At 35.9% G+C, this 72,089-nt stretch overlaps 3 protein-coding genes and 1 long non-coding RNA gene across 4 annotated transcripts in view; 2 read left to right on the plus strand and 2 right to left on the minus strand.

Moving 5' to 3' along the window:
- Nucleotides 1–2,883: 2,883 nt before the first annotated feature.
- LOC126828283 (uncharacterized) lies at nt 2,884–6,283 on the plus strand. Its single transcript, XR_007682970.2, has 3 exons — nt 2,884–2,932; nt 4,824–5,233; nt 6,175–6,283. It is a non-coding gene; the product is annotated as an uncharacterized LOC126828283 (long non-coding RNA).
- An 885-nt stretch (nt 6,284–7,168) lies between these two features.
- On the plus strand, nt 7,169–27,262 carry LOC126828271 (vezatin). Its single transcript, XM_050557953.2, has 13 exons — nt 7,169–7,204; nt 8,109–8,213; nt 9,900–10,004; nt 11,403–11,560; nt 12,200–12,490; nt 14,356–14,505; nt 15,346–15,502; nt 16,145–16,229; nt 17,465–17,687; nt 18,235–18,449; nt 19,096–19,190; nt 19,594–19,674; nt 20,894–27,262. The coding sequence occupies exons 1-13, from the start codon at nt 7,169–7,171 to the stop codon at nt 22,856–22,858; spliced, it is 3,666 nt and encodes a 1,221-aa protein (XP_050413910.1). The 3' UTR covers nt 22,859–27,262.
- A 156-nt stretch (nt 27,263–27,418) lies between these two features.
- On the minus strand, nt 27,419–48,511 carry LOC126828275 (protein pigeon). The gene is made up of 15 exons (XM_050557957.1): nt 48,446–48,511; nt 47,839–47,936; nt 46,856–47,065; nt 44,897–44,955; nt 44,278–44,410; nt 40,063–40,158; nt 38,945–39,033; nt 38,454–38,548; nt 37,085–37,133; nt 33,960–34,030; nt 33,188–33,249; nt 31,928–32,018; nt 31,319–31,369; nt 30,493–30,594; nt 27,419–28,873 (listed from the first exon to the last, which is right to left on the minus strand). Exons 1-15 carry the CDS (start codon nt 48,462–48,464, stop codon nt 28,746–28,748), a joined length of 1,353 nt encoding a protein of 450 aa, XP_050413914.1. The 5' UTR covers nt 48,465–48,511; the 3' UTR covers nt 27,419–28,745.
- A 3,928-nt stretch (nt 48,512–52,439) lies between these two features.
- LOC126828280 (uncharacterized) overlaps nt 52,440–72,089 on the minus strand; it is a 21,443-nt gene continuing 1,793 nt past the window's right edge. The window contains exons 3-9 of the mRNA XM_056102186.1: nt 68,927–68,967; nt 67,802–67,890; nt 62,359–62,422; nt 58,380–58,457; nt 57,577–57,669; nt 54,994–55,311; nt 52,440–52,673 (exon numbers count right to left, since the gene is read on the minus strand). Coding sequence (XP_055958161.1) covers nt 52,495–52,673; nt 54,994–55,311; nt 57,577–57,669; nt 58,380–58,457; nt 62,359–62,422; nt 67,802–67,890; nt 68,927–68,967 — 862 coding nt within the window. The 3' untranslated portion in view covers nt 52,440–52,494. The remainder of the gene's footprint in view (nt 52,674–54,993; nt 55,312–57,576; nt 57,670–58,379; nt 58,458–62,358; nt 62,423–67,801; nt 67,891–68,926; nt 68,968–72,089) is intronic.

Genomic DNA, 72,089 nt, shown 5'->3' on the forward strand with positions numbered 1-72,089 from the left:
TTCCAACTAGGGTCTAGGAAGTGGGATGACAGTGTCCTCCCTTCAGAAAGAGTGTGAGTGAGTTAGTTGTATTTTACGTCCGCTTCCACCGAGGTGATATCGCAGACAAAGATTCTGAAATAGTGACCTCTCTTCTGAAATAGTGACCTCCATTCTAAAAAAAACGTATCCTTTTTCTGATCCTCTTCCCTTGTTCCAGTCAGTTCCCGTTCAATGTACGTATATGCACCATCGACCACTCAGCGCTGCTGGTTTGCTTTCATCCTCAATGGGATAGACTGAATGTGACTGATATTTTTCTGATTACCGTTTCAGTTAGCGTGAGTGAATCAGTGTAAGTATTTCATGCAACGACTGGGGGGGGGGGGGATTTCAGGGTAATTTTGAAAATTCCATCGCCATAGATGAGATTTAGATAGTAACTGGAACCGATGATTTACTTCTCCAAATCTATGGATAAACAAATGAAACTGGGTTTGCAGTCAACATATCTGAATATCATCTAGCCTAAACTATATCTGAGATCAAAGTGCCCACTCATTCATAAAACAATTCCTGTCCTTCATGAAAGGGGGGCGTAAAGACCCTACGCGCAAGCGAATTATTGACATAAAATTGAACCATATGTTAGTCCAGAAATAACCTAGTTTGTGTCGAATGGACGTTAAACCCCATTTCCAAGATTACTAAAGGTTATTTTACAAAGGCCTACACGGTTTGTCGTCCTATCCGAATGACTAGACGTGCTTCTGCACCTTTTTCATGGAAAAAGAAGGCTGGATAATTCAAGGCACCCACACTGAATAGAATGAGACCGGCCTTTATGCAACCCAATTTGCTGGGAACCTATCAAATCTACTGGTTTGTTGCTATAAATGAATAAAGTTCTTAAGGATTTTAAATCCTGGCCAAGCCGACCTTCGCCTGTCATTTGTCGTGGCTGACAGAGAAATTGTGCCAATACAAGTCAAATGCACACAACCTGGATTTTATGGAAAAAAAGTAAAAAGTGGTATTACAATTAAAGGGAGATAACTTGCACTAAACACATGTTTCAGGATAGTTATTCTGATCCATTATACTGAATGACAAATCCATACAATTCCTTGTTCTTTAACATTTCTTTTTTTCTTTTTTTTTGTGGGGGGGGGGTGCATTCCGATGATTTTCCAATATCCTGATAAAAATATCGAATAGGGGTCAAAGGAATCTATGGGCTATGACATATGTCTGTTTACCTCTGGGATCATCCGTCTCAAAACATGAATATTCACTAAATGAAAACTGGCAGAAAATGTAAATTCAAACAGTTTTCCTCGATTCTGGACCATAAATACACTACATTATTACCATACTTAGTCTTAGTCCAGTTAATCAACTCTCATTGTCATCGCTAGCCTGTGATATTTAGCGGATTGGAATACATTTTTGGAAATATAATTAAACGTTAAAATGGATAATCGAGATTTTGCTTTTTATCGTATCGACTTTAGTAATGATGATCGAGGCAAGCCTAAAACTCAAAAGCTAATATTTTCAGCATATTCTATTTAAGTCGTCTATTTGTTAACTATTATAGCGAGAACTATCAACTCTTTATCTAATCTCTCATAATGCCCCTTTAAACGACTGACCAAGCTAACATTTACCGCTAATTACTGACGTCACTTCCGGAGACTGCCGGTGAAAGAACTGATAATCGAGGGTACCGTAGGCATTGAGAATGTTACGTAATAATCGAGAATATGTGGGCGGAGCTATCGTCTGACAATTAAACGATCGGCAATTCTCGGAGACGACGCGGAGACAGTTGATGCCTATTTCTAGTCCACACTTTCAACAGTGATAACTTCGTTCAGAATAAAGTAATTTAACTAAAATTTTCAATATCTGTTTTTAAACTGTTATATCAAAAATGGCCAAGTCTTTATTAAAATCTTAACAGATGTATCTGTAAATGGAGGTTCATCAAAGGATTTTATAGGTAGCATAACTTTATATCATCTGATGAGGATGCCAAATATCTTTATGCTATTAAAGATACATTATGTAAGATTTAGATAAAGAACTAGCCATTCTTGCTATAATAGTTCGAAAGTAGATGATGTAAAATGAATAATTTGAAAATTTCATTCAAATTACTCTATTGCAAGCGAAGATATTAGCCTTTGAAGGTTTGACAGACGTGTGCAATAATTTCAACCACCGTACTGGTTGATTGAAGCTAAGTCTCGGACCTCCATATTTGATTAAATCAAAGTATCGCTGAACCGCTCTAATCTATTTAATATCGGAAAAATCTGATGCCATCGAGAGTTGATTAAGGTCTGGATCAGTTAATTAATGTCTAATTAATACTTTAGAAAACATTTCAGGCCTAAAGAAAGACCTGCAATAGGCAGATTTAGCTCTTGCATAATGCATGTTTAAATACTGAACGAAATTCAGTGGAATTATCATTGGAAAATATTCCTTTCGGTGATTCAACGGTCACAGTATCGTAGTTTCCAAGGAGTTCAAAATCCATCAAATGACGATCAGTGGCGTTAAGTAAAAACTATTTACCGCCAAATGTTCGGAACACGGACACAATTAATTTGAGTTTCCTCTGACCCTAAAATAGTTACAAAAATGGCTATAGAGAAAAAGTCAGACCTTAAGGATTAGTTTTACCCTCGGCCTATATTTTTAAATTCAAATTTCTCACGGCATTGTTCATTGTGTTGACAAAGACATGATCAATTCATGCCTATTGACGAGACCGTTATCTTCAATGGTCTAGAGGCCTACTTTTCTGTAACAATAACCGTGATAAGAGCAATCCCTTTTTTGGTATTCTCTCCTATATAAACTATTGATGAATATATAGATCAATTCAGTTGTAAACATTATGATTGTTGACTGGTTGTGAATGATATCATGAAGACTTCAGGTAGGTTTAAAGTCTTCGACGTTGAAAACACGAATTATTTGTCAATTTAAATCAACATTGATGTTGTGATCTTACCGGGAAAAGTTGGACTTCTGATATCCAATAATTAAGACAAAATAAACATTTTACCATTTGTACACGAGTCGTGTACCATAATGCGTTTCAGCGCCATTTGTAACAAGGGACTCAAGAACGAGGCTAGACATATTCCGCAAGTCATGTCAAACGGTGACGTCATATTCTTATCTTGAGAGCATGCGCAATAAATTCTATCGGTGTAGACTGGAATAACCAGACGCTAGAGATTGCCATTCGAATAAGACTTCTAGCATATTTCGCCGAACATAACTTGAAATAAGAGTAAAATCGGAAACGATTGAATGTAAATCAGTTTATATACATTCATATTGCATTATTATATGCGTTGGGACCTATTTGTGTAAATTTCTAGGTCCCAAATATTAGCGATTAAGTTCCTTAAAGTATAGCGAGATAGAGAATAGGGGTTTAATGTGCACTCGACACAAATTAGGTCATTTTGGGACTACCATGTGGTTCAAGTCTATTTCAATAATTAGCATGGGCAGGCGTCTCTAGCTGTCGGGGGAAACCTAAAGAAAGACCACGAGGTTGGACAGGCGACCCTACTGTTTGTCAGGTACACGCGGAGAATCGAATCCACGCCTCTTGACTCAATGGTAGACCTCATCAAACCGCGCGCGCGTTAAACCATTCGGCCACGTCCGGTTTCAGTAGAGTCTAAGAGTAGGCTATAGTGCCGCTGCCCGGGCAAAATTTCCCTCGTAGCACACTGTATGGTGTATGCACGTCAGCGTAGTAACAGTTAGGTTTGTTCACATGATCGGAGTGACATATTTGGCCCGAACAAGTCAAACCACCACACTGCTGATAATTTTTCAACGAGTCCCATGCACAGGGAACTTGGTTAGATCGGGTACCGCGTCGAACCACCGTAGAGGATAGGTGTTCTAGCTGACTGCTGTGGAAATTGCGCGACTGGTGTTTTTCACAGGGAACCGAGCCAAATTGGGTACCGAGTCGAACCGCCGCAGAGGATACAATAATGTTCTTATACTTTCTAACTGCTACAGAAATGACGTGACTGGTCCTAAGCGCAGGGAACCAAGTCAAATCGGGTACTGACTGCTTTCTGACTGAATAAAATTAAAACAGATTGCTGGTGTGAAATGAGATGGAGTTTACAGGGACAATAACACTCTTGCTGGCTTGACAGCTCCAGAAAATAAAAAAGGGCTTATTCTAAGTACTAGATGTGTTAGTGTCTTACCTGTTGTGTAAATTATCCATTAAATCCTATTTTACTTGTCCAGAGGGTTCAAAAATATTTTTAAATCCAAGTCACATTTGAAAAGCTTTACGTCAGGCTTTTCAAATCATTTAGTTGAATTTTTCCAATTTTTTTAAATTAGGTGTGTTAAGATGAAATTAGTATCATCAATTAATTGGAATATTGTAAAATAGTACAATTTGTTGACCAGAATAAAGATTGGGACATATTATTCAGTTGCAACAAGAGTGGTATTGAGTCTTTAACGCCCTACTTGTCTGCACCAACCGGGATAATGAAAACTGGTATAACCCATATAGTCCGCTATGAAAAAGAAAGAGTTCCAACTGCCAAGGGTTCATTTACACGTGAACACGGAAGCTCGTTTTTTTGCCCCGTCCTAGACCACCGACAAGGGAAAAACGCAGGGAAATCTCGGGAATGATCTCGGCCAACACCGAGATCGAACCCGGGGCTCCCTCGTTAGTGAGCCAGCGCCTTACTCACTGAGCCAATTTGGCCCAAAAGCAGATTTCTTTCCGGTGCGAAAACAAAAATATTAATGCCATTTTACTTTTGCAGGAGTATCTTTGTGGGTTTTGTTGTTCATCTGGATAGGTGTCTCCCTAACCACGTGTCTGGCATTACCATTAGAATTCAACGAACCACTTAACCAATTTCCATTTCAACTGAATAAGTACCCTATAAAAGACAGATTTATTACCAATGGGAAACTTAGCATTACACAATTTCCTATTAAAATGCGAAAAGACACATCAGAAAAGTACCCAATCAAAATGGACATTGATTTTACTTTGGAACAGTACCCAATCAAAATGGATTATTTCATCGGACAGTACCCAATTAAAATGCGACATTACATGGAGCAGTACCCAATCAAATTGGGCCAGTACTTGGAACAGTATTCAGCTCTACAGAATGTCTTTCAAAAACAAAGACGTACAACGTGGTTAGACGTCATTCTACAGAAGGTATAGATCTACAAATTATATTTTTTCCTACACATTTGTGCTAAAATGAAATGGGGTTTAACGTCCTACTGTTCTGCCCCGAACTGGGCTATTGAAGACGGGCATACGCCATACAGTGTGCTATGAGGGAAATTTTGCCCGGACAGTGGCACTACGGCCTACTCTTATGTCGAATTCCAACTGTCAAGGGATCTTTCACGTGCACGCCAATGTGTACATGGCACCTCGTTTTTTCGTCCCATTCGAACGACTAGACACTGTCCTTGTCAGGCCCTCCGTCTTGCATCACTGACAAGGGGGAACCACGCCGGAAAATCTCGATGAACTTTCTCAGCCAATGCAGGGGTCGAACACCCGACCTCCAGGCTAACGAGCTAGCGTCTTACCCACTTAGCCACCGTGATCCCCCGACCCTTGGACTTGAATGGCCAGGTATATACGAATTCCGTTACGGGCAAAGAAGAATCTTGAGTTTTAAAGTTCGCATAGTTGTAAGGTTCTTTTGTATATGCAACACAGGGCCGTACAGTCGAGCAACCCGGTTCCCACTTGTCAGGGGTAAGACCTGCAGGGTTGACTTAAAAAATGTTGTTTGTACCGAAAAACTGGTACTAACCCGTGTACACACTGGAATGTATTTAAAGGTGCACTTGACAATCAATTGAAAATTGATGAAGAGTAATCGGAGGAGACACTATTCGTGCAACATTCTTCTCCCTAGCAATGTACACGTGGCTATGAAAATAACCACACGCTAGTCTCGAAATCACCGAAGTATTCTGTTGACGAGACATAAAAGGTTATTCCTATCTTATTTGTATATCTGACTTACAAAATATTAGGTAAACCTCTTAGATATCATCTTAAATCGGTTTAATAGGCTAGCATGTTATAGATAGGAATGAAAGTGCTTTAAAATAATGATGTTTTTATTGTTTCAGCTAATGATGAAAAATCAACTGTCTCGATATCCCATAAAAATGGACATCTAATTACAGCAAATAATCCCGTAAGGAATCTCTGAGCCAATAAAGAAAAAATAATAAATTCTTGTTTCCATGTTTCAATAAATTTCCTGTTGTTTCTGTTATTCTGTCTCAGTGAAATGTAGATCTTTACCCTAATGTCGGAGGCGATCCGGTCCGAAGTAGGATGTTATTAAAGTTCGTTCCATTTCATTTCTTTTTTCAAATGCATCTTGTACCCATGGTATGTAACACCGGAGCAAATGGCGCTTTGAGCGCTGCTGGGCTATGTGAGTGATGCATGGCGGAATTGTTGTTGGGTTTTTTGGGGGTGGGGGGGGGCAAAATATTTTTATCCTTCAACGTTATTAAATGGACTAAGACTAGTAGGCCTAATTGTTTGTATGTGAGTGATGCATGGCGGAATTGTTGTTGGGTTTTTTTTGGGGGGGTGGGGGGGGCAAAATATTCTTATCCTTCAACGTTATTTTAATAATGGACTAAGACTAGTAGGCCTAATTGTTCGTATTTTTATAGTAATTCTCTCTCTTCCTACACACACCCCACCCCTGCATTGCTCTTTCTGTTGGCTTTTTCCGTCGAAAACGCTTAAATCCATAAAGTGTGCTTGAATTTACATTGAGTAAATAATGTTATTTTTTTGGCGGGCGGATCGGGAGATGAACAGACGTGAATTAGGGAAATCACATAAAAAAAACGACATCCCTGCCTAAAGAAAATCGAGACTGTTCCCCAATCAATATTTTTATCAGATAATTGTGACATGTTGGGCCCTTTTGTGGTTATGACATAAAGATTAAGATGATCTGAATGTTCAAAAAATGCTATAAGCCATGAAATGGTATGGTTTTAACAATGGGGAGAGGATTGCCTGTCTGACCCCAAATGTTTCTGTTGATGAGTTACCGCCCCTCACCTACATCTTCATTTTCACAAATAAAAAGGTAAAATGAATGATGAACAAGACGAAGATGTGATTTTTGAGGTAAATAAATGAAGTTTTTTAGTTTTTCTTGTGCAGTATTTGCCATTTTTCACTATTCAATACAAAAAGGATATTCATAGTAATATTATGAAAAGGCCGAACCGTAAGGAAAGCTTTCCAAAATCTATAGACTTATTTTTTTTCCCATTGTTATTTTTGTATTATCTCCCTTCCTTTGCAAATCCGTCATCTGCTATGCGTGTCATCTGTTTGACCCTTAGCCCTCGTACAAACCTATTATTGATGGGTTTGTATTAATAAGGTTAATATTTATAGTTAAATGGGTCGAGTTGAACCAGATTGTTACATTTCAACTAGCTTATTTGTATGTAGCTAGTTATGTAATGGGTAATTGAGTGAATCACTGGTGAATGTCGTACTCTATTTGGTCACTCACTCACTGACTGGATTCAGATATTGAGATACATGTAATGAACCATTGTTGTTACGTTGAAGCCAGACAATAGCCTATAATTGCCATCATTGAATTGAAGATCCAGAACTTTAGTAAGTTAATATTTTGGACATTTGCTACGGTAGGCCTACTGTGCAAAGATGTTTTAGTAAGTGTATTCTAGGCTAGTAGTAGTAGGTTTTCATTAGGCAGTGATTAATAGATCTTGCATGAAAATCTTCCCAAATGAAGTAGCATTGTGAGAACTACATAAATCATTACCGGTATGTAATATTGTCAGAAAAGTTATTTTCAAATGCAGGTAGCGATCTTGATCTATAACTAAATATTTTTTTAAGAGCTCAAACTTTGATATGCAGGTAACTAAACTGGTTCTTGTTGTAGCAGAATTATAAGTTTTTATGACCAACTATTTATTGTTCTCTAAGCAAACTTGGGGGTTTTCTTTCAGTCTTTATACCTGAGATTTAATGCTTATATTTATTTTAGAATTCACCACTGTATAAGCACATGCGACTAGCTGGTATGGAAGATGTGCAAACAGAAACTGTACAGCATGTTACAAAAATGCCAGCAAGAAAACTTTTGAAACAGGTCTGTTGAGAATTGTATCAGTTAATTATGTCCTGCATATATCCAGGCCCCCGTTTCACAAAACATTTTCAGTTAGGAATTTACTCAAAATTATTTGCCTTATTTTAAGTAAAATATAGCCCTTTATAAAACTTTTGTTGTTTAAATGTATCGATAAGAACTATGTACAAATATTTGTGTTTTTGGATCAAAGATATTTCTCATAAACAGGGATTGAAAGTTGAGTCAATTTTTAACTTAAACATGCATTATGCAAGAGCTAAATCTGCCTATTGCGAGTCTTTCTTTTGGCCTGAAATGTTGTCTAAATTATTAATTAGACATTAATTAACTTATCCAGAAAATAATCAACTCTCAATGCCATCATTAGCCTGCAAAATTTACTGGATTTGAATACATTTTGTGATGGATAATTTAATGTAAAAAGGGATAATCAAGACTTTGTTTATTGTCATACCAATGTCAGTAATGACGATTGAGACTAGCCTACAATTGAATCTCTACTACCGGATCTCATTTCAGAGGGAAGCAATTTGTCTGGAACTTTCAGCATATTTTGTTTTCATTATATATTTTTAACTATTATAGCGAGAATTTTCATGTGTTTATCTAATCTTACCTAATGTCCCTAAGTCTGAGAATGTTTTGTGAAACTGGGGCCAGATCAGTTACTTAATCTAAATGTCACTGAATTAGTATATTTTTAATGCATTTCTGTCATTGATGCAGTCTTCTTTATCGATGTTAAGTTTTGAGTAATATTCCCAAAGCTTGCTTTAGATTTAGAAATTATAATCACTGATTCAATGCAAGGACATATAAAAAAAATAGTTTGGTTCTCAACTTTGATAATCATCGATAACCGTAAATTGACTATTACAAAATGGCAACATTCAATTTTGCTGCTTAATTTTTAATGATCTTTTTAGTCTATTCTTTCATGAATGATAATTACTATTTCTAATAGTTGTCAGAAAGAAATGATTTAAATTATTCTCCATAGAGATAGGAGATGGAAGGAGAAACTTTCACATTAGAACTACAAAATCTGTGCTTTCTTTTGAAATGAAATGAAACGGGGATTAACTGGACTAATGAAGATGGCCATACGCCATACAGTGTGAAATTTTGCCTGGACAGCAGCACTACGGCCTTCTCTTACAACTGTCCAGGGATCTTTTACGTGCACGCCAGTATGTACATTACATGGGATCGAACACCCGACCTCTAGGCTAGCAAGCCAGCGTTTTACCCACTTAGCCACCGTGATCCCCCCCCCTTTCATTTGAAGACAGGATGACAGTTAGTTACATATACTGCTTGTAAATAACCATATATTCAGCTTAGTGTACATTTAGATACATGTGACATGAAAATGAGTAATTATATAGATCAATTCCTGTAAACATTATGTTCAAACAGATGTAGCACCAGGAAATATGATATTCGTGATAAATCATATAGCCACAGGATCCTTTGACACAATGATTTATAAACCTGCCTCCTCCATCAGATATCCTGATGATGGGATTCATGTCTGAGAACCAGAATAATGGTGTTTTTTGTATGACCAGAGGGCATAGACTAACATGTATATTTGATTATGATATGAGGGACAGATTATTGTTATGGTTATTTGATATGATAATGAAATAAATATATTGATGTTTTTTGTTTGATTGAAAGTATTTTCAGGTGGATTATGCCAGTTTGTTTATTGATATTCTTGGTAAATGTTACCAAAGTGTTGTTTTTTATCTCTCAAAAACAAAATGGGGAACAGAGAATCTGGTTAGTACTGAAACTATCTGCTAAATTATTCATTTCCTTTTATTGATTAAACATACATTATTCAAGAGGTAAATCTGCCTATTGTAGGTCTTTCTTTAGGCTTGAAATGTTATCTAAATTATTAATTAGACATAAATTAAATTATCAGGGACCATATAATCAACTCTTGATGCCATCGCTAGCCTGCGATATTAAGCAGATTGGAATACACTTTTTGAAAAATAATTAAATGGATAATCGAAATTTTGATTTTTATCGTAACAACTTTAGTAATGATGATTGAGACTAGCCTAAATTCAAAAGTCAATATCTCGGTTCAGATATTTTTAGCATATTCGATCATGTTTGTCTATATTTCTGAATGATCATAATTGGCCTTTATCTTTACTTTGGTGTGAATTGACATAATTGTGTATGTTAGCAATACGCCCTCTTCACATTCACACAATAGGGCTGATGGTTGATACAAAAATAAATAAATAAAATGTAATGTAATGAGATGGGGTGTAACGTTTTAATGTTTTCTAAAAAGTAAACTAATGAAAACCTATATACGCCATGCAGTGGACTATGAAGGAAATGATTTACTCAGCAGCAACATTTTCATGGGTTCTTTTACATGTGGGGGGTTGGGTGGCCGAATGGTTACCGCGTGCATGTTGTATCATAAGGTCTGTCATTGAGTCAACTGGTGTGGTTTCGATTCCCTGGTTGTACGTGACAAGGAGTAACGTCGCCTGTTCAACCTCGTCGGTTTTCTCCGGGTCCTCCGTTTTCCTCCCACTGCTAAAGGCCCTTATGCGCAAGCAAATTATTGAAATAAAATTGAACCATATGTTAGTCCTGAAATGACTTATTTTGTGTCAAGTGGACGTTAAACCCCATCTCTCTGTCCCATATGTAGTAGTCTCATGTATAAGTGGTCACATGTATAATTCAAACCATCATCAGTTGTTGTTAGACAAACACCTGTATTTTCAAATGGGAATCCTTCATACAAACTAAACTTAGGCTGTCTGTCTACAGTTAGCCCCTCTTGAGAACAGACATTAAGCAAGTTGACCGACATTTTAAGTCCTAAATCGACGATTTTAGTCGAAAACTAAAAGTAAACTTCGAGAATTTTGTAAAGGATTTATTCGGCTTCCATTTAATACAATTGAAAAAGTTTATTTAGTCTTTGCGTGTATGACAGATGTGAAACGGACTAGAACCTAATTACAAAAAAGTATACTAATTTTTAGATATGGCGGTCATTTAGGGCAGAGATCTATTCTTGACGTATGAAGTAGATGGATCTCTGTGTGCAGAATGTCCTTCATAGTATGAAATTATGAAATTTGCGAAATACCAATACCTGCAATGCAGAATAACTTATTTTATTAATTGATGTTTCAGGAGGCATGGTATCACATGACAACATTAAAACATGTACAGAATTCAAAGGCATTAGAAGAAGAGGATTCAGCATTTTTAGAGAATTATATCAACTGTAATGTAGGGGAAACTACTCTTACTGAACCGTCTGTTTATGACTGCTTTAAAAAATGGAATGGGTATGATATTATAACATTTCAATTGAAGATTCAAACCAGAAAGATTTTTTTGTCCCCCACCTTTCAAAGAAAGCAGTGAACTATTAAAATTGAATCATTAGTACACAAGATACTTCATTTGTATGATTATCATTTGTGTAGAATTTCTTGAAGATTTTGGTCAATAAACATTTTAGGTGAGGAAGATCACTGAACATAAAAATGAAAACACAGTAAGCTGCAATATGTACATGGTTATTCTTTTAGTAAAACAGAGGGTGTTATTGTTTATACAACCAAACTTTAGACCAATCAGAATCAAGATCATTTCAAATTTATGCTGTAATGAGAGAGAGAGAGGGGGGGGTCCACTCGACACAAACTAGGTCATTTTGGGACTAACATATTGCTCAATTTTATTTCCACAATTCGCTTGCGCTTAGGGGTCTTTAGTAGTGGGAGGAAACCAGAGGACCCGGAGAAAACCCACAAGGTTGGACAGACGACCCTACTTCTTGTCACTTACAACCGGGGAATCGAAACCACGCCAGTTGACTCAATGACAGACTTTATGATACAGCGCACACGTGCTAACCATTCGGCCATCCAACACCCCCTGCTGCAGTAAGAAAATATCAAACCATCTTATTTTTATTTCAGACCAATAAACTATTTATCTACTGGGTTTCTAGTCTATACATTAATATGGTGTACAGGTATATTTCCTATCAACCTACGACCAATGGCTGATTTTCTAGCTGTAGGTTTCGGTATTTGTATGATGAGTACATGTTCCGATGTTTGTTTCTATTGGTGGAAAAGAAGAATTTTCATGGACACGACCTCGGCTATTGAGAAAAGTATGGACATAAGTGAAAAGGTGTTGACATTAACTCGACAATCTTTACGATTAGTTCAAGAAAAGGAATTAGTAGCGAGAGGATTTACTCTGTAAGTTATTCTTCATTCATGTATTCCCTTAGCCTGTTTAAAACAACATTTAAAAGTTTGCAAAACTTCTTAAGGGGGGGAGGCTACCCGAAAATTTTTGTTCTGAAATTGTAAAGCTATTGAATTGAAAATTGTACAAGTAGTTACATGTAGGAAATGTATTAAAGAGGGGAAAAGTAATTTTGAAAAAATAATGTTGCCAGGGTAACTCATTTTTGGGGAAAAAATTATGAAAAGTGTAGGTACACTATATCTCTGTAACTAATTAAGATATCTTCATCAAATTGGCAGGATATATAAACAAATATCTACCACAGAATCAGACGGAAAGCAATTTGAATTATCATTAATGTTTCAAAAGTTATCAAAATATATTTCAAAAGACAAAATATTGTGGTGAGGCAAATGGTTTAAACACCATTTTCCAAGAAACTATAAAAATTATATTGAAAAACTCTCTGTCTGATTTTAGGGTTATCATTAAAGAATAAGCAGTCCAAAAATGAGACATTTATCTTTATTAGTGCCAGAGATATGCTGTACCTACATTTTTCATACTTTTCCAAAACAAATGTGTTACCCTAGCAACTTTTTTTTTTTATCTTAGTTTTTCTTTGTTTATTACATTTCCTTACTACTTGTGCCATTTTCAATTCAATAGCTTTAGACACTAGTAATGACAATCGTGTCTACAATGTTCTGCAATTGACAATAACTCCACTCAGAATGAAGTAGTTGTACTGAAGTTTTCAATATATTCCCTTTTCATTATCTATTTTTTAACTATTAAAGCGAGAACTGTCAGATCTTACATAAATCATCTTTAAGATTTATAACAATATCGTTAGGGATTGGTCAATCATTATGGAGTGAAATTAATCTATGGTTTTTAATGAGTTGAACAAACTCTTGTGAAGTATAAATAGGGAAGTCTATTCAGTCTAACAATATTATGAATTTGGTATTCAAAATTAAATAAATGTATTCTCTTGTTGAGGATGATGATGTACCTTTAAATAAAGGTATAATCATAGAAGTGAGGGTCCTTTTTGGTGGCTAGCCTGGACTTCGGGTGTTCGATCCCTGCATTGGCCGAGAAAGTTCATCCAGATTTTCCGGGGGGTTCCCCCTTCTGAATGATGCAGGACGGAGGGCCTGACAAGGACAGCTGTCTAGTCGTTCGGATGGGATGAAAAACCAAGGTCCTGTGTACACACTGGCGTGCACGTAAAAGATCCCTTGACAGTTGGAATTCGATATAAAAGTAAGCCGTAGTGCCGCTATCCGGGCAACATTTCCCTCATAGCACACTGTATGGCGTATACCCGTTTTCATTAGCCTAGTTCGGAGCAGAACAGTAGGATGTTAAACCTCATTTCATTTCATTTCAGGATCCTTTTTGTCAACTTCTCAAAAATGTTTCACATTGGAGTTATCTCCCCTGACACATCAAAGGGGAGATAATTCAACAAGGTGGTCTCAGGCTAGCAATTATTTTCCCATTGACTTCAATGTTAAATGGCTGTGACATCACAGGCTGTAGCTCCTTGCTCAACATACCGTTGGTTCCAATATTTATAGGCACAATGGGGACGACATTTGGCAATCTCCTCATCATAATTTTGTAGGGGGTTGACACTTCCGACACCATGATTGCTCTGCAAAAAGACACTTTACATCCCCTATCCCTCTGCTGTAAAAAATTAAGAGAAAAATTGTCTATATAACTCGCACTACATTTGTCAAACATGAAATAAGGGGAAATAATTACTAGTCTTAGCCCAAGGTTCATTTCTCCCCTAAAAAGGTCGAATGTGAATTTGATCTTTTTAACATACGTAACTTTGCTTTTAACTTTTTTTCAGAGTAAGTCAAAGAGTAGCTGTGTCAGGAATAGAACAGACAGCTTCAACTAATTCATACAAATTATGTTCTGAATTGAGAAAAAACAATTTTCATGTGGCTAGATCTGGAATGTTGATATTTAGAGAAGCAACATTAAAGTTATTAGAACTGTATCCTTATAGCATTTATATTTTAATAACTACAACTTAAACATACATTATACAAGAGCTAAATCTGCCTATTGCAGGTCTTTCTTTAGGCCTCAAATGGTATCTAAATTATTAATTAGACATTAATTAACTTATCCAAACCATAATCAACTCTCGATGGCATCGCCAGCCTGCGATGTTTATTGGATTATAGGTTTCGATTTGCTGTTCGACTTCCATTCATAATTTAATCCATTTCATGATCCATTTTGATTTCGAGACTATGTTATTCATCCTACCGACTTTAGAAATGATGATCGAGGCTAGGCCAAAAATTCATTCGCTAAAGTCTCGGTTCATAGGGGATCAATTTGACTGAAATTCTCAGCAAATTCCTTTTACATTATCTAGTTTTTAACTATTATAGTGAAAACTGCCAACTCTTTATCTAATCTCCCATAATGTATCTTTGAAGTAAAGACATAATTTTTTTTATGTGATTTCCAATAATTTTGTCTTTGATCACTTTGAAAAATTTTTGGGACTCTCTTTTTAAGAGGGTAAAATTGTCATACGATTGACTTTAAATTTATTGTTTATGCGATGAAAAAATCACTGAATATGTTGTCGTTTTTATTTGCTGATCTGATGCCAGTTGGGTTAAATTTGCCTTGTATTTTGTTTTATTTTGGGGAAGGGGAGCCGGGATTGAGGGATTAGAATTATTTCAGTCTGAAAATGGCATAAAATAAACCAGTGATTTTGGGGAAGGGGAGCTAGGATTGAGGGAGTAGAATTATTTCAGTCTGAAAATGGCATAAAAGAAATCCAGTGATTTTGTTTTCCTGAATTATTATAAAGTCATCCATTAATACCTGAGGTTGATTCTGTGAGTAATTATTTAGCTAGTGTTCCTCTATCAGATTATGGTCCATGTTTACAACTTATAGGACAACAAGCAGATGATAGTCAACATCTTGCTCAATTAACTGATGGATTTTCAGTTGCTGCTCTCAGGGTATGTATACTTTTCACGAACAAGTTCACATGACTGTCAGTATATCCAAAATTGTCCAAGTTGTTGTTTTTGCACTTTATAGAACACTTGTTACCACTTCTCCTTTAGTTTTGTAGTTCACACGATTGTCAGATACTTTTGGGACTAGGGACTAGGTCATTTTGGGACTAACATGGTTTCATTTTTTATTTATTTCAATAATTTGCTTGCGCGTAGGGATCTTAAGCAGTGGGAGGAAACCGGAGGACCCGGAGAAAACCCACGAGGTTGGACAGGCGACCCTACTCCTTGTCACGTACAACCAGGGATTCGAAACCATGCCAGTTGACTCAATTACAGGCTATTTGGCCATCCAACCCCCCCAAACACTTAATATGAAGAGTAGGCCACTGTCAATGCAATATTCTCCTTCCTAGCATTGTTCACATAGCCACAGAAAAAGAAAATAGCTGTTGATAGTATCGTGGTGACAAGACGTTACACTCTGATGTATATTACCACCAACATTGAAAATTGATAGTCGCAAATTCTAAGTTTTATTTGTCTCAAATTAAGCTCATCTGATAATAATTTGTTGATGTTACAGTAAACAATATTTATGGTATTAATGATGGTTGAATATTAAAGATATTTATATTACAGGGAATGAACCAGTTGTTTTCACTATATCTGTCTGAGTTTATTAGACGACTTACACTTTGTTTTATTGCTGATGCTCAAATACAAGGTATTATATATATAAAACTTATTTATTTTATAGTATATTTCATCTTCATTATCCCGATTGGTGTCGAAAATTATTGCTGTTGGGTTTTCATTAACCCGATTGGTGTCGAAAATTATTGCTGTTGGGTCTTCATTAGCCCGATTGGTGTAGAAAAGTATTGCTGTTGGGTTTTCATTAATCGATTGATGTAGAAAAGTATTGCTGTTGGGTCTTCATTAGCCCGAATGGTGTAGAAAAGTATTGCTGTTGGGTTTTCATTAATCGATTGATGTAGAAAAGTATTGCTGTTGGGTCTTCATTAGCCCGATTGGTGTAGAAAAGTATTGCTGTTGGGTCTTCATTTAACCCGATTGATGTAGAAAAGTATTAATGTTGGATCTTCATTAGCCCGATTGGTGTAGAAAAGTATTGCTGTTGGGTCTTCATTTAACCCGATTGATGTAGAAAAGTCTTGCTGTTGGGTCTTCATTAGCCCAATTGATGTAGAAAAGCATTGCTTTTGGGTCTTGTCGTAGGTTGTGAGTACCAGTGATTTTGTGATTATGAAACTGGATCTACAACTAGGATGACCAAATATGAAATTGCCAATAACAACCCTATTATTTAAGCCCATTTCAAACCTGTCAGACACAAGTTTAGGTTTTGTTCTGTACAAATCTTCTGGCCCCGACTTCACAAAGCATTCTCAGACTTAAGTTGAGAATTTACTCAACTTTCAATCACTGTTTATGAGAAATATCTTTCATCCAGAAACACAAAACTTTGCACATAGTTTCTTATTGATGTATTTTAGTTAAAATAAGGCAAACAAATTTGAGTAATTTCTGAGAATGCATTGTGCCTGTCATTTCATCCAGGACAAATTTGTCTTGTTTACAATGTTTTTATTTAATACACATTTGGCACAATATTGAATATGTCCGGTACTAGTTCAACAGTTCCTGTTAGTTCATTGTTTCCTAGTCTGCCCTTGTTAGTTCATTGTTTCCTAGTCTGTCCTTGTTCCTACTTGTTATATTATCACTATTCAGTCAAGTCCTTAGTAATCAATATTTTATCTGCTTATGACACTACCACTTCACTTTAGTTGTGATGTTTGCTTCCACAGACAACAGGAAAAATCAAGTCAACCTTAGTAAAACAGACATTCAGAACATTAAACCCAATTTCTTTTCCAATAATTACTATATTAAAATCAAATTGTGTAATGATTTCTGATAAATATCTTTTTCTAGGATCCCCTGAACCATTTGATAAGCTCAAGGTATTAATGGAAGAGTTGTATATAAAACTAGAAAAGGATCATCTCCAATTACAGAGATCATATGATTTTCATAAGAGTAGCCCTTTAAACCGAGAACCATCAAAACCAAAGTTTGATCGTCCTAAATCCAAGAAAGGAGAATTTTATACAGCTGTACATAGTCTAGATTTACATCTACAGGCTGCACTTATCAGGTTTGTTAATTAACTGTATATATACAATAGTCAGGTTAATTAACTGTTGTTAATTAACTCTATACAAAATAGTCAGGTTTGTTAAAGGGACAATAACACTCTTGCTGGCTTGACAGCTCCAGAAAATAAAAAAAATAGCCTTATTCTAAGTACTAGATGTTTAAGTTTCCTACCTGTTGTGTAAATTATCCATTACATCCTATTTTACTTGTCCAGAGGGTTCGAAAATATTTTAAAATCCAAGTCACATTTGAAAAGGTTTACGTTAGGCTTTTCGAATCATTTAGTTGAATTTTTACAATTTTTTAAATTAGGTGTGTTAAGATGAAATTTATATCATCAATTGATTGGAATATTGTAAAATAGTACAATTTGTTGATCAGAATAAAAATTGGGACATATTAGTCAGTTACAACAAGATTGCTATTGAGCCTTTAATTAACTGTATATACAATACAGCATCAACAAGTTTGCAATGGACTCCAAATCCCTCTTATTTATGATCAATGATTTAATTGTGTTAAAGCTGTTTATAAACTGCTTTCAGAACACAAGAATTATCAAAACGATTAGAAAAGGAAATGAATGAAGAATCTGCTGATTGTGTTGATTTATCACATGATAAATCTGACCAATCAAAACCCACTGATGAATCATGGTTACAGGTGATGAATGAAGTTAAAGCTGAACTCGAGGCTTGCAAAGGATGCTGGGAAGAGGGAATTGGTCGCATCAAGAAATCTACCAAAAATAATGTGCCAAGTAAGATGTGATTTTTATGCCAACCTGCCTAACCACTGGTTAAAAAATAAAACTTAAAGATACATTATGGGAGATTTGATAACAAGTTGGCAGTTCTCACTATAATAGTTAAAAACTAGATAATGTAAAGGCAATTTGCTGAAAATTTCATTCAAATTGATCCACTATGAACCGAGAACAAAGCGATTGAATTTTCGCCTAGCCTTGATCATCATTACTAAAGTCAGTACGATAAACAGCATAGTCTTGATTATCCATTTAATCGTTAAATCGTGACGGAGAGTTATGCAGTAAATCGGCTCACAATCCATTAAAGATCGCAGGCTAGCAATGCCATCGAGAGTTGATTATGGCCTGGATAAGTTAATTAATGTCTAATTAATGATTTAGATAAAGAAAGACCTGCAATAGGCAGATTTAGCTCTTGCGTAATGTATGTCTAATATCTGATTATAATAAAACTTTGCTTTATATTCTTGAACTTTCCAGTCTCAGATTAGTCAGGTTGAGAGTGCAATTTGTCAATTATCTGCAGAGTTAATGCCTATCTCATACATGGTAAAGACTTTTAAGAAACTTGTGGTTGTATATATGAGATAATCGTGGAGTTATTGATGATGTGATATAATTGTTTTATATTTTACAGTAAGTCCAGTAGATAATATAAAAGAAGTTTTAGGTGATAATAAAGTAAAAGAGGTGATAATAATGGATGCTGGTGATTATATTATAGAAGATCAGGTTAGATTTTAATATATTTACCACAACCTCACTATAGCACTCTTCATATAAGAAGGATGGTGTAATATGAGTAAGAAGCTGGCTCGCTAATCAGAAGGTCTTGATTTCAACTTATGGTGTTGGCTGAGAAAGTTACTCACGATTTTCGGTTGTGTTTTCGCCTTGTCAGCGGTGCAGGACGGAGTGCCTGACGACAAGGACAGTGTCTTTTAATAAGATGGCATGGAGAACCGAGGTCCGATGTATACATTGGCATGCCCATATTTTTAATGTGCCACATTTTAAAGAATCACATCCAAATTTCTTGCCAAGTCCTGAATCACTAACAATCACAGCTTATGTTTTTATAGTTTTATTAGATGCTTGTAGTCAGATAATTAAATATTTAATTGTTTATTGTTAGGTATTTGAAGGATATACAGATGCTGATAACAATGATGATTTCACCTGGAACTGGGAACCAATTCTATCACCTGAAGAAAAGGTACACAATTTCTAAAACTATTAACTGCTCTTTACCACATTAAACTTTTCCATTATTAAAACTTGTTTGTAAATGAAATGAAATGGAGTTTAACGTCCTACTGTTCTGCTCCTAACCTGGGCTAATGAAGACGGGCATACGCCATACAGTGTGCTATGAGGGAAATTTTGCCCGGACAGCGACTACTCTTATATCAAATTCCAACTGCCAACTGTACACGGGACCTCGGTTTTTCGTCCCATCCGAACGACTAGACAGCTTTCCTTGTCAGCCCCTCCGTCCTGCATCACTAACAAGGGAGAACCACGCTGTGATGAGGTAGAGGCTCTAGATGATTAAACTTTGGGTTTGAAAGATTATGAGAAAGTTCATTTGTTTACTAATTTGAATTTAACTTTTGGCTCACGGTTACAACAGTGGAGAACTGAATTGCTTTAAATATGGGTTCCCAGAAAAGTATTTATCGGGTGGTTATGGTAATTTTGGTATATATGGAAAGTAGAGATATCCAATCTTACTAGAAAAATACTGGATTCCTTAAAAAACACTCTTGGAGCGTATACAGGACAAAAATGTAAGGGTTTCCCTAATCAACAGCCCGACGATTAGGAATTTCTGCACAAGTGATGTCAAAGGTCACACGCGAACATTGAGCGCTTGATGTACAAGTTGATAAACTTTATGAAGAGTTAGACATACAACACTTTCTGAGATAAAAATGACGGAAAAAGACGCGGGTAGTGGATAATCTGAGAATTTAATTAGGATTCGATATTTGTAATAAATAGTAAGCGATTAAAGACAACATCGTCTTATGTATGCAATGAATTCTCCTCTGACTTCCAAGAGAGGTAAGTCACGTGACGTAAACATGACCTGGTTTGATTGAATTTTTATAGCAGGATATTTCTTCGCAATTTTAATGTTTGAGAAGGATTTGAAGCAAAGTTATGACAAATTAAATGTTTTTAGTCCATATATACCATTAAATCACCCAGTTTATACTCGGGAACCCATCTTTAATCTTAACACTGGCTTTGTCTAAATCAAATCAACGAATAAAATCCAATGAAATCGACAATTTTTATTTTTTACCGAAGGTAATATGCTCTAATCAGTTTTAAGTTTTAAGATTGATTTTGCAAGTCGTATATAAATTGACTCTTATTTTCTGTGTTACATTGTCAACTGATCAAACTTTTTTTCATCAAATTTTTAGGAGAAGAAAAAAAGAGAAAAAGAAGAAGCCAAACGTCTACTGTCAGAATTACGATCAGTTATATCTGTTCGAGCTGAAGACCGGGAAAGACGTGAAGAAATAGCTTTAGCAAAATCCAGAACATTGACTTCACCTGATGAATCTCGCCACTTGGAGAACTTCCAGGTTCATTTGACACCGCAATCTCAAAATACTTGTACAGAAAATTCAAAATCGAAATGTAAACCTGAAGCAAAGTCAGTTTTATCCAATTCTGATATATTCAGCAGTACAAAAGCAGAGTTATCTCCCTTATTATGTGAGCAAACGTCAAGTTTAAATATTAGTCCCATTCTTTCAGAAGATGAAATGAATTCAAATAAAATGGTGGGTAATTCTATTAGTGAAGAAATAGATGATGAAAACCCATTACCTGCTCATCTTGCTAGGAAGTCTGACATGGTTAATTTAAATAACAGCGCCACATCTCCTTTTCCACAAAGAGGCAGAAGTGCTGCAGAAGACTCATTTGTTTCTGTGAGTTCCCTTGATAATGAAAAGGGTAATTCCAATTCCATCACTGACTTACAGAATTCTGATTCCATACTGTCTACACCTGTCACAACGAAAGTACAAGGAAAATCGTTCAGCATGTCCGACTCAGAATATTCAACTACCTCCAGTAAGGATGACAGTTGTCGTCAAAACTCTGTTGATCTAGATTCTAGTCCAGGTTACGAAGAAATGAAAGCAAGCTCCTTCGACTCTGTGCAAGGTTCCAAATCATCAAGTGGATTCTTTGAAGGCAAAGAACTATCCCAGAAACAAAACAACAACGAAATCCGCCAAAATCTTGATAAGACTTACGGCATTATTCGAGAAAAAGTTCCAAATGAACCTGGAAACTCCAACACTGTATCAAGCAAATCTTCTAGTCAACCTAAAGACTCTGCGATAAACCAAGACATTTTAACCCAACAACAAAACTTATCTTCTAGTTCTTCTCAATTTTCAAAAACGTCCAATTATGAGGACATTTCTGGCGTTCAAAAACTTGAAAACGATTCTCAAGATGGTTTGTTGCCTACTGGGGCTAAACAATCAGACTGTGACAATATAAGCAGTAGTTTTTATAGTCCTCTCACAAGTTTTACCGATCAACTTTCAGGAATCACTCCACTCGTAGATTCAGAAGTACAAAGCCCACAACTATTTAATGATGGCAAAATGACCCAAAAAACCCAAAGTGACCCTATATCCCATGTAAACTCAAACTCTTCCAAACTCGACAACCCTTCAAACAACGATACTTTTCAAGTTAAAAGTGATTCTTGCGATATTTCTGAAGCCGGAATTTCAAACTTTGATCTGTTTCAAAGTACAAAACCAGACAATATGTCAATATCTCGCGATAATGCTCCAAATATTGTAAAACCAACTTCTGCAGTTTCTGACGATTCGGTGGATTCATTTATCAGTCTTCAACAAAATTCATGCAGACCTTGTCTGGAGGACCCTACTCCAAACTCAAACCCTGATAATACTTCAAATAAATCCACAGGAATGACAGTAACTAGAGCTACAGGCAGTCTCCATAACAATGAAAATGAATTGTACGAAACTAAATCTCAACCAAGTAATGAAGAAACCAAATATGAAAACCCAACAAAAGCTGAAATTTTCGAGCATGAACCAGAAGAAGAAGACCTGGAAAACACAGACTCCTCAGAACAGTGTCTAGATGTAACATCACCAGATACAAGTTCATCTTCTAATGGAGAACCTGGACAAACCGATCTTGATATTAGAATATCCAGACTGCCAGGTGCCAATTTATCTTTCAGTGCCAATATAGCAGCAATGGCTGCAGCACGATCTATAAATTTGAATCTAAATATAGATACATTTGGTGATTCATCAAGCGAGGATGAGGTGTGTGAATGTAAGTGTGATGATGATTGTGATGATGAATCAATAGATGTTTAATCTATTGTGTATCTGACATCAATCGTTGAATATTTAACTAGTCGATACATAACCAATTTTAAATATTATTGTTATTGTGATAAACATCAATCAGTGTTTAATATTTCTGTGACTGACATTCAGTAGTTGTTATCCCATACATGTGATTAACATTAACACATGTTGATATTTAAGTTGTTGATATTAATTCCACATTGACAGGTTGACATCAATCCATGTTTAATATTTAAGAGGTTGAAAATTGACATCAATAGATGTTCGATATTTAAGAGGTTGACATCGATTGATGATTTTTATTTGAGAGGTTGACATCAATTGATGTTTAATATTTAAGAGGTTGACTGACATCAATCAGTGATTCTTATTTAAGAGTTTGGCATCAATTGATGTTTGATATTTAAGAGGTTGACTGACATCAATTGGTGATTCTTATTTAAGAGTTTGGCATCAATCGATCTTTAACATCTGCGTTGTCCACATCATATATTAATATATAATATTTAAGTCTTTAACATTTAGTATTTGAGTAGTTGACATCAGTTAAGGCAGTGGTTCTCAACCTTTTTTTGGCAACGGCACACCTTGGAACACATGAAAAAATAGCGGCACACCTGGCTAAATATATATGAAAAATATTTGATTTTTGCTAAATAAAAACATGGCAAGTCATAGATCCGTAGACAGAGACTAGTCATAGGATGACTCTAACTAAATAAAGAAAAACACAGCTATGAACTTACCAGTAAACACTAGAGAATGCTCAATTGGGATCACATTGTTTTTCGCATTTTAATAGTGTGCCCTTCAAAATTTCGCGGCACACTTAGGAATATCTCGGTGTGCTGCGGCACACTGGTTGAGAATCACTGAGTTAAGGTTTAATTTTAGAGTGATGGATATCAATAGATTAATATATATATACTTGTCACCAATTCATCATTCATCTTTAAATGGTTGACATCAATCAAGTGTTTAATATTTGAGGGTTCCCGCGGCTTCGTCAAACATTTTTTAAGGATATTCAAGGATAAATATACGTCAAATTCAAGGATTTTCAAGGACATTTTTTAGCCTAAAGTTACAATTTTTCATCTTAAAAATAACCAAAACATTACCAACTATCGTTATAATCTCATATTTAAAAAGAATTGAAGACATTTGAAACAAAATTAAGGATCTCAACTGAAATTCAAGGATATTTTCCTATTTCCGCGAAATTCAAGAATATTCAAGACCTTGAAAATGAAATTTTAAATTTAAGGATTTTCAAGGACCGCGGGAAAACTGTATTTGAGTGGCAGACATAAGTCGATGTTCAGTAATGAGTGATCAACATAAAAGAATATTTAATTTTAGAATGATGGGCATTAATCAGTGATAATGCCTAGGTTCCACTGGGCATTTTTTTGCCTCGGGGATGTACTACCGATGGAAATTTATGAGCCACGGAAGGTGTCTGGAACGGGTTCCTCGTCGTCCAAGGGAAACTCCAGGGGCATCGTGAGCCACATGAAACCATTGGCAGGCCTGGGGAGAACTGTGAAAAATTTCAAAGCTTGCATTGTCGGGGAAACATTTAAGAGATCAGTAATATTAGATTTTGATGACAGCAATTAATGTTAAGGATGTTGTTAATATCAATCTATGTTAAGTATTTAATTGTTTGACATCAATCAAGTTTTTGATATCATTCTATGTTAAGGATTTAAGTGTTGTCATTAAATAATTATATTTTACAATAAATCAATAATTTAATTAACACCTGTTAATTGAACAGTCACTAACCGCAGTAAGAAGAACGTTTAGCTAATGTAGTATATTAGCAATTTCGTATTTCATATTTAATGCTTTATGATTGGTGATAATTGAGTAATACTTAAGAAATGCGTCATCAAGTTCCCTATAACGTCAGGATTGTAAATAAAAGTCATACAGTGCGATTAAAGGTCTGAGTTTTGTTTAAATTTTTGTAATGAGGGCAACCAAATTTTAAAAAATATAATATGCTGTTTATAAACATCTAAATGAAATAGTAAGGTCTGTTTGATGGAATATAGGCAAATTCTCTGTACTATTTGACCAAATTGGTATAATTTTTGCTGGGAAATAATGAGGTGTCTCAAGGGTATTTGACAACATATATTTAGTAACTCGCTTATGGCCATTTGTCTGTAAATATTATAGTTAGGTATTTTAGAATTAAATTATTTGATAATAAGTTATTATCTATTTTTTAAATTTTTTAGTAATACTTATGCATTTAATATTTTAATAAAATACTTTAGCTAAACTTTAAATAATGCATGCATGCAGCCATATTAATATATTTGTTTTGTACAATGTAGATAGTTTTCAAATGTATTGAAAGGGTGATCAGGATTTGCCAAAACAAACACTTCTAAACTGATCTTCCATTGTCAGCCAAATGTCCTTGAATCTAGTAGAGGAGTGTAAATATATTCTTTATTAAAAGATTTCATTTAAAGAGCAAATTCCATTTACAAATACATGGTTATTATGTATTACATATTTATTATTCCTTCATTTACTTTTCTTCAATCCTAATTGCACTGATCACAAAAATATTTTTTTACTGTACCGGTAATTCAGGTAATTTTTCTTGTGAACTCACTTGACAAACCCAAACCCACAAAATAAAACACATTCACTCAATATCTCAGTGCGAGTACCATAGACACATTAGCAGACACACAATATGTGGAAAGGCAGCTGTCCAAGCAAAATTTCCCTCATAGTACACTCCACCCACATGTTCATTAGCACAGATAGCCAAGAACATTGACTTAGTTAAAATTTCGTGAAACAGGCCCTGGGTTGTTGTAGCTAGTTCAAGGGTTAGTGATCTGATTATAGTTCCGATGCTTCTGGAAAAGGTTTAACAAACATTGAAATTACAAAATAAAAATACTAATGTCCAAAAGAAGTACACACTGAGCTTCTCGTCCTGCTTCAAACAAAGTCGTTTTTCCATTGTATGCAGTATTTGGGTACAATGTCCATTTGTTATGCCTTTTATTTGCTTAGAAATATTGAGTTTGGATGCACAAGACATATTCAGTGTAGTTTTATCACATTTTTTTGTCCCCCGCCTTTCGAAGAAAGCAGGGGACTATTAAAATGGGTTCGTCCGTCTGTCTGTCCGTCTGTCCGTCCGTCTGTCTGTCCGTCACACTTTTTGGGACACAATAACTCTCTTCCTAATTGAGCTAGAATGTTCAAACTTGGTGTATGTGTTTATTAGGTCAATGCCTTGATGGAGTTCGAAGATGAGCATTTTCCGCTTAGGGTAAGCAGAGATAAGCAATTTGATTGGTTGATGCTTTGGGACACGATAACTCTCTTCCTAATTGGGCTAGAATGTTCAAACTTGGTGTATGTGTTGATTAGGTCAATGCCTTGATGGAGTTCGAAGATGAGCATTTTCCGCTTAGGGTAAGCAGAGATAAGCAATTTGATTGGTTGATGCTTTGGGACACGATAACTTTTAATTGAGCTAGAATGTTCAAACTTGGTGTATGTGTTTATTAGGTCAATGCCTTGATGGAGTTCGAAGATGAGCATTTTCCGCTTAGGGTAAGCAGAGATAAGCAATTTGATTGGTTGATACTTTGGGGCACGATAACTCTCTTCCTAATTGAGCTAGAATGTTCAAACTTGGTGTATGTGTTGATTAGGTCAATGCCTTGATGGAGTTCGAAGATGAGCATTTTCCGCTTAGGGTAAGCAGAGATAAGCAATTTGATTGGTTGATGCTTTGGGACACGATAACTTTAGTTCTAATTAAGTGAGATTGATGAAACTTGGTGTATAGTTTCATTACAGTAATACCTTGACTAAGTTTGATAATGAGCATTTTCTGCTCAGGGTAAGCAGCAATTTGATTGGTTGATACTTTGGGGCACGATAACTCTCTTCCTAATTGAGCTAGAATGTTCAAACTTGGTGTATGTGTTGATTAGGTCAATGCCTTGATGGAGTTCGAAGATGAGCATTTTCCGCTTAGGGTAAGCAGAGATAAGCAATTTGATTGGTTGATGCTTTGGGACACGATAACTTTAGTTCTAATTAAGTGAGATTGATGAAACTTGGTGTATAGTTTCATTACAGTAATACCTTGACTAAGTTTGATAATGAGCATTTTCTGCTCAGGGTAAGCAGAGCGATACGCAATTTGATTGGTCGAGACTTTGGAAAACAATAACTCTCCTACTTTGATTGTTAGACTATAAGTAAAGATATACTGTTTGATTGTTCAATACTTTGTAAAAGATAATTTGTGATAAATTTATATGTGTCCTCTAATTATTTTCCTTTTCGGCGGGGGACATCAGCCTCACTGTTGGCTTGTTTTTATTTAAACAAAACTTGGTCATATTTTCAGTGTGTATACTTTCTTTTGGACATTAGTATATATTATACAGTTGGTTATATTTGTAGCCTTGTTTATCAGGTGTCTGTGCAGTAGCTTACATTTGATATATGGGTTATATTTCTAGACTTGTTTATCAGGTGTCAGTACATTTAGATAATAAATCTTGATTGTTGTCAACAGTATTTAATTCTTTTACTTTATTAACCAGACATAACTTTAATGTACATGTATTTATATTTCACCCATTTTATTATCAATTGTTGTTTTTGTCTTGATTATACCAATCCTACATGTAGGTGAAAGTAAAATATTAAAAAAACAACTTGAAATGTTTTTTGTATTATTTCCTTGTCTAATATTGATGCAGTGCCCCTGTGCAGAGTTGATGAGGCCCCTTCCCACTTTCAGGCCGTTTGGGGAGATCATTTCCATGTGGGAAATTATTCTATTGAGAATTCTTGTGGTGTTTAACTCCGAGTGTGGGAATTTCTGATTCCTAAACCCACCAGAAAATAGACTATCAAATTAGTACTATTCAGTATACAGGTACATAACTTTCTAACTTTGAAAACCATGTCCAGCTTCAAAGAGCTAGAATCAATTACCAGTTCTATATCTAAATGCCATTGAAACAATAGAATCACACGAATAATCAATATATAAAATCATTATTTCATTTCATTTAGCTTATATTTTTCACAGGAGAAAACCATAATGGGCTACTGCAGTTGGCAAAAAACATGACAGCATGAATACTGCAGTTTTGGAAACGGAACCATTTATTGGTACTAAATAAGTCATATTAAATCTCTGCAGGTATTGTCCACCCTGACCATTAGAGGATGAAGCTGCCCTCCACCCCAATTTTAAAACTATGGTTTCTATTTCTACTAGTTTGAAGTTGTTGTCCTGATGCATTTTGGCCATTAATTATCAACCACGAACTGATGAAAGGTTTTTGATCAAATTCCAGTTGAAATCTTATATTTTTTGTCAGAATCAGAAGTCATTTAATTCAGTGATCCATTGACCAAAAAAAAAAAACTCCCGGCCCACATCACATTTTTTATACCTTACATTTTAATAACTGTATATGCTAGGGACGACCACCAACATCTCCGAATTTAACATCAATGAAACAAGAAACATTACTTTATAAAGATTTTTATAATATATAAACAACAAAGATTGGGGTTTAAATCTAACCAACAGTAATTGGGTACCAGTAGGATAATGCAAGGTAAACTTAATGTAGCACCAAAATATGTAGCAAAAAAAACAATAAATGTCTCCGAGATATAACCCATTAAAGTGGTAAGACTAAGAACATCACAGTATATTCTGTGTCCGAGGTAATGAAATATGTCACAGAGCACCTGTCAGGAACTCAGCAATTATTATAATTAATCCTACTAAAATTAAACATAGGGAAAGAAAAATTAAAGCCCTTTGTAAATATTTGTGACTAGTTATATAATTATATCAGGATGGAACTCAGAAATTAACTAATGATAAATCATAATTGCTTTCAGCTGAGACATGACATAATGCTACTTCCTGTAGGAACACAGGATCTATTTTAGGAATGTCAAGATTACTTGTCTTCTTCATTATACGTAGCGCTGAAATAAAGAAGTAAAATTTCAGTTAATTAAACAAAATAAAGAAGTAAAATTCCAGTTAAACATGCATTATGCAAGATCTAAATATGCCGTTTGCATGTCTTCTTTAGGCCTTAAATGTTATCTAAATTATTAATTAGACATTTATTAATGTGAAAAACCATGAACAACTCACAATGCCATCAGAAGGGTCTGATTTTTAACAGATTTCAATATGATATGCAGATCAATGATATTAACCATAAAAATGGATAATTAAGACTTTGCTTATTATCGTAACAAAGGGAGTAATGAAGATCGAGGCTTGGCCATTATTGTATCGCTAATATCTAGACTCAATGTGAAGTAATTTTACTGAAATTTTCAATATATTCCCTTTACATTATCTATTTCTTAAATATTATAGCGAGAACTGTATGTTCTTCATCTAATCTTCCATAATGCATCTTTAATTAAGAAATCTATGGTGCTGCATTCACGTTTACTAGAAGGAGATATGTGTACATCTATATACTGGTTAGAGTTTGAATAAACAGACATAATTAATCTGTCTATTTGGAGTGACAACCTATCCATTCAGCTAGCCATAAAGGGCAATAAAACTTTTCAATTAACAATTAAAAGTTACATCAAGCTAATAATTAGGCAAATGATATTTATGACAAATAGTTAGTTTCATCGTATCTTTGTCTCAAACTTTGTCGATTTTGTATTCTTGTCATCTCCATGCCTTGCCAAAGTCAGTCATGGGACTGAACGTCCACTTCCACCAAGGGTGTAAAAGAAAGCCAAAGCTTTGTCTATTTAATGCTTTACTTCCCACAAACTGTGTTGATTGCATTTATGCTTTGTTTTATATAACCAGGTCCCTTTGTAGTACTACAGACTTCTTTATTTGTTGTGTTCCTTGTGATCGTAAATAATACTACAGCAACAATGATTTCACAGCTTTATTGGTAAACTGGAAATAACTTTACAGGTTCCTCGTTCTCAATTATATAATGGCATCTTGGAATAATCTGGTGAGAGTTTAGTTAAAACCCACTTCAACCCTTCAATTTATACCCATCTCATTTCGGCAGGTCCTTGGTACTTTTCCATTGAAAATACGTAATAAACTTGTTTATTTCCCACCACTAACAGAGATAGATGTTACCTTATTTGGTCCAACAACCATAGGTCAATAAACAGCCAGAATTTGATGACTATTTTGACAATGATTATAATATGACCAAAATATCACTGTTTTTTACGAATAACTATATCCACGTTCATTTAGTACGTGTGATTTGACTTTATAGACAAAATTGAAGAGCCAATTTTATAAAGACCCAAAATTGTCTCAAGGGCCAAAGTGCTACACCTTGGCTGATGGTACTAGCTCAGTATGTTAAGAATAGTTGTAACCTGTAGTAATTACTGATATCTTGTGAAAATAACAACTGTATTCAAACTATAGACAGATCTATCCATGCAATTTAAAGTCTCTTATCAGATGTTATGAATGACCCTTTGTAATTGGCTTTAAAATATTAATGGTTCTTAGTGGTATGAATTGTGTTTTGGGATTTCTAACTACTGAACAACTACATCACCTTCAGAACCACAATCAATATTACCTGATGATGTCTCCAACAAATAATTTATAAAAGAGTTTAAAGGTGAAAAGGTGACAATATCCTCCCCAATATTACTGCTACTACTACTATCTGTTGTACCAGCTATTAAATATAATAATGTCATATCATTATCAGGGCTGTATAATACTGCTACCTAAAATCATTTTTCAATATATTGCGATACTCCAAAGTGCATTGCAATATGTATTTCCATATACCAAGAAAATTTCATTTTCAAGAGTTTTTTGTCAAGCACCTTACTAATTAAAATTGCTACCCAGAATTTCCATACTTTATTTTATATTATTGACTTAAAAGTCACTGACTGTGCATGCTACCTAAATTGAAGTCCTGGCTATGACACTCTAAAGTACCTGTGCTTTATAACGAATGAAAGGAATCGCTCTCCTTATCATGATATAACACTTCTTATGATATAACATTCCTTATTTACCTAATCCTAATTGGGAGAGTTTTTTTAGATGAGTGATTTTTGACTTTTACAAATTAAGGAGATATTTTTTTCAGCTTACCAGCTAAATATAGAAAACAAAGACTATGATACATAAACAACATTAATATGAGTGTATTTGAAATGGGGGTCACTGCACAAAGATCAAAACGAAAATGGAACCAGCTTTATGGGAACAATAATAACAAGCCTCAGGCAATCTTGCAGCATTTTTTTTTTTTTTTTTTTTAGATTCAAATGTCAAATGCATATAATATTATCTCTTCCGAAAAACAGAAATATTGCAATATATCACAGTACACAGTCATGCAATACGACTTGGCTTTAGTGACAAAAATAAACAAAATTATATACCTCTTTCTCTTTCTACCTTCTTTTCTAATTTCATCTTTTCAATCTCTTTACCTAGAAAAAAAAAGACTTTACATGTATATTTTTTATATCATAGTCAAGAACTATTTCTTAAATTTCTTGGGAAATTTTTAGGACTGGTATACCTTTTTTGGATTTAATTTGCAGATTACCGTAGTTAACAAGGTATTCTAAATCCCTTAAATGATGTTCAAAGATTTTAAATAAGAAAGTGAAAGTGTAAGACATTTAGGACTACTTTAGAGAAGTTTGCCAACTGTTCATACTTCATACGTAATCTGGTTCCCCCTTGTCAGTGATGCAGGAGTGAGGGCCTGACAAGGACAGCTGTCTAGTCGTTCGGATGGTACAAAAAACCGAGGTCCCGTGTACACATTGGCGTGCACGTAAAAGATCCTTTGACAGTTGGAATTCGATATAAAGTAGGCCGTAGTGCCGCTGTCTGGGCAAAATTTCCTCATAGCACACTGTATGGCATATGCCCGACTTCATTAGCCCAGTATTGTCATCATACTTGAAAATAACCCATCAAACAGGCCAGTAAAAGAATCAGAGATTTCAGACTAGAGAATTTTGATGAAATGAACGTACCTAATGTAAGTATTTGTGTAGTTTGTTGTTTGGCAATATAACTTACAGCTATTGGATGATTCCACTGTTTAAAACATTCTTCTAAAGATTCCTAAATATATAAACAACAAATATATGTTCAAGAAAAGGCCATTGTATATCAGTATATTATGTACATTACAAGAATATCATATACTGTTCACTTCCGACATGATTTCCCCTTGTCAGTGGTGCAGGACCGAGAACCTGACAAGAACAGCTGTCTAGTCGTTCGGATGGCACGAAAAACCTCAGGTTCCGTGTATACATTGGTGTGCACTTAAAAGATCCCTTGGCAGTTTGAATTTAAGAGTAGGCCATAGTGTCCCTGCCTGGGCAAAATTTCCCTCTTAGCACACTGTATGGCCTATGCCCGTCTCCATTAGCCCAGTTTAGGAGTAGAACAGTATACCGTTAAACTCCATTTCATTTCATTTATAATGTCCACAATATTCAAATCTATTAAACCTCAAATTTATGACTCTAGGACCTTAATTACGAAGATTTAAATTTAATATTTGAAGCTTGCAGCCCTTTCAGAGACAGAATATTAATGACTCGCAAAAGAAAATGTCTTGCAACAGCACATACATTTACTTGGACGCAATAACCCACTCTTCATATCTGGCTGTGGTTAACAGGGTCATTAACAAATGCTGCATCTCCGCTTATGAAGATAGGGGCTACTAATAGCATTATATACATACAAGTCCAGTGCCTCACCAATATTATTACTTAAACATGCATTATGCAAGAGCTAAATCTGTCTATTGCAGGTCTTTCTTTAGACCTGAAATGTTATCTAAATTATTAATTAGACATTAATTAACTTATCCAGACCATAATCAACTCTTGATGTCATCGCTAGCCTGCGATATTTACTGGATTACGATCTGATTTGCTGCTCAACTTTCATTCATGATTAAATCAAGAAATGGATAATCGAGACTATGTTTTTTATCATACCTACTTTAGAAATGATGATCGAGGCTAGACTGAAAATTCAATCGTTAAATTCTGAGTTCAGAGTGGATCAATTTGACTGAAATTTTCAGCAAATTCCCTTTACATTATCTAGTTTTTAACTATTATAGTGAGAACTGCCAGCTCTCCCATAATGTATCTTTAAGGAATCAGGCGTTAACAAAGATATTTCACACACACACACACAAAAATGGATGTGGTGAGTGGACCTCAACATCAGTGTTACAGTGAAGCCCGGACATATAAATATAGACATACCTTAGGTAATTTTGACATTAATTGGTATTTATATTCTAATTCTTCTCCTTCATCACTTAAATCTACAAATATAAATACAAGTTGATGTACAATATAATATTAAACCACATGATACTTCTAATGGTATTTAATAAATACAATACTATACTACTTGTTTGTACATTACTTTAGTCTTTATGCAACACCATGAAATAAAGATTTTATTTGGTATTAACTCCTTTCTGAACAACAGTGTTCGGAAATAACTTATAGACGGAGACCGAGAGTGTTTAACATTTCAGGACTAACATTGGGTCCAATTTTTATTTCAATAATTCGCTAGCTAGCACATAGGGGTCTTTAGCGGTGGAAGGAAACCGGAGGACACAGAGAAAACCCGCAAGATTGGACAGGTGACCATACTCCTTGTCCCACATACAAGTGGGGACTCAAAACCACTCATTGACTCAATGACAGACCTTGTGTCACATTGTGGTATATTCTATATCACTGTGGTCTGATCCCTATGTTTATGTAGACACAAGTTGTCTCCCTTATGTTGTAGTTCTGCCTTTTTGTGTAATAAAGATAGAGATTTGGAATTCTAACATGGAGAATGGTTGTTTTTCTTTTTCACCCCAGGATCCAAGGATCCGAATATATCACTTGTGATCATTCCCACACATTGGGCCACCCAACCCCACCAAATATAAAATGTGGGCGTATAAAATGTCTGGCTGACATAATCTTACAACAGGAGCCCTGGCCTAAACTGATAACAATATGTACATACCCACTAAAATTTGTTGGATAAAATCACCAGTTAGTTGTAAGACACCTCGATCAACATATTGTACAAATAAACTGGAATAATAAAAAAATAACAAAAAAACATAATTCAAAAACAAATAAACCAGCAGGCGCGGATCCAGGTGGGGGGGGGGCACCCGGCACAAGCCTCCCCCCACCCTTATTTTTTGCAGTGGCTAACGATTTTTTGCCCCATATATTCTCGCGGGAAAGGAAAACCAAAATACTTAAAAATGGTAGTGATCTCTATCATAAGTTGGCGGTCCCTGTGTCCTTGTGTGGTGACTTGGTTGATTGCCGTCAGTCCACTCACCAAGGGCCGGGCTTCGCACGCCCAAGTGGGGTTCAGCACGCACCCCCCTTTCTGAAAATCCTGGATCTGCCCCTGACCAGTTAGCCATAAATAAAACAAACTGATATTAAAAAAATAAATTTAAATTTAGGAATCCCCGCACAAAAGCAGAACAACAGACTTGGTTTAGAGTAGAAATTTTTTAACAATATAACATTTCAGGTTGTAATTCCCTTTTTCAAAAACAAATAACCCAGTTAGCCATAAACAAAACAGATTGATATTAAAAAAAAAAATTTTAATTTAGAAATCCTCGCACAACAACAGAACAGACGTTCCGGGTTGTAATAACCTTTTTCAAAAACAAATAAACCAGTTAGCTATAAATAAATCAAATTGATATTAAAAAAATATTAGGAAATATCCAATTATCACTTTTAAGAAAATTAATAGAATGATATCGATATAAACAGGATGTAATTATCACCTATTAATCCTTAATATATACCAGATGCCTGACACAGTTAACTTATATTTACCTCGATTCCAGAAAGTTCGAACAAATTCCATTTGTATATATACTGAGCGCCATAGAAAACGCATCACTTTTTTTCCCCAAATATTTTATTACTAGGTTGTTTTGTATGAATAATATTATGCAATACTATGAACTATTGTTTCAAACAATGCTCCCAAACGCAAAAAATAACTGCCTGTGTGCAAAAATAAAAAATTGCACGAGATGCACATGAAAAACCCAATATTCACGTGCAGCATTGTGTGTGAGCCCTTTAAAAGCATGTTTTTAACTTAATGTGCAGTACATGAACTGTGAAACGTCAATCTGTCGTAATTTGTTGTTGGACGTGTGAAGGAATCGAGCTAGAGATGCCAAGACTTACTGAAAATCAACGGAATGAAGCCATGGGAATGTCCAGGGCTGGCATGTCTACACGTGCTATTGCCAGACACTTCAATTGTCATCAGTCCACTATTGTAAGGTTGGTGGAACGTGTTCGAGTTACTGGATCAACACGTGACCGTCAACGTCCTGGTCCACAACGCGTTACAACCCAGGCTCAAGACCGCTACATCCGGGTCACTCATCTTCGTGACAGATTCCGCCCAGCGACTCGAACAGGTGCAGCAGTCGGCGGAGGACAAGGACCAGTAGGTGCCAACACGGTAAGACGTTGTCTAAGAGAAGTAGGACTCCGTGCACAACGACCTTATGTTGGAGCTATCCTCAGGGATCATCACCGTCAGCAGCGTTTGATATGGGCTCAAGGACACCAGACATGGAGAAGAGTAGACTGGCAAAGTGTGCTCTTCAGTGATGAGAGTCGCTTTCATCTTTATCACGCTGATGGCCGTCAACATGTGTGGAGACGTCTTGGGGAACGTCTTGCAGACTGCTGCATCTTCGAAACGAATCGATGGGGTGGGGGAAGTGTAATGGTGTGGGGAGGCTTCACATTTCATCACCGGACCGCCCTACACATTTGCAGGGGTCGCGTTAATGCTGTAGCCTACCGTGATGATGTCTTGCAACCAATTGTTGTTCCGATGTTTCGAGCGCACCCACAACTGCAGCACTTCCAACGGGATAATGCACGTCCGCATGCCGCCCGTTTTAGTATGGACTACCTGGCTGCTAACATCATCAATGTATTGGACTGGCCAGCCATGTCTCCGGACATGGCACCGATAGAACATGTCTGGGATGAGATTGGACGCCGTCTGTATCGGAGACCACAGATGCACACCATTGCTGCTTTAGAAGCTGCTCTTGTCCAAGAAAGGAACAATTTGCCCCAGGCCTTCTTTCAAACATTGGTAAATTCCATGCGACATCGCTGCACAGCGTGCGTAAGAGCCCGTGGAGGACACACACGCTACTGACATCTGTGTCATACTTTTGGTTTTGCCCCCTCTGACTTTGTACCGTTGATTACAGATTAAACATCCATAAGTGTACAAATGTGTTGTTATTGATGTGTTCCCATTTGAATATTGTTCACAATAAGAAGCAAAATAAATAAGATATGTTTACAGGATCATTTTTGTTATGCGAAAAACTAAGTGATGCGAAAAACTAAGTGATGCGTTTTCCATGGCGCTCAGTATATATATATATATATATATGTATATTGCATTAATTCACATACTTTAATAGTTATAATGTATATGAAAATATAACTCTGCTATTAACATTTAAAATTTCTAATCCAAAAATTGCATGTTTCAATGCATCCATTCAAGAATTTTGTCCCTAATCAGATTCCCAAGATTTAAGATTTTGAATTTAAATGTAATGTGGAAGTAAGGCTCTTGTGATTTGCAATACCTCCCCCCCCCCCCAAAAAAAAGAAGACAGGCATATACCATACAGTGTGCTATGAGGGAATTTTGCCCCGGCAGCGGCGCTACTGCCTACTCTTATATCAAATTCCAACTGTCAAGGGATCTTTTACGTGCATGCTAATGTGTACACGGGACCTCGTTTTTTGTCCCATCCGAACGACTGGACAGCTGTCCTTGTCAGGCCCTCCGTCCTGCATCACTGACAAGGGGAAACCATGTTGGAAAAATCTGGATGAACTTTCTCGACCAATGCAGGGATTGAACATCCGACCTCCAGGCTAGTGAGCCATCGTCTTACCTACTTAGCCATCCATCAAGACCTAGAGATTGTTCACAAGTAATTGGGTACGGCTGACAGACACCAATGACTACAATATCCATATTTAATGTGGGCATATAACAAACACAAGATTAATGTGAAAACATTTTTGAAATTTTTTTCTAAAACTTACTGAAAATTTAAACATCTAAATGCTAAAGCTGTGAAAAATGTTTGAAAACCTGAAAATATAGAAATTAGCAGTTAATATTAAACTAACTATCGACCTAATTCGCTTGAGGGTCGACAAGTGAGGTTACATCCTAGTTTGTATTCATGCAATCTACACCATCTGCCAAACATACATTATGGGAGATTAGATAAAGAGCTGGCAGTTCTCACTATAATAGTTAAACACTAGATAATGTAAAGGGAATTTGCTAAAAATTTCAGACGAATTAATCCTCTCTGAACTCAGAATTTAGCGATTGAATTTGGGGCCTAGCCTCGATGATCATTACTAAAGTCAGTATGATAAAAAAAACATAGCCTTGATTATCCATTTCATGATTTAATCATGAATGAATGTTGATCAGCAAATTGGATCTTAATCCAGTAAATATCGCACGCTAGCATTGACATCGAGAGTTGATTATGGTCTGGATAAGTTAATTAATGTCTAATTAATTTAGATAACATTTCAGGTCTAAAGAAAGACCTGCAAAAGTCAGATTTAGCTCTTGCATAATGCATGTTTAAGTAATAATATTGGTGAGACATTGGACTTGTATGTATATAATGCTGTTAGTAGCCCCTATCTTCATAAGCGGAGATGCAGCATTTAGAATACATTTCAGGCCTAAAGAAAGACCTGCAATTGGCAGATTTAGCTCTTGCATAATGTATGTTTAATCAAAATCTTTAAATATTAAACATGGAAGACAAAATAATAAACTTCTGTGAGCATCATGCAATTCTTGAAAAATACAATCAATCTAATTTGAAACAAGAGAGAGAGAGAGATGGGGTTTAACATCTACTCGACACAAACTTGGACATTTCGGGACTAACACATGGTTCAATTTTATTTCCATAATTCGCTTGCACGTAGGGGTCTTTAGCAGTGGGAGGAAACCGGAGGACCTGGAGAAAACCCACGAGATTGGACAGGTGACCCTACTCCTTGTCACTTTAAGAATTACATGAACCCCTATCAACTTGTATGTCTATCATTTCTCAAACGGCTTCACATTTTGAGCTGAAACATATCGAAAACAAAAAAAGCATCTTCATTTTAATGAGATAGAGAATCCATATTTTTTCCAACCAGCCAACCGTGAGGTGGATGACCTCCACCTCAATACCCCCAACGAAAATAGATGACACTTTATTAATTACTTGCCTAAGCATACAATGTTTATCACAGACCTTCACTTAATGAACATCTAACATTTCAAAAGGTGTGACAGACAAGGCCATTTAAAGAACCCTGTGCTTTCTCAAAATAACCAGGAACCAAAAATCACATTATGTTTCTTTCAAATAGTAATTAATATGTTTACCTGGTGGAAGAGGAAATACACATTCTTTAACTGTCATATAAAATCTTTCATATAATATAAATAATTCATATTCTTCAGCCCCACCACACTCACATCTACAAAATATACAAATCACATCTATAATATATACATATTACATCTACAATATATACAAATCACATCTATAATATATACAAATCACATCTATAATATATACAATTCACATCTATAACATATACAAATCACATCTATAACATATACAGATCACATCTACAATATATACAAATCACATCTACAATATATACAAATCACATCTATAACAATATACAGATCACATCTACAATATATACAAATCACATCTACAATATATACAAATCACATCTACAATATATACAGATCACATCTATAACAATATACACTTAAACAATACTATAACCGAAAACCCATGAGATCCACTCTAATGTGCTTGTTAAGATATAAGAAATAATGAAGTAATAAAAAACCTATCTTACAATTTAGGAATAAACTGATCTCCAGTAAGTTCTAGATTTGGTTCTATTAAACTCCACAATAAATGACATAACTGTTTAGATTGCTGAACCTGTCGATAAAATATAATATATCAGACACATTCAATCAAACGAAATGAAATGAAGTGAAATGATGTTTAATTTCCTACTCTTCTGCAACAGCTGGGATAATGAAGACAAATCAAATGAAATGGAATGGGGTTTAACGTCCTACTGTTCTGCTATGAGGGAAATTTTGCCAGGACAGAGGCACTACGGTCTACTCTTATATCGAAATCCAACTGTCAAGGAATCTTTTACGTGCATGCCAATGTGTACACGGGACCTGGTTTTTTTGTCCCATCTGAACGACTAGACAGCTGTCCTTGTCAGGCCCTTCATCCTGCATCACTGACAGGGAGGGGGGGGAACCACGCCGGAAAATCTGGATGAACTTTCTCGGCAAATGCAGGGATCGAACACCTGACCTCCAGGCTAGTGAGCCAGCGTCTTACCCACTTAGCCATAATGAAGACGGGCATGTTCGATGCAGTGTGCTATGGGGGAAATTTTGCCCTGACAGCAGCATTACGGCCAACTCTTATATTGAATTCCAACTGTCAACGGTTCTTTTACATGCCAATGTGTACAGGAGATCGCAGTTTTTCATCCCATCCCATCCGAACGACTATACACTGTCCCTTACCAGGCCCTATGTCCTGCATCACAGACAAGGGATCAAACACAGGACCTCCAGGTTAGCAATCCAACATCTTACTCACTTAGCCAATGTGGCTCTCTTCAATCAAAGGATATTACATTATATTTTCAGTTTTAAAGCAAATCCCCCGCCCCCTCCCCCCCCCCCCTCCAAAAAAAAATATATTTCTATATTGAAGAGGAACTATCACTTTAAATAGAAATTAAATGATGTAATTTATTTCATATAAGTTGATCAAAATAATCCTCTGCCCACAGAACTCTAGGCTCACTTAATTATTGCTATTCTAACCACTGGTCTATTAAAAGAAAATAAATTAGATTTATTTGGCTTTATCAGTGGATTTGACAAAACAAATGGACTAAAAAATCCAATGGAAATGACCCTAATCCAAGCTCACCTGACAAGCCATATATTCTTGAGCAACATTCTTAGCCTTGGCTCGGGTATCTTTCTTTAAATTCTGTCCTATATGTTCAGTAAGGCCGACTTCCATCTTACAAAGATAAAATAACAAAGAAATGTTTAAAATAAAACCAATAACGTTACTTGATCTTTTCAAATAAATAACGAACAGCTACTCCAATTAAATCAAAACACAACTTATTTACAGCTATCCCCTCCCCCCAACCCCACCCCCGGGTGCCGAACCGTGCCCTTTCCATTGGACACAATACAAAGCCAACGACCAACAGGCCAAGCCGAACCACACCCTTTCCATTGGATGCAATATGAAGCCAATGACCAACGTGCCTATATCAGTATGGGCGCCCCATAACACGAGTTGTCCTTCTATATAACCAACTCAAGTGACGAGTGATAACAGATACACAGCTGAATTTCTGCTCACTAATTATTCCTTCGAAAACCCAAAGTTGTTATATGGGACTGTGGGAGGATATTTGACAATTCAAAAAAATAATTGACTGTCCGTGCATTACCACGTTTTTATTAAGTATAGAATGAATAAAACAAGGGAATGTAGGGCCTATTTCAATTTTTCTCGTTTTCCTTTATCTAGTGACATTTAAATACTGTTTTTAATAATCAGATATCCTCTCACAGCCTCACATAACAACTTTTAGTCTTCAAAGGAATTATTAGTGAGCAGAAATTTGCCCATGTAATGTATCTGTTATCACTCGTCACTTCAGTCAGTTATATAGAAGGATAACTTGTGTTTTCCTTTTGCTTTCGTCACTTCCCTTTCTTGAAAGCTTCACAACGCATCTATTGTATCAATGATCTCTGTTAAAATTATATTTGGAACGTGTTTAACCAGTTTCATCACATGTGGAATAATGACTGACACCAATATATTGTCCTTTAATAACCCCTATTGTATTACACAGTTTACTTATTATTAACACATTGTGTATAATAGCACTCACTAAGTGATTGACTGGCTATCTATAATAGCACTCACTGACATAGAGAGAGAGAGAAATGGGGTTTAACGTCCACTCGACACAAACTAGGTCATTTCGGGACTAAAATATGGTTTAATTTTATTTCAATAATTTGCTTGCGCATAGGGATCTTTAACAGTGGGAGGAAACCGGAGGACCCGGAGAAAACCCACGAGGTTGGACAGGCAACCCTACTCCTTGTTACGTACAACCTGGGAATCGAAACCACACCAGTTGACTCAATGACAGACTTTATGATACAGCACACACACGCTAACCATTCAGCCATCCAACCCCCCAATATGACAATGTTTAGTACACAGTATGCAGTCTTTGTACTGTTAAGTTATGTTTTGATAATGATTACATGTATTGTTCTCCTCCATCAATTAATAAACCATACTAAAAATCAATGAAATCATTGGCAATAAGATGAACAGTATATATGATTACATATAAACATCTTTTTAAGTATAGTTTATAACTGTTGCCTCATTTATCATTTAATAAACTATACCAAAAAGCGCAAATAAAATCACTGGCAAAATAGTTATAAACTATAATAACAAAAATAAATAATAAAATGGTCGACAGTTGTCTTGTCGGCAGTTGTCCTTGCCGGCCATTGTCCAACCAGCAATTGTCCGCCTCGAGTTGTCCTGCCAGGAGTTGTCCCGCCGGCAATTGTCCTACACCCCAAAAAACAGGTTCAACAAGTTCTTAGCTGTTATAAAATATGCACCATATGAAATCTTGGAAACAAACAAATATTTAACCATGCAAGAAACCAAGCCAAATTGGTTACCACTTCGGATTTGAGTAGATTTGGGTAACATTGAGCACAAAAACATTATTTCATAGAAGATATTGACTTTACTTTTCAGATACAATTTCCATTTTAAGAGCGTGTCCGCGAGAGCACCATGCAGGGGGTGATAACCCTTGGGTCAGGGATTTGAACCAAATTTTTTCTGTGAGATGGGTTAGTACCCAGATACATCCCCACAAAATATTAGATTGATTCAGTTGATACCGACCTGGAAAATTGGAAAAGTATTTTTTAATTGAAAAATAAGCCAAAAATAGGCAATTTTGGATCCAAATTTGAATGACCTGCTATTCGGACAATAATTGATTTGGATAGACAAAATTTTGGGCCTTAGTAGGACCACTCAGGTTCCTCCTTCACACTGGAGTTTGAAGTTTCTGCTGCTAATGATACCTTGGTACTGGCCGGATACCCAAGTCTCTCTGAAAATTGAATTTAATGAAAACCAATGTTTAAGAGGCTATAGCTCGTTCTTTGCAGGGACTAGGACCAAAGTTGAATGTTACCCACAACTAGCAACCTTCCTACTAACAAAATAAAAAATAAAAATGACCGGAACAGTCATAATAAAAACAGGAGAAATATATTAAAAACACCAAAAATTAGGATAAAATGTCCCGTCTATCAATACCCCAGATGAAGTATGGACATCTTTACAAATTTAATATATTCCATTTAGTCGTTAGCAAGGATGATTTAGACATGAGAGGAACAAAGTAAAATGAGATTTAAAGTTCACTGGACACAAACTAGGTCATTTGGGGACTAGCATAATATGGTGATGCATACTGTATCTATGGACATCATCACAAAGTTAATACATATATTCGTTAGCAAGTGTGATTTTGACTTAAGAGAGAGGAATGGGGTTTAAGGTCCACTCAACACAAACTAGGTCATTTTGGGATTAACATATGGTACAATTTTACTTCAATAATACACTTGTGGGAAAAGAGAATATCCATGAGGTTGGACAAACAACACCACACCATATCACCGGCATGCTGTCACACCACTTAACTCAATGACAGACCTTAGGATCTAAAGTCTATGTGTTAGACCAGGGACAAGTTTCACGAATGTCCAATGCAATTTAAACAGAACAAATCGTCTTCTATAAATATGATATAATGAAAGGTGAAATATGATACACGATTCAGTGTAAGCATATTTTAGCTCTTGGGTAAAAGAAGTGTTACTGAGGGATGTACATGTTCGCTCTTGTAACAGGTTTTAAGGATGAGGGGATTGTAGATGATCCAGTGACAGTAAGTCGTAGTCACACAATCAGCAAGACGACTATACAACACCTTTTCTGCCAATGTTCCTTGTGCCAAATAGGTTATTTTGGTCAAACAAATTTTAGGAATCAGACCAGCTTATTCCCATCTGTATTTAGGAGCCGATCATTGTATAGAAACATTTGGAAGTTTTCATGGAGAGTCATTACAGATCGGGAGGCTATGATAATTCCATATTGAAATCCCTGAAGGAGAAGAGGTCAAAAACAGTACTACAAAATAAAACAGTACTCTGGGGTCCAAAAACCTTGAAGTAAGGTCAGAGAGCATTTACACTCAAACGTAGGAATCTAAGTAAGTGAGCACTTCTGCTCCAACGTAGGTATATGTAGGAGTTTGGCACGTGCGGTCAACATATTCCTGGAGTGCGATAAATCCTGTTTTGAACTATGCCATGATTCAGAGATTTCAATACCAGACATTAAATGTCCCTACATGAACACTTCTGAATGTTTCTTCTTATGGTTCTTCTTTACATGAGTAGGTGTACAAATTAATAGATATCAAGTTTATGATAGTCATGTCAGTCAAATTTATACGATGATCTGCTCATGAATACAGATCTTAATAACAGTGGTCTGATCCCTGAAAATTACACACCACTTATGACTCTTCCCTATGGCTATCCAGCAAGCGTGAAAGTCAGATTTTGTCACAAAAATATTATGATTTTAAACAAAATGATCTATTTGACACGATTCACGTTGAAATTACGAAATATTACAAGTAATGGTGATGATCAGTAGTCATTTGAAGATAATCGTTGGCCATTGCTGAAAAGGTGCTGCTTTGGTTAAATTGTGCTAATATAAAAGCTTGCTATGCCAGTCCTTACATTTATGCACTTCCGTGCTACTAACTACTGAATACAGATGAGAATAATCATTGCCTGATTCTGCAAAATTATACACCAGTTAAGCCCCTTTCCTATGATGACTTCTGTCGCTTAGGGGTCCCCATAGACCAAGTATGGTTGAAATTTGCTGACCCCCCGGGTTATCTTTTTTTTCAATTTCTGCATGGTGCTCTCGTGGACACGCTCTTAAGTATATTTTTGGTGATCAAGATGTGCTTACTTGTAATGTGATATTATTATTATAAGAGTTATCTTCCCCATGTGCACCCTGTAAAAAAGCAGGCGTACTACCAAGTATGGCCTCTGTCACACTCTGATGACCTGTAGTTGATGTTGATAATGTAAAACTCTGTCTGCAAAGTGAAAGTAGATCAATTTTTATAACTCAGACGACAGAAAAGATTAAAGCATTTAAGAATTTATCTGTCAGTGAATTACCTTCCATAGGGCATTTTCAAGAATTAAACGGTCCCAAAAATAATACAGTTTTAAGAATTTAACTGTCCATGATATAGGGTATTTTTTTTAAGAATTTAACTGCCCATAAAATAAGATAGTGTTAAGAATTTAAGCATCTACGAAATAGGATATTTTTAAGAGTTAAATCGTAAAAAAGAATACAAGCAGTCAAATTTATGAGCTGAGATAAACAATCTGAGATAAACAAATTGACCAATGGGACAAATTTTGAGAGTGCTGACTGTGGGTTAAATAGCACTTTTGTCAAGGTATGAACAATTGGTGGCAATATCTACAGTTAGCCAGAGATCTAATAAAGTTTGACATTAATGTTTTTATCTCATAATTTTTCCTGGACTGTAATGTAGTTTCTAACTTACCCACTACGCTGTTCTTTCACATTTCCAAGAAAATACGACTGTTCTCTTTTATCTGATTTCTACAATTCAATAAACTGATGTTGTTAAATTAGCTTTTTCAAATTAAAATGTTTATATATAATTACCTTTTTTCAATCTGATTAAAAGACAGATCCTATTTCGTTTTGTTTTTATAGTTCAAAATTTCGTTTGACTTGTCTTTACTACACTAGGATCTGGAAGAGTTGTTATCATTGACGTGTGCTGAATGATGTGAGCTATTAGCCAATGAAACGGTCTGTTATGGCGAGCTTTAGGCGTGTTTTGCACAGAACTGTGGGTAATCCACTAGTAACACCAATGCTGACGTCATAGGGTCAAAAGCCACTCGTATGACCTCTGACACGACCTATCGCTACAACTGGTCAGATCTTCATGTAGTGTAGGCCATCGAAAGTATAAAAAAACGAAACGAAATATAGATCTGTATTTTACTCAGATTGACTTTTTTTCTACAAATGTACAAACAGGAGCTGAAGGATTTTATAACCCAATATGGCCATATAAAAAAATATTTTGGTCACTATTTGTCACATTGACCGCCCCAAACTGCCTGCAACTAGTAGCTTCTTCTTAGATGGCACCAAACCACAGATTCACAAGAATGGCTGTGGTACCCCAAAAATTAGTATACTGTCTTACAACACGGAGAACTATTCACCGTAGAGACTCAGGTGGTTTGAGGCGCCCGAAGGAACAGTGTTTTAATACTGTCCAAGGATATACAAGTACATAGTCTTACAATGCAAAAGGGGGCCTGAATGGCTGAATGGTTAGCATGTGCGCGCTGTATCATAAGGCCTGTCATTGCGTCAACTGGCGAGGTTTCGAATCCCCGGTTGTACGTGACAAGGAGTAAGGTCGCCTTTCCAATCTCGTGGGGTTTTCCTGGGTCCTCCGGTTTCCTCCCACTGCTAAAGACCCCTACACGCAAGCGAATTATTGAAATAAAATTAAACCATATGTTAGTCTCGAAATGACCTAGTTTGTGTTGAGTGGAGTCTCTCGCTCTCTCTCTCTCTCACTCTCTCTCTCTCTCTCTCTCTCAAAATGCAAACAACTATTCACCACAGAGACACGGGTGGTTTGAGGCCCTGAAGGAACAGTATTTTAAATACTGTCCAGAGATATATACAGTCTTACAATGCAAACAACTATATTCACCACAGAAATTCAGGTGGTTTGAGGCCCTGAAGGAACATTGTTTTAAATACTGTCCAGGGATATACTGATATGAACTATATGACTTTTCTCTGATTTTTGTTCAGGAACCAGAATAGTCAATATTTACATGTAACAGGGACTAAAGGGTTAAAAAGAAATGAATGACCGGTTTATATATATAAACTTATATTCAGCTTAAGGTAAAGTAACAGTACAGATAAGATATATAACATGAGAATAAGATAACTCCTATTATCTCCCAGCTTGAATTCTATCCAATTAAAAACAGTGACATCAAAAGGTTTTGCTCAACACGGTTCATATAATCTGCCGAGGATGTCAATATTGCAAAACGTTTAATCCATCATATCTTTGTAAATAATTCTAATACAGCAATGAATAAACATCCTACTCAAGTAGTAGTAGTGGGTGGAAGAATGAATCCCTGGAACAGTGCAGGTGGGCGTAGATCTCAGTGATACATTGGGGGCGAAAATGTCTGTGATGTCACAACTATTATATAATTCCAAGACTGCAGCGAATAAACATCAGACTAAAGTAGTAGTAGTGGGTAGAAGAATCAATCCCTGGAACAGTGCAGATCAGCGTAGATCTTAGTGATAGCGTGGGGGTGAAAAGGAAGCGATCCATTATAAAAATTATCCCAAACTATTTTGGGATCTTTGTAAATACTGAACAAACATGACCATTTTTGGACTGAGATTTGTTACAGGGATTTACAATATTTTAATATACCTGATATTTTCTGGGTTGTTTTTCTGAATCAATCATGGTATGATTAAATCTTCCTTTTGGTTCAACTTGTTTTAATCGTAAACAACGCCGTAAGGCATCCCATAAATCTTCTGAATGTCGATATTGTCTTTCTCTGGCTGTTTTTGTTGTAATATTAATACTATCAACCCCTGTATATTTAATGGATGCTATTCTTTCTCTTTTATCATTCTATAAAAATATTTGTTCATTAAAATGTTTCGAAAGGTTCAGGATATTGTTATTATAAAGTCTGACATTGAAAAAATCAAAAAAATTATATATCTCAGTTAAATATCTCTGTCAAAGATATTTTCCCTCTCAGAGAATTAGGCCATCTTTTTATCTGAAAGAAAGGAATTTAATAAGGACAGTCAACTTGCGTATTGCCACTGAACTTGCTGTAGTCCCTCTCATTTCTGATCATCGTCTTTATAACCAGTGGTCTCATTCCACTCTACCTCACTAACCTCTGGGTTAATCCATGGGCCATGGGGGGGGGGGGGGACATGTATTCAAGTTATCTGCCCTTGATGATTGTGCTACTTTTATCGACCAATCCCATAAATTGTTAATTGCAAAGGGAGTTGGTAAAGGGAAGTAACTTTATCTCATTGTGGTGCAACAAGCCGCCATATTGTTGTGAACATTTACATAAAGAGGCAAAAGAGTCTCAGAAAGACTGGTTTGTAAACTGTTTTTTGATTGGTTTGCAGACTCAAGCTACGATCAAGGCCAGAGCAGATAATTTGAAAATGTGAAAACCCTATGGATTAACCAAGGGTATAGTGGAATAGAACGGAATGAGACCACTGGGGAAAACGAGGATGATTGTTTATTAGCTAAATATTATCATCTGAAACATTCAAACAATATAAACCCATCTGGTGTCAAAATATACAATGTTCATTATGGCATGGTTCTGTTGGCTGGCTATTTTTACATCATATATATGCATGATTTACCTTCTCAAACTGTCCTTTATATGGTTCAACTGAGGTAAAGGGTAAAAGTCGTAACAGATCTCTTTCTAGCTGTCTCTTCATATTCATATACGTAGATGCTAAATAAATACAGAATTACAATATAATAATTAACATCTTTGTAATATGTTTTCATGGATCAAACTTATTCAGTTATTATTTAGAGAAATAATTAAAACCAGACAGAAATGAAATGACATGGGATTTGTGATATGAAGTAAATTTTGCCCATAAAATTCCACCTGTAATAGGTTCTCTAACCTGCATGCTGATGTACGCAGGTCCTTGGTTTTTCGTACCATCATAACAAATAGACGCTATTGCTTACCACTGAGAATTTATAAATCCAGAGGAACTCTCTCGACTAACACTTAGCCAAGAAAAACGTTGAGTCATTGCATCCATTCAATTTCTCTCAACAACTTTCATTATATCATTGCAGAATATAAAATTTGAAACCGAGATTTAAAAACGCTGACTAATCGTAAGTCGCCTTCAATATCAACAGCTCTTCATTTAAAAGGGCTGATCTCATGTCGAAACAGTCTTGAATGGATTTTTTTTATGTAACTATTCAAAAAAATATTACCAACTAAATATTCTGCCATAATTTTCTTTGCTTCTGTATTTGTTACACTTTCACAAATATCTTTAAATATCTGAAAGTAAACAATACAACAATAAGGGAGGGATGTTTTTTATATGCCAGGTTCCCAGTATCACGATTATTGCTACAATCGAAATAGTGATTTTAATCGTGGATCGTGGTGATCCTATCAGGTCTTATTGAGATCAGCCGTAGCCATCTTGTTGATCATATCGAAACATATCAGAATGCATCTGCACGCCCGCATGTAGCAGATCGTGGATTCAATAGGAACAATCCTATCGAAACGCATCGTATTAAGAGGTAATTAAAGGAAGAGTTATACATCCTAATCAACCAATATTAAGTGTTAATTTTTAAGGACAATCCTATGGTAACCCATGGTATTAAGCTAGTATTAAGTGCTAATTAAAGGAAGAGCTATACATCCTAATCAACCAAGTGTTAATGTTTTTTGCTGAATAATAACAAGAGAATCCTTGTCAAAACATCTCTCAGTAATAAACAGTAATTGTATTCCACCGAATTCAGCGTTTAAGAGTTAAAGTTGCAATTTCATATTTTTAAGTTATATTTTTAAAATTTATTAAAATAAAGCTTAATATAGATGGTATCCATAAACAGTCCTACCTTGTTAAAGAATAATCCTATTAATCCTATAATTCACTATTGCCAGCTGAGAAATTGGCAAAAATATCATTTTCAACTTCAAATTCCAACGTTTGAAGATGGCTAATGCATGGAGGCAATAGGAAAATAAGGGAGGTAATTGCGTTATTATTTCCTGTGTCAATGATTTTTAAGGGTGAGAAATAATGCCTATGGTCGTATAATAGTAAGTTAATAACCTATTGACCAAAAGACATGAAATAATTATGTTTTGACTTTCTTAGAAAATATGAAATTCTCGCTTTAAAGAAAAACCCAAATGGTATGTCTACAACTCTTAAACTCTGTAATAAACAGTAATTGTATTCTACAGAATTCAGCGTTTAATGGAATGGAATGTCTATAACTCTTAAACACTGAATTTGTGAACCGCATTAAAGATACATTATGGGAGATTAGATAAAGAGCTGGCAGTTCTCACTATACTATTTAAAATCTAGATAATGTAAAGGGAATTTGCTGAAAATTTCAGTCAAATTGATTCACTCTGAACCGAGAATTTAACGATTGAATTTTCGGCCTAGCCTCGATCATCATTACTAAAGTCGGTACCTTAAAAAACAATCTCAATTATTCATTTCATTATTAAATCATGAATGAAAGTTGAGCAGCAATTCAAGATCCTAATCCAGTAAATATTACAGGCTAGCGATGACATCGAGAGTTGATTGGTCTGGATAAGTTAATTAATGTCTAATTAATAATTTAGATAACATTTCAGGCCTAAAGAAAGACCTGAAATAGGCAGATTTAGCTCTTGCATAATGTATGTTTAAGGAACTTTTAACTAATTTTAATTATGTGGAACTTTTTGGACGGACAGTTTTTAATATGTAAATAACCCACGGGTCCAGCTATGTGGTTTTTACTGCGAGCACTTCGCTTTTCCACACAAAGCAAGCAGATTATTTTTCCCCACTGGGTTTTTTCTATCCACCCTGATGACACCAAACATCAGTCAGCTGGACCTCCTGTTTTAACTTGTTTTTATTATGCCAAAGAGAGACCCGCCCTCTCTTCTCACGACAGCGATTTTATTATAAGTGTATTTTAAGGTGACTTTTTGATTTTCAAGGACTTTTTTATTTTGGTGTTTTTAACAATTTTTCAACCCTTTAAGTGTAAATAATGAAATTAAATCAGCCTTACAATAATAGCATATTTCCAGGGCTGTATGTCATTTTTCGGTGCTAATCAAAAAGTCCAGTTTTGCCAAATTTAATTAGCAAATTTAAAAATTGATTAGCAGTTTTTCAGTTTCAACATAAAACACCTAAATAACAAGATATTACTTTAATTTTAATTCATAACAAATGATTAGATTTCATTCTTAAATCTTAAGATATTTTTAACACTGCTACAGGTAGCTGTGACAGTTTGTGAATGGGATGTAAGACTTTTGGTTAGGTCTTATGTCTGAAGCCAATTCTTGGCAGTGGCTTCCAAAGCCCAATTCATTTAATTCTTATTTCTTCATTAGAAAACAATTTCGTCTGCTTTTTATCATGTGTTACTATTTTTGTTCAATCGGGCGCACAAGGTATTTTACGAATAATCTGGATTAACTAGACAAATGCGATATATAAACAATAATATGTGAATTCTTACTTAGATTTATCATTTTATCATTTATCATTTATTTTGTTTATATTTTATTTACAATACATGGAGGATAAACTGGACTTATTTTTTTTTCAAATTGAATACTGATATAATTACTCGAAATTGACACGTCTCCTAGCGTGAGTGTTACTACTCGATTCCCTATGTCCGGTTTAATAGTCCCTATTCATAGAGTTATGTCCCTGTATTATATAGTATAATGAATTGTGTCTGGGTAGTCAAGAAAAAAATGTCACACAGAGAATTCAGTTTTGCTTATAAAATTTTATTTGATACTTTATACACGTTGTGAAAACATTCTAGTCTTCAAAATGTGGATAAATCTTCGTATTAATATCCAAAATGACAGACATACTACTGCGAATCAAAACCGTTAGATTTTAATTTTTGATTAGCAAAGGACAAAATATGTATCTCGCAAATTGCCCTACGATACTGGTTGTCGGCAGCCCCGCATATTTACTGTATTGTATGTTACTTCTGTAATAAACAACCACAACAGAATGGTGTTATTTCCTGTGTTTATCCAGTTCAATTACTACATACGAAATGCAACTCAAACAATTTACTAACAGTTGTATCACTATTACCGATGACTTATATATATTGAGCCAATGAAAATGCTTATATGATTGCATGCCCCGCTCTATTCGTCAACTTGAATGATAACACCACTGACCTTGAACAGGTGCATGTTAAGACTGCCATTAATGGCCAAGAGTATACGGAACAGTAAAAATATTAGTAATACACCGGAAAATATGGTAATGGGTTTGTTTTTCATGAAGTGTACGTAAAACTACATACTCACAAACACAAAAGATTTGTATTGTAAAATTTTTGATTTACATGTGAAACAGGACCCAGAAGTACTTTAAATGAAGTTCTACTTTTCTGCATTGACTGGGCTAATGAAGATGGGCTTACACCATGCAGTGTGCTATGGTTGTTTTATTTGTATACAGGACCTTGAATTTTTATCCCATCTGTACGGCTAGACACAGTTCTTGTCAGACGCCCCGTTTTGTATCACCAACAAGGGAAAACTTCGCTAAAAAATCCAGAGGAACTTTCTTGGAGAGCACTAGGAGTGAACTTGAGACATCTTGGACGGTGAACCAGTGTCTTATTCACTGAGCCACTGCGGCTAACAGTGAGGCTGATGTCCCCCGCCGAAATCCCCAAATAAATAGATGACACAAGGAAATTGCTTATCTCTGCTTAGTTTTAGCTCGATATGTTAATGATTGAACTCAATCAAGACGAACATTTAAACATTCTACCTCAATTAGAAGCAGAGTTGTTATGTTTCAAAGTCTTGACCAATCAAAATGCTTATTGCTCCTTAGCCTAAGCAGATAATTCTCATCATCGAACTTAGTCAAGGTATTGATGTGATGAAACTATACACCAAAGTTCATCACTCTCACTTAATTAGAACTAAAGTTATCGTGTCCCAAAGCATCAACCTATCAAATTGCTTATCTTTGCTTACCCTAAGCGGAAAATGCTCATCTTCGAACTCCATCAAAATATTGACTGAATAAACACCTACACCAAGTTAGAACATTCTAGGTCAATTAGAAGGAGAGTTATTGTGTCCCAAAAAGTGTGACGAACAGACAAAACAGACAGACGGACGAACCCATTTCAATAGTCCCCTGCTTTCTTCGAAAGGCGGGGGACAACAAAGACTACCAACTTTATCTGGATCTAATGCTTGAGAGATATTACATTGATCAGGTGAGGATACTTGCCTTTTTGACATAAAAAAAATCTTTGGTTCTAGTAAGTACATAGTGTAGTATTGCCAAACGGGTCGGCCATGATGCTCTTTGAAAATATTTTAATAAAGTTTCAGGATTGAGAGATATTTTCCATACAATTCCACTTCTCTGATCATATACAAGATTACTACCTATAATAATAATAATAATATGTCCATTTATAAACAAAACACTGCCATAATGAAAGCAAATTTCTATTCAAAATTATGACTGGTCAATAGTCCGATTAACAACCAATACCTAACTGCGTAACAATATCATTCGGGTTAAAACAGAGCTCTAAATATGTTTACATAACGTTACGTTATGACTCAGGAAATTTACTACACCCAATTAACCAGTGCATAGCAGACTATTGCAGAAAAACTAATTGTGTGACAAACAAGGCTATCAAAATGACTACGATGTAAACAATACTGTTTGGAGATGAAAATTTACTTTCACCGTTTTTAATACCTTCAAGCACTGTCAAAAGTTTTAGGGAATACCCAAGATTTAATGAAGGGCTGTCATGTTGCTGTTGAGATTTAATTGAACTGGAAGGACAGACACACTCTCTCAAAACCTTAAGTATCAGAAATCAATCCAGCAATGGCCAGAGAGGGATTTTCGGGCCATTGCTTCAGGAATATGAATACAAGAGTGTCGTAAGTTTTCAAGTAAGGAAGAATTGACCGAGTATTGGAATTCTGTGGAGAGAAAAATGAGGTGTAACATCCACTCGACCCAAACTAGGTCATTTTGGGACTAACACATGGTTCAATTTTATTTCAATAATTCGCTTGCGTGTAGGGATCTTAAGCAGTGGGAGGAAACCAGAGGTCCCGGAGAAAACCCACGAGGTTGGAAAGGCGAAGCTACTCCTTGTTATATACAACCTGGGAATCAAAACCATGGCAGTTGACTCAATGACAGACCTTATGATACAGCACGCACAACGTGCTAACCATTCGACCCCACCCCCCATTGATTGTAGGAGTTTTCATACATCAGATACAAAACTTTTATACATTTTACACATATTTTGTTTACCCCAGTTTAGTAAGATATTTTTTTTTCAAAGAATATGACAACCATTTCTTTCAATATATGTTTTAAGTGGTGATATGCATAATGAAAACTATAAATTTAAATGAAATGAAATGAAATGGGGTTTAACGTCCTACTGTTCTGCTCCTATACTGGGCTAATGAAGACGGGCATATGCCATACAGTGTGCTATGAGGGAAATTTTGCCCGGGCAGCGGCACTATCGCCTACTCTTATATCGAATTCCAACTGCCAGGGGATCTTTTACGTGCATTCCAATATATACACGGGACCTCGGTTTTTCATCTCATCCGAAGGACTAGACAGCTGTCCTTGTCAGGCCCTTCGTCCTGCATCACTGACAAGGGGGAACCACGCCGGAAAATCTGGATGAACTTTCTCGGCCAATGCAGGGATCGAACACCCGACCTCCAGGCTAGCGAGCCAGCGTCTTACCCACTTAGCCACGTGATCCCCACTATAAATTTAACTGAATTTGTGGTGATGTGTTATTGTATGTTCTCTAGTCAGTCAATGTCACTGCCAAACAAGACTGGCAAATAGAACTGACGAGAGCTGTGGTATAGCCATTAAATGAGAGCTTTGATATAGCCATTTCTGCAATAGCAAGTCTCAGAAGCTGAGAGCATAGCCAATAATTAGTCTCTTATATATTAAGTTCAAAATTGTTTTTTTAATGGTCGAGAACGAGACATTAAGTACTACATTGATACTGCACATGTGTTGCTTCAATATATTATGCAATGCCTTTAGCTCGTGACCATTAAACAACTTAAAATACAGACACTATCTGGCACACGCTTTGCACTGAAATACGTCACACGAGTCCAATATTTCATCAAGTATAAATAATGTTCGACTGGCAAGTTGCCCATACATTATTTGAAATAACGGTACGCCAACATGAAAGGATGACTTCATATCTGTATTTTAATATATATTAATGTATGATTTATAGTATATCTGATAATGTATTTTAAATATTTGATTTCAAGTGAAGAGCCCCGGGGAAGAACGATTTTAGTCACTTTATGAACATACCCCAGTTAATGGCGCCATCTGGTAGCAAATTGTATAAGCTTTCTGTGGTACAATGAATTTCAGGTAAAAATGATCGAAGTCACATCAAACCAAGGCCCTTCTGAAATGGCCTCCCGAACAAATACGTCCATTGTACCCTTTATTTGACCTTAATTTGGCTGAAAAGTTGAAGTCAGTTGTTGAACTGGTAATTATGATTCGTATTAAACATAATTTTGAAGTTGTAATTAAACCCACTCGTTGTTCTGTTGGCATCAAGCATTCTCTTCCAAAAGTCTGTTTTGCCTTTTATGCAAAAAGACCAACATGTGACTTAGATCGTTCTTCCCCTGGACTCTTCATGTATATCTGATAATATACCTGATGATTCTCGTGTAAAGCCAAAACAAGATGTCAGTGAGCGTATCGTTAAAGAATTCTCGCTCATCACAGACATAATAATAGGTAGACTGGAAGTAGTAATGGACGACTCGTTATCCTCTTCAGGTAATGTGGAAGACATGGACAGTGTTAATGGACTAGTATCTAGTGATGAGGTGTGGTCTGGAGATAAAACTCTCCTGTCATCCTGTAATGATTGTATGTCGGTATCAAGCGACGTTTCATTAGATCGGGAGTTGTCACCAGGGTTTGATAATGATGATGTGGAAGTGACTAGTTCCAGTTCATTTAGCCCACCTGTAAAATAAGAAAAGATTGGTTGCCAGGCAATGAAACATCCACCTACCAGGGAGGGGCCTTATGCACAAAAACTTAAACTGAAATATTTTAAGAATACAGCCTTTTCATAGGCCAAGAGCTAAAATTTATACTAGGAATTTAAAGCCTAACCAATGAAAAGGCTGCATCGTTAAAGTATTTAAACTTTAGTTTTCGTGAATAAGGCTCCTGCAATTTTGTGGCTCAGCCATTTTGTAATAATAATCCCAATTTTCTTGAACTGCCTTGATTGAACTACTATAACATATATAATAATAAGACTAAGTTCAGTTACATCAATACTGTCTGTGATAGATTGCCATTTGTGGTTTCAAATATAACTCACAAGACTTGCTGTGAAATGAAACAGGGTTTAACGTCCTACTTTTCTGCACCAACTGGGCTAATGAGTACAGGTAGTAGTAGTAGTATCCTGGTGTTTAACGTCTGCTTCCACATAAGTGATATCGCAGACAAGAAATAGGAGAGCCGAAGCTGCTTCCTGTTTTTAGAATATGATTTTGTAATCTTTCCGTTTTCGGCCTTAGGCCATGGATTGAGTTTTGTGGGAAGTTCTTCCCTTTATTTAGTAAAAAAAACATATTGTTTGGTAGATGTTTTCTTCTGCTTCTGGTATACACCATGCAGTGTGTTATAGGAGGGCAATTTTGTATGGACATCGGCAATTCTGTCTTCTTTCAGTGGCAAGCTGATACCACTGACTAATGAAGCTAGGTCTTTTAGTAATGACAATTTTTGTCATTAAATCATATAGTGGCAGTATTCTAAACTAATGTTTAGTATGTATAGAAAGTCATTATAAATTATACAGTTGTCATTAATTAGCAGGTGTGTAAACTAGCTGTAAAAGATGTCACTACACGTACCTGTGTAAAAGCGTGATTATTTATAACACCTATCACTATAGAATATACAAACCTGGACAATAGTGATGCATATCATTCAATAGTCACAGCTGTAAGTAACTTGTAACATATTACTGACATAACACCTATTTAATGACTACTGCCTGATTAGTAACAATTAAAACTAACTAATTAATACACATCATGTATATAAACTGACGACCTTGATCTATTAGTGTTGTGTAATCTCATTTATAACAGTTATTTATTTCTTAGTCAACAATATCAACAGTGTTTTCATCAAATTCAAACTGTCAAGTGCTCTTTTAATGGCACACTAATGAGTAGGCTATTTGGTTGTACCGAAGTTTTTCGCACCATTCAATGGCTTGATGCTTATAGCTGCTAGATTCCAGGTTACTTAGAAATGAAATGAAATGGGGTTTAACGTCCTACTGTTCTGCTCCGAACTGGGCTAATGAAGACGGGCATACGTCATACAGTGTGCTATGAGGGACATTTTGCCCGGACAGCGGCACTACAGCCTACTCATATATCAAATTCCAAATGTCAAGGGATCTTTTACGTGCACGCCAATGGGTACACAGGACCTTGGTTTTTTGTCCCATCTAAATGACCAGACATCTGTCCTTGTCAGGCCCCCCATCCTGCATCACTGACAAGTGGGAACCACGCCGGAAAGGTTACTTAGAGAAGACTACAAATGTAGATAAACTTACTATGTAATAACATATGATGACATGGTTCATAATCTATTTAATAAATGTCTAGTTGACCTGGACTACAACCGTGTATATATATACACACACTCTTCCAAAAAAGTAGGGGATATTGAAATGCAAACACCTATGCAGGTTGTGATATGATAAATAGTCATGGACACTTGACATGCTTTGAGAGTATGTCAACCGACAACACTGCAAGAATTGGCCGTGTCACTGCAAGAGGAGTGGGTCAGATTGCCCCAAATCGTGATTGGACGGTTGATTAGGAGCATGCCACGACGAATTGCTGAATGTCTGAGGATTGGTGGAACAATTACTCATTATTAAGGCAAAAAACAAAAACGTCCATTATTTCACTTTTGACAGTGTATCTCTTTGCGAGTGAAATGGGGCCGTCAGATAAGCTGCCCATATGAACTGTTTATGTTCATGTGTAAGCAATTGGCCTGTTTTAACATACACTAGTTACCTCTAATAAAAACAGCAGTGCATTTCCGCAGTTTTGTATTGTTTCTGAATATCCGCAACTTTTTTTGAAGAGTATATATATGATGATATCATGGTTCATAATCTATTGTAACATTTAATAAATATGTCTAATTGACCTGGACTACAACCGTATATATACTTACTATGTAATAACATATGATGACATGGTTCATAATCTATTGTAACATTTAATAAATGTAAAAATACACCTGGAAGTAGAACACCTAAATATCCACCTGTTGATAAATATATATATTATAATTATAAACACCAACAAAACCACATACACCAACCATTTATTATAACACGGGGCCGTTTGGTTCAACTTATCTGGAGGTTCGAAGTGGCAACAGACAAGAAATTATAACTCTTCAAATTCACACAACTAAAGCTGTTCATTCCAATGTGCAACATATGCACACCAAGGGTATCATTGAAATTTTGCCTGGACAGTGAAACTACAGCCTAATCTTATTTCAAATTCTCGCAACTTGTACATAAGAAATGAAATGAAATGAAATGGGGTTTAACGTCCTACTATTTTGCTCCAAACTGGGCTAATGAAGACAGGCATACACCATACAGTGTGCTATGAGGGAAATTTTGCCCGGAAAGCTGGCACTACGGCCTACTCTTATATAGAATTCCAACTGTCAAGGGATCTTTTACGTGCACGCCAATGTGTGCACTGGACCTTGGTTTTTCGTACTATCCAAATGACTAGACAGCTGTCCTTGTCAGACCCTCCGTCCTGCATCACTGACAAGGGGGAACCCTTGTACATAAGACCTTGTATTTCCGTTCTATTATAAGGACTAGTTCCTGTTCCTTGCTCTATCCTACACCGCTCACAATGGAAAACCATTAACCAGTACATTTCACACAATTATAGGTACTAACTCATATTATTTTCCGTTAACAAAAATTGGATTAATTTGACACTCACCACACCATTGAAAATGAACTCTTTTATTTTTTATAACTGATTTACGTAAACCATTTACACATCCATGTAATGTTTTAGCTGAAAAAGAAAATTAGAACAAAGACTACTAATAAAACATGTATAAAGTACGACAGGATAGAGGAATTGAGGAGATAGCCATGGATGGCACTGATATAGTTGACACATCTAACACCATAACAGGCCCTTACTCTTAATGGTACTTTCTAGATAGGTCCTCAAATGACATTAACTTCTTTATGGGCCCCGAGCCTACCATACTCACGGACGCCTTCTCAGTCCTTGTTTGTACTTCTAAATGTGACAACTCCAATTTAACAGAAGTAATAGCATTTAAGATACATATTGGGAGAATTTTATAGAGAGTTGGCCATTCTTGCTATAACAGTTCAAAAGTAGATGATGAAAGAAGAATATATTGAAAATTTCAGTCAAATTACTTTATTCTGAACATAGTTATCATCGTTGTAATATTTGACTAGAAATGGTAGTGAAATGTGCCTTCACCTTGGCCGATCGTTTGATTGACAGGCGTTAACTCCACCTACATATCTCGATTATCAAGTAATGTTTTCAATGGCATGCGGAAACACTCTACAGCGGCCTCGCTAAGTAGACTCTATCATTTAGCCTCGATCTAACTGACGTATTCTCATCAGGTTGCGTCATATTTGAATTAATCAATAAGTGAAATCCGATTTAAATCCGAGCTGTAGCCGAGCCATCCGTGGGTCTACAGAGTTGATTTTGGGCTTGTTGTTTAAATAAAGATCTAATTTATAATTTCTATAACATCTGAAGCCTAAATTAAGACTTGCAATAATCAGATTTTGCTCTTGCATAATGTATGTTTAGTAATTGAACTGGAATATACAGGTCACAGTTCTTTGGAATACGATTTACTGCTTATTACTGAGCAACATTTCAACTGGGCTTCTCTAGTCATTATAAAATCATTTTAAATCCGTACTAAAAACTCATTTTTTTAGCATAACATATTATCAGTTTTATTTATTATATTGGAGTCATTTAAGCAATTTAAAATTTTTGTTTTGTTCTTAGACTCTTTTCTGAATTATTCCTTTTATTTGTGGATCTACTTTAAACGTAAATGTTCTTTATATACGTGCATTTTTTTTTTTTTCACGATGCTCTGTGATATTTTATTGTTTTTCATTTTATGTTGTACCGCCTATTGAGATCTATGTTGATGTAATTGCCGTTAAATAATAAATATTATTATTATTATTATCAAGCAATGCTTCATAAAGAACCTTGATAGAGAAGCCTAGTTGAAACGTACAGAAGCAATTATATGTCATAGAATTGTGACCTGTACAATGTAAGTCCTTTGACATTCAATAGCTTAAAATTAAAACACAATTTAGAGTAAGTCCTGGAATGCAAACAACAGAATTAAATGTTTCTTAACATGTCAATAATCAAACTGATATCAACAGTCTCAATCCAAAAATAAATAGTTGACAGTCATTAATTCCTTGCGCATTTATCTTTTTATATATACTATTCAAAAAAAGTAGGGGATATATGATTTTGGGGGCATAATACTAAAATATGCAAATGACTACGAAAAAAGTCACTATAGAACCTAACAGAAGAAACATTTCCAGTTACATGTGACGCCCAAACGCACCAATAGCTACCGCATGGAATGCAGGTGATGCTTGGGATCATCATGGGGGTCCAACCCAAGATTTGCACGACTCTGACTTTGAATGTTACAGTCATTGTGGCATTGAATTCCAGGGTGGAAACATCAGTTTAATTGTTTTAGTGACCAGAAAACAAATTTTGATATGCGTCGGCTTACCCAAAATGAAAGGTTACGTGCCCTTGGCATGCTACAGATCGGCACAACACAGGCGGTTGTGGCGCGGCCGATGAATGTTTCTCAGTCTGTCATAAGCAGGCTATGGTCCAGATACCGTGATACACAATCTGTACAGGACAGACCACGCTCAGGTCGACCAAGGGCGACAACTCAAGCCCAGGATCGATTTATCCGTACCTTGGCCTTGAGAAATCGTGTCATCACAGCAAATCAGATCAGCGCTCGTCTTCAAACAGACACTGGTGTGAGAGTGAGTGGCCAGACGATTCGGAATCGACTGCATAGGGGTCACCTTCGCGCCCGACGTCCTCGCGTGATCCCTTGTTTGAGAGATCATCACATTCAGGCAAGACGTCGTTGGTGTAGGGATCGTCAACACTGGGATAATCGACACTGGAGCAATGTGATGTTTTCAGATGAGTCAAGGTTCACTGTTGATTTTTTGGACAGACGTAGGAGGGTGTGGCGTCGTCGAAACGAGCGCTTCCAAGACGTTAACGTCATCAGACATGATCGATTTGGGGGTGGTTCTGTTATGGTGTGGGGAGGCATCACTGTTGCTGGAAGAACGGCTTTACATGTTGTTGCAGGGCGTGTTACAGGCCAGTACTACCGAGACAACATCTTGGCAGTCCATGTTGTGCCGTTCGCACGACGTCATTGCCGCCGTTTCATCTTCCAGGATGACAACGCAAGATGTCACAGGGCCAGGATCGTTACAGGTTACCTCCAACAACAGAACATCACCACATTACCTTGGCCAGCACTGTGTCCCGAACTCTCCCCCATCGAGCATGTCTGGGACATGCTTGGACAGAGGTTACGTCAACGTCAACAACGTCCTGCCAATGTCCAAGAACTTGCTGCTGCGTTGCAACAGGAATGGAACAATCTGGACCAAAATGACCTTAGACGTCTCATTAGGAGTATGCCACGTCGGATCAATGCTTGTTTGGCAAACAGAGGAGGATTTACCCGTTACTGACTTGGTTGTGATGCTGTGGTAACTTTGCTGTTTGACCCCAGGTATCATTTTACCCTTATAATGGTCAGTCTGTGCCTTACTTAGTCTAACGATCATTTGGAATAAATCGATGAATGTGAACTTCATTTCATTTTGTCATTTGTTTCTTCGTCAGTTTCATTAGGTGACTTTAATAACACTTAAAAATCAAATATCCCCTACTTTTTTTGAATAGTATAGCATCCAGAAATCAAATTGTTTATCACTCTACTTAAAGATGGGTTCCCATAAAAGTATTTATCGGGTGGTTATTTCCAATAAAAGTATGGCAATTTCGGTATATATGGAAAGTAGAGATATCCAATCTTACTAGAAAAATTCTGGATTCCCCGAAAAACATTCATGGAGCGTATACAGGACAAAAATGTAAGGGTTCCCCTAATCAACAGCCCGACGATTAAGAACTTCTGCACGCGTGATGTCAAAGGTCACAAGCGAACATTGAGCGCTTGATGTACAAGTTGATAAACTTTATGAAGAGTTAGACGTACAATACTTTCTGAGATAAAAATGACGGAAAAAGATGCGGGAAGTGAATAATCCGAGAATTTAATTAGGATTCGATATTTGTAATAAATAGTAAGCGATTAAAGACAACATCGTCTTATGTATGCAATGAATTCTCCTCTGACTCCCAAGACGTGACATAAACATGTCCTGGTTTGATCGAATTTTAATAGCAGTGCATTCCTTCGCAATTACAATGTTTGAGAAGGATTTGAAGCCTAATTATGACAAACTAATTAGTTTGAATATGTTTTTGGTCCATATATACCATTAAATCACCCAGTTTGTACGCGGGAACCCATCTTTAATGTGAGCAAAACCTAGAAAAAACATCTAAAAAACGCACTTCAATTTCGGAATTTGATAGTGATGACAAAAGTTTTACGGACAGACAAAGAGACTGACATTTTAATATGTGGGGGTTAATTAGCATTAATCAGCATTAAATATCATGGAGCTTAACTATGGCAAGTTTTTAAGTCTGTTAAATAGGATGGGGCACATACCTCATGCCCCTCCCTCTAGCTCTGCTACTGAAATTGGGGTCACCGCTAATTAATATAAAATTTGAAACTTACCATGATGAACCATACAAATATAATAATCAATATCAAAAATATCATCTTTCTCTTCAGGCGGTTTCTATAAACAAAACAAAGAGATTTCTAGTATGGGGCTACAAACAGAGCAAATTCTAGATTCTTGTATTCAATTGAGAGACAGAGAGAGAGAGAGAGAGAGAGAGAGAGAGAGAAATGGGGTTTAAAGTTCACTTGACACAAACTAGGTTATTTCGGGACTAACATATGGTTTATTTTTTTCATTTCAATAATTCACTTGCGCGTAGGGGTCTTTAGCAGTGGGAGGAAACCAGAGGACCCGGAGAAAACCCACAAGGTTGGACAGGCAACCCTACTCCTTGTCACGTACAACCGGGGAATCGAAACCCCGCCAGTTGACTCGATGACAGACCGTATGTTACAGCACACACGTGCTAACCATTCAGCCATCCAATACCCCTTATTCAATTGAAAATATGCCGTTATTCATATCATATATAACATTGAGATAAAATGTTATGGAGTTTATTTAATATTCTACTTAACTGCACAAACATGGCCTTGTCGAGTTCCAAATGTCAAGGGTTCTTTTATGTGGACGTCCACGTGTCCACAGGACCCTGTTTTTTTTTTATCTTATCCAACGATTAGATACTTTTCCTTGCCAGAACCAAAATCTTACACCACTGACAAGGGGAAGCAATGCTTGAAAATCCCAAGGAACTTTCTCAGCCAACACCAGGATCGAACCTGTGAACTCTGTCGAGTTAATGTGTTGGAAAAGTGTAACAGGTGGAAAGGCCGAGCGGGAGAACAGTCAAATTTCAAATTTCCCACGGCTTAATCCACGCTAATATGTACACAAATTAATTATTTAACATTTAATTAAGAAAACGAAACAATAATCTCAACAGTAGATAATGGGGATACTCGATTAAATGTTCCGGAATTAAATTCTTTCAATTCCGAAAATAGTGTCAATCGATTGAAAAGGAGAATTACGGAGTACAGCGCATGTGCCGACTGCATAAAAAATATCTTAACCAATCATGGCAGCTGAAACATATTTGTTACTTAAAATACGTCACGATTCTACTCACACCACCGCAGCTGTCGGGACTGGCAGAACTGTGACAGGACTGAATTCCGTATCACTTGATTGCTATTCTGTCAATTCAGGATGTTCCGACTGACAATCGGGCACCCCCCAATCTCTCGATTAGCAAAAGTTAAAGATGGCACAAGTTAGTTACATGTAACAAAGGTTGTAGACGAAACTTTTAATCAAAACGACTATAGCTTGTCCATAAAAAAAAAAATAAATCAAAACTGACTATTTAATATATGTTCTTATGATACAGCAGGCACGTGCTAGAGAGAGAGAGAGAAATGGGGTTTAACGTCCACTCGACACAAACTAGGTCATTTCGAGACTAACATATGGTTTAATTTTTTTATTTCAATAATTTGCTTGCGCGTAGGGGTCTGCACGCACGTGCTAATCATTTGGCCACACACACACCCCCCCCCCTTCCCTCAAAGGAAAGGAAAGAAATGAAATGGGGCTTAACGTCCTACTGTTCTGCTCCGACCGGGATAATGAAGATGGGCATATGCCATACAGTGTGCTATGAGGGAAATTTTGCCTGGACAGCAGCACTATGGCCTACTCTTATATCGAATTCCAACTGCAAAGGGATCTTTTACGTGCATGCCAATGTGTACACAGGAACTCAGTTTTTTGTCCCAGCTGAATGACTAGACAATACCTCAAAGGACATTCAGATAATTTAATAGCAAAAGACAAAAAAAACAATTACAGCCATGTACAAGAAAGAGAGGATATGATCAACGGATCAACATACACAATCTGATAACTTAATCATCATTAAAGCAGGTTATAACGTCTTTTTAATTATACGCATTACTGATTTCTAAACAAAGGAGAGCTTACACAACCGACGAAACACAAAGGGTGATTTGAGTGTTTGTGGTATTAAATCCTAAACACAGACAATTTGGCGCCGTTTTTTTTGCAGGGATTGTACTGATAAATTAAATAATGTATCCAATCATAGTTAAAGTTAATTAAAGGCTCAATACCACTCTTGTTGTAACTGAATAATATGTCCCAATCTTTATTCTGGTCAACAAATTGTACTATTTTAGAATATTTCAATTAATTGATGATACAAATTTCATCTTAACACACCTTATTTAAAAATTTTGAAAAATTCAACATAATGGTTTGAAACGTCTAACGTAAACCTTTTCAAATGAAACTTCGATTTAAAAATATTTTCTAACCCTCTGGACAAGTAAAATAGGATGTAATGGATAATTTACACAACAGGTAGGACACTTAAACATCTAGTACTTAGATAGAGATATTATTTATTTTCTGGAGCTTTCAAGCCAGCAAGAGTGTTATTGTCCCTTTAAAGTTGCAATTTCATATTTTTAAGTTATATTTTTAAAATTTATTAAAATAAAGCCTTAAAATAGATGGTATCCATAAACAGTCCTACCTTGTTAAAGAATAATCCTATTAATCCTAATTCACTATTGCCAGTTAAGAAATTGGCAAAAATATCATTTTCCTCTTAAAATTCAAAAGTTTGAAAAAAGCTACTCCATGGTGGAGAATAGAAAACAAGGGAGGTAATTGGGAGGTAATTGTGTTATTATTTCCGGTGTAAATGAGTTTTAAGTGTGAGAATGACACCTATGATCGTATAATAGTGAGTTGACAACCTATTGAGCAAAAGACATAGAAATAATTATGTTTTGACTTTCTTAGAAAATATGAAATTGTAACTTTAAGTGAAATGAAATGAAATGAAATGGAGTTTAACATCCTACTCGGCTAATGAAGATAGGCATACACCATACAGTGTGCTATGAGGCACTATGGTATACTCTTATATCAAATTCCAACGATCAAGGGATCTTTTACGTGCATGCCAATGTGTACACGGGACCTCTGTTTTTCATACCATCCAAATGACTAGACAGCCGTCCTTGTCAGGCCCTCGGTCCTGCATCACTGACAAAGGAGAGCCATGGTATCAAATCCCTGGTTGTACGTGACGAGGAGTAATGTCGCCTGTCCATCCTCGTGGGTTTTCTCCATGTCCTCCGGTTCCTTCCACTGCTAAAGACCCCTACGCGCAAGTGAATTATTGAATCAATTACTTCCTAATAACTCTGGTTCTGTGTTATCAAATCACAGTGGTGGCTTAGCAGTATTCTACAAGAAAACTTTGAATGTATCTTCTGTTACATCAGCTATATATTAATTACCAAAGTTTTGAAGTTCTTCATACCTTACTCAAATCCAACAATGATAATATACATCTTGTGTGTTTGTATCGACTGTCAAATAGAACATCAACTAGTGTCTTTCTTAGTGAATTTTCGGACCTTTTATTGGATATATCTTCTAAACCTGGTAAGATTTTTATAACTGGTGATCTTAACATTCATCTTGATGAGTTTGATGATACTGTCTCTGACGAATTCCGTAATATATTTAACTCTAATATAGTTAATCTACAGTTTGTAGTGCCACAAGGATCGGTATTAGGCCCACTTCTGTTTACAGCCTACAATACACCTTTAGGTAATATTATTAAAACCATAATCTGGACTATCACTGTTATGCCGACAATACACAACTATATTTAGCTTAATCAAGTGATATTTGCAACCTTGAAAACTGCGTCTTATCAATAAAAGAATGGATGACAAACAATTTCCTGAAACTAATTAAATGACAATAAAACTGAAGTGCTTATTATTGGATCAAATCAAAAACTAGAAAAATTGTCCATTGATAAAATTCAAGTTTATAATTGTGAAATGTCTTCTGCTAAGATTGTTAGAAATTTAGGTGTTTATTTTGACAGTGAATTTAACATGGGTAACCATATATCGTCTATCTGTAAATCAACAAATTTTCAACTGTATAAAATTGGTCATATAAGAAACTTCATTGACACTGAAACCTGTAAAATGCTTGTGAATACTCTTGTTACGTCTCATTTGGACTACTGTAATTCCCTGCTATGTAATCTTCCTGCAAATAAGTTGTCTCTCCTCCAGAAAATTCAGAATAAAGCCACACAAATCATTACCAGAACTAAACCTATCGATCACATTACCCCTGTTTTACATGATCTACATTGGCTTCCTATATCACACTGTATCTCTTTCAAAATACTTATTACATTATCTCCCTATATATCTAACATATTTTGATTGTTATCGTATGCCATTTTAATTTCTTTTATCATCCATTTAATTTTATTTTTTCTATGTGTGATGTCCACAAAATGTTAACTGCACCATTGAGCAGTATTTTATATTGGTAATAGGTGCATTATGAATAAATTATTATTATTATTATGCCTGACGTATAAAACACATCAAATATTTCCTAACATAGAAAAGTAAGCATTGGATTACTTTGTTACTTCCATGCTTGCCAAATTAATACAGAGAGAGAGAAATGGGGTTTAACATCCACTTGACACAAACTAGGTAATTTTGGGACTAACAATTGGTTCAATTTTATTTCAATAATTCACTTGCGCGTAGGGGTCTTTAGCAGTGGGAGGAAACCAGAGGACCCAGAGAAAACCCACAAGGTTGAACAGGCGACCATACTCCTTGTAACGTACGACAGGAGAATCGAAACCATGCCAGCTGACTCAACGACAGGCGTTGTGATACAGCGCGCACATGCTAACCATTCAGCCATCCAACCCTCTCAAATTAATACAAGTGTGTGTATGTGATCCAAGTGATGATTTGCACAGATAACATGTCTTATGATCTTAACAAAGTCACCTTGCCGATGAATGTTTCCTCTTTGCCACATACAGAGAGAGAGAGAGAGAGAGAGAGAGAGAGAGGGGGTTTAACGTCCACTGAACACAAACTAGGTCATTTCTGGACTAACATATGGTTTAATTCTATTTCCATAATTTCCTTATTTGTAGGGGTCTTTAGCAGTGGAGGGAACCGGAGGACCCGGAGAAAACCCATGAGGTTAGACAGGCAATGCCACATATAAGGTAAATCTGCCTATTGCAGGTCTTGCTTTAGGCCTTAAAGGTTATATAAACTATTAATTAGCCATCTTATCTGTCCCATTTTGATTGGATTTGAATCCGATCTGCTGTTCAACGTCTGTTGATGATTAAACACAAAAATGGATAATCAAGACTTTGTTAATTATCGTGATAGCGCTAACAATGACAATCGAGGCTACAAAAATTTTAAAATAAGGTTTTCTCGGCCTTGATTGAAGCAAGTTAACTGAAATTTTCAGCATATTCCCTTTACCTCATCTAGTTTGAACTATTACAGTGAGAACTGACAGCTCTTTATCTAATCTTCCATAATGTATCTTTAATAAAGTCACTCTGTCAGTGTATAAAGACGTGTTAATACTAACCTCAGATTTTCTGGCTTGTAATAAATGCTGATAACAAATACAAACTGTTCCATTAGATTGGGACAGAACTTGAATATTTAAATCTATGTCTGAATAAAATAAACAAAAATTAATTAACGAATGTATGTCTAGTGGCCACTATTACATGCTTCACAGAAGTAAAATCGTTTGTCTTATATACCAGATTCAATGGTTTTCTTCAATTAGACCAAAGATTCCCAATCTTTATCCAAATGAAATGAAATAGGGTTTAACATCCTAATGTTTTGCTCCAACTGGGCTAATGGAGACAGGCATACGCCATACAGCGGCACTACAGCCTACTCTTATATCCAATTCTAACTGCCAAAGGTTCTTTTACATGCACGCCAGGGGATCTCGGTTTCTCATACCATCCAAAAGACTATACATTGTCCCTTGTCAGGCCTTCTGTCCTGCACCACTGAAAAAGAGGGAACCACACCGGAAAATCAATATCAAATTTCTTGGCCAACGCAGGGACTGAATACAGGACCTCCAGGTTAGCGAGCCAACATCTTACTCACTGAGCCACCGTGGCTCCCCCCACCTTTATCAATCCATTTTCAACTTATTGAACATTTGTCTCGAAGCTAGTTAAATTCTTATGTCTTTTGAGATTTTGTATACCCTGATGATCGGGTTATTCGGGTGACAAGCAAATGTGCCATAAGAGTTTCTGCCTTACATAAAAGTTTCCTCCTCCCTTACATAAGAATCACCAACCATGAAATGGAATAAAGGATCAGAAGTACGACGTCTTTTTTGTATTTTGTAATTTGTTTATCGCTTAATGTGCTGTCTACAACTTTAACTAAACTAGGGTTACCTCCGCTTACACTGAGGTTGATAGAGCAGGCCATGTTTTTTAAGAAACTTACCAGAAGGGCCAGTCATGATTGCGAAGCACAGGGAGGACGAAAAAGGATATTTTTGCAGCCCTTATTTCAGTGAAAATAAAAGTACAGTCATGCCTATTGAGATGTAATATTATCAGAACCAATAGAATGGTGGTGTTTGTTCAATCTGTGTTTTGTTGTGCAGTAACTACCGGTATATAATAAAATTCATTGAAAGTAATGGGTGTAAGAATAGAAATATTCTTACCAGGAATTCCTGGGTTTAACGGTATATCAGCATAACGGCACCTAAAATTAAAAAAAAAATCAATTTTAAAGGGGAATTATGGGATATTAGATAAAGAATTGACAGTTCTCGCTATATAATGTTTAAAAATAAAAAACGTAAAGAAAATATGCTTATTAACCAAGATATAAGCGATTGAATTTTAGGCCTAGCCTCGATCATCATTACTAAAGTCTTAATTATCCATTTTGACATTAAATCATTCATCAAAAAATGTATTCCAATCCAGTAAATATCGCAGGCTAGCGATGGCATCAAACATTGATTATGGTCTTGAAAAGTTAATTAATATCTAATTAATAATTTAGATAACATTTCAGGCCTAAAGAAAGAACAGCAATAGGCAGATTTAGCTCTTGCATAATGTATGTTTAATTGGGAGCCATGAAGGCTCAAAAAGTATGAGAAGCCATAGTGGCTAGGTGGTTAAGACGCTGGCTCGCTAGCCTGGAGGTCGGGTGTTCAATCCCTGCATTGGCCGAGAAAGTTCATCTGGATTTTCCGATGTGGTTTTCCCTTGTCAGAGGTGCAGAACAAAGGGCCTGACAAGGACAGTTGTCTAGTCCTTCGGATGAGACGAAAAACCAAGGTCCCGTGTATACATTGGAATGCACATATAAGATCCCTTGGCAGTTGGAATTCAATATAAGAGTAGGCAATAGTGCCGCTGCCCGGGCAAAATTTCCCTCATAGCACACTGTATGGCGTATGTCCGTCTTCATTAGCCCAGTATAGGAGCAGAACAGTAGGACGTTAAACCCCATTTCATTTCATTTCATTTCAAAAAATATGGCTCTGGATAACTTTTTCGATTGTAGTGTTGGTTTGAAAATTTCCTTGAGAGTTGTGAGTATGGTTTCCCATTGTCAACGGTGTGAGACCGAGGTGATCTTGTTACTCAGGAATGGAATAGAATGGATGTTTCGTCAACCATTTTGAGATAAGATGGTACTTTTAATTAGGGTTTCACACTGCGTAGCCAGTGTGAAACACTATTGTTTTTGTTCGGATTATTATTCTTCTTATTATTATTATTATTATTATTTTTCCATTTGAGCATATCTCAGAAACTACTTGTCGGATCGATTCGATGTCTTCGATTTTACTGGGAAAGTGGGTTTGACTTAAATTTTAAAGCTATTTCCAACGTTCTGCGACAATGCGAAATGTCCGAAATCACCGAAGTTGTAGTTTTTCGATATTTTGCCGTAATGTTAACAATAATTGTCGGATTGTAATATTTGATACATTTTGACTTAGCCAGAGACAAGGCACGTAGCTAAGGTTCTTTGGATTTTTTATTTTCGACAAATCTTCGGAGATATTAAGCGCCAAATTTTGAAAATATAAATTTTTACGAAAAACTTTTTTATTAATGAATATTTTTATGTGGTATTTTACCAAGGGTTAAAGGGTCATCTGATTTGACAAAAAATGGGAAAATTTTTTGTCACTGTATTTTTCCTTGGCCTTCATTGGCTAATTCAGTTTTTCAGTCCTGGATTAATTATTCATTGTTCGATTTGTATAAAACAAAGTTCATATGTTCCGCGGTCCAAAATGTCATTTTTTTTGTTACCGGTACATTTTCCTTTCGGCAACGGAAGTAACATAAATTTAGCAAAAACTGCAATTTTGAGAGTTCGGTACCACTTTTTGAAAGCAAATATTATTTTTTTCAAATCTGGTATGACTGAAAGGGTTTGCCCTGTTAATGCGCAGAAATCATCGCGCTCAGTTTTTTTTAATTTTTATTTCGTTTTCGGATCATTTCGATTTAAAGGTGAAAAAAGGTGAAAAAATGAGCTATTCACAACCCATTCAGGCTTTTCATATTTTAAAATATTTCTTCGCAACTTTCATAAACTAGTAGCAATAATCCATACGAAGAGAATGTATGTGAAAATTAATTTGTAATATGAACAGTTGCCGAGAAATAGGCAATTTTGTATGAGTCACTTTTTACGCTAGTTTGCCTGTATAAGAGTCAATTATTATTCGATTTTCATAAAAGTGACACCATTTGATGCGTAATGTCAATTTTAACAAGGTCAAACCAATTTAACATTTTCAATGTCACCGGAAATGACGTAATTTGGGCAAAAATTGTATTTATAACCTTCAAAACCAGTAATTTATTCAAATGAGTCTTATTTGTTATTTGTTTAAGATTTTGATATTTGATCCCAATCAACTAATATAATGAACCCAAACAATCATATAGATATCACAAAATGGTTTCTAACTTGTTCAGTTGCGGAGAAATAGCCCATTTTCAACAGGCAACTTTTCAAGGTTTTTGGTCCATAAAAGTGTCAATTATTATTCGATTTTCATAAAATTTTCACCGTGTGATACCTAATGTCATTTACGACTTCATTCAAGTAATTTAAGATTTTCATTATCAACTGAAGTAACGTCATTTTGGCAAAAACTGTATTTTTAGCCTTTAAAACAGATATTTTATTCAAATGAGTCTGATTGGTAATGTTTTTAAAATTATAACATTTGATTGCAATCAACAAATAGAATGAACCAATACGATCATACAGATACCACAAAATGGTTCCTAACTTTTACGATTGCAGAGAAATAGGCGATTTTCTACTAGTCACTTTTCAAGGTTTTTGGTCTATAAAAGTGTCAATCATTATTCGATTTTCATAAAATTTTCACCATGTGATGCCTGATGCCATTTATGATTTCATGGAACTAATTTAACATTTTCATTATCACCGGAAGTAATGTAATTTTGTCAGGATCACTTACACGTAACAAATGTATACAATGAATTGATATTGCTGGATTCGGTTGATTCTGCGTACATTTTATTTGATGTGTTCAATGCTTATATGGAAACCTGTTTAATGGTTTCATCGATACCGGAAGTGACATATGTTCAAGGGTAACGGGGCACTGGTGAAACCCATCATTACTGCGTCGCAGTTCTAGTTAATGATTAATTTTGCCCAAACAGTGGCATTTCTGCCTCCTCTTTGATTTTTAACTATGAAGGATCTATTTAAGGATCTACTATTGTCATTCGCTGAGGGCTTCAAAAATGCTAAAGGTTCTTCTCTACCCATGCCAAAATTTGGCCAGAAACTTCCTAGTAGTTAGACAA

Source organism: Patella vulgata, chromosome 7 (genome assembly GCF_932274485.2).
Source record: "Patella vulgata chromosome 7, xgPatVulg1.2, whole genome shotgun sequence".
Lineage (NCBI taxonomy): Eukaryota > Metazoa > Mollusca > Gastropoda > Patellidae > Patella > Patella vulgata.

Excerpts from the sequence above, each read along its gene's own strand:
- LOC126828271 (XM_050557953.2), top strand. The coding sequence starts at position 7,169 with ATGAATGATGAACAAGACGAAGATGTGATTTTTGAG. Across the intron at positions 16,230-17,464 it reads TGCTGATGCTCAAATACAAG|GATCCCCTGAACCATTTGAT; the intron begins GTATTATATATA and ends ATCTTTTTCTAG. Across the intron at positions 19,191-19,593 it reads ATTATATTATAGAAGATCAG|GTATTTGAAGGATATACAGA; the intron begins GTTAGATTTTAA and ends GTTTATTGTTAG.
- LOC126828275 (XM_050557957.1), bottom strand. Across the intron at positions 34,031-37,084 it reads TTTAGATGTTTAAATTTTCA|TTTATTTGTACAATATGTTG; the intron begins GTAAGTTTTAGA and ends TTATTATTCCAG. Across the intron at positions 33,250-33,959 it reads TATCCAACAAATTTTAGTGG|ATTTAAGTGATGAAGGAGAA; the intron begins GTATGTACATAT and ends TTATATTTGTAG.